The sequence below is a fragment of the Oryctolagus cuniculus genome, chromosome 7 (assembly GCF_051225735.1).
Source record: "Oryctolagus cuniculus isolate XC-2025 breed Fujian yellow rabbit chromosome 7, ASM5122573v1, whole genome shotgun sequence".
Classification (NCBI taxonomy): domain Eukaryota; kingdom Metazoa; phylum Chordata; class Mammalia; order Lagomorpha; family Leporidae; genus Oryctolagus; species Oryctolagus cuniculus.
The window spans coordinates 146,195,869-146,262,651 of record NC_142873.1 but is presented as its reverse complement, the minus strand read 5'-3'; the positions used below and the strand labels follow the sequence as shown (position 1 = coordinate 146,262,651).

The following is a 66,783-nucleotide window of genomic DNA, read 5'->3' as shown; positions in this document are numbered from 1 at the left end:
TTTAATCAGACAGCCATCTTTCCCTGTTTGCACTCTGCTACCTTGCTTTAACCTTCCCAGTGGACAGGTCCATTGTCAGCACACAGACCCCAGCCGTGCACACAGTAGGAGGGTGCGGCATACCTCGGTCACACAGAAACACCTTTATGCATCAACCGAAGACCCGGCTGGAGTCAGGAGACCTGGATCTAGGCCTAGACCTGCAGCTGACTTGCTGAGCAACCCTGAGCGAGCCTTTGTCCTGGCCCCAGTCACCCATCTCCACGGTGAGTCAATCGCACTGTGCTTTCCGGAGCTCCCTCCCCACTCCAGTCTCTTTCAAGGGAGAAACCCCCATGGTTTGGGTGCAGCTTGGGCGTGTTCCCCAGTTTCTTCTACTGGGAGCGTGGTCCCATGGGTGGTGGTGTTGAGGTAGTGGAAGCCTCATGAGGTGGGGCCTATGGAAGGTGTTTAGGTCATGGCCGTGGAACCCTCAGAAGTGACTCAGGACCCTGCTTAGTTTCTGGGAGAGCAGGTTGGTTTTTTTTTTTTTTTTTTAAGATTTTATTTATTTACCTGAGAGGTTGAGTTACAGACAGTGAGAGGGAGAGACAGAGAAAAAGGTCTTCCATCTGCTAGTTCACTCCCCAAATGGCCAAAACAGCTGGAGCTGGGCTGAGCCAAAGCCAGGAGCCAGGAGCTTCTTCCAGGTCTCCCACGTGGGTTCCGGGACCCAAGCACTTGAGCCATCTTCCACTGCTGTGACAGAGAGTTGGCTCGGAAGAGGAGTAGCTGGGACTAGAACCAGTACCCACATGGGATGCCAGTGGAGGATTAACCTACTGTGCCGGCCCCAAGCAGGTTGCTTTACAAAGAACATGGCTGCCCTGCATCTCTCTGGCTTCCTGTCTGACCCCATGACCTCTCCCTGCACATGTGCTCCTGCCACACTGTGATGCAGCTACAAGGCCCTCACCAGAGCCAAGCAGATGCTGGCACCGTGCTCTTGAAATTTCCAGAACTGGGAGCTGAACAAACCTTTCTTTATAAAAGATCCAGCAAGAGAAAGCAGACTAACACTTTCTCCTTAGGGGCAACAGGTCAAGATTGGGAGTTCTCCCTGCATGAGGTTGCTGTGGGTCCCCTGCAGGGACCTGGCGGGGGACAGGGGACGGCCTGCTTTATGCTGGGTCCAGTGGAAGGCAACTCTTGCCATGGTGGCTCGGCTGAACACCTGTCTTGTTTTTTTTTTTTTTTTTTTTTTTTTTTTTTTTTTTTTTTTTTACAGGCAGAGTGGACAGTGAGAGAGAGAGACAGAGAGAAAGGTCTTCCTTTGCCGTTGGTTCACCCTCCAATGGCCGCTGCGGCCAGCGTGCTGCGGCCAGCGCACCGCGCTGATCCGATGGCAGGAGCCAGGAGCCAGGTGCTTTTCCTGGTCTCCCATGGGGTGCAGGGCCCAAGCACTCGGGCCATCCTCCACTGCACTCCCGGGCCACAGCAGAGGGCTGGCCTGGAAGAGGGGCAACCGGGACAGAATCCGGCGCCCCGACCGGGACTAGAACCCGGTGTGCCGGCGCCGCTAGGCGGAGGATTAGCCTAGTGAGCCGCGGCGCCGGCTTGAACACCTGTCTGATGGAGAGAGTCCACTGGCCAGGGGCAAGCCGGTGCAAATGGACACTCCGTCTCCCAGGAAGCACCGCCCACCAGCACTGGGTGTTCGGAGAGAATGAGGGACCGTGGAACTTTGGCTGTAACCTGAAGCACACTGCACTGGCAGAGCAAGTCTGGCCAGCGGCTGAGATGGTCCCCTAAACATCCCTCATCCCATGGAGCCTGACAACAATGCCCCACAGACAAGGGCTTCTTTCTTGCAGCCCAGAGTGGCAAACCTACACATGGATGCACACAACCAAATAGATCCCCAAAGAGCTGCAGGGGCTACCCCTAAGTGCCACCTTGAAATAAGAAACAGCCACTAAGCCTCCCTCAGTCCCTCGCGCTCCAGCCACACTGGTGACCCCCACATGCTCCGGACCTTTGTGGATGGTGTTCCTCCACCCCTGGCTTCCACACCCTGCCCCGCCACCCTTCCGCTCATCTCCCTTTGTAGGGCCCTCCCTGGCTCCAGCTGTTGCTCACTGCCCCTCCCCAGTTCCACAGGGCCTCTGGACACTTGGCTGGAGGTCTCCTTCATTGTGGACATCTGTGAAAGGCCTCACAGCTCCGTGGCATAACTACTTGGGTCTTTCTCCCCTCCTTTCAAGTTTCTCAGAGCCTGGGGGCCATGTCCGTGGGTCCCTGGCACCTAGCACAGCGTCTGGCACAGGGGAAGTAGTCCATCAGCATTTTCCCAGTGTGACGGAACGAATGAAAGAGAGACGACCCAAGGGCCCCCGGCTCCCATTTTTGTATGAAGATCGTCAGTGTCACACCTCGCATTGGCATCATTCTTAACGCATTTCTGCCATTGCTGGTCTCATTTGCAGCTCATCATACTCCAGTGGTAGGCAAGGAAAGAAATGTGATTCCCAGTGGGTAGACAAGGAGCTCAAGATGCTGACGGGTACGGTGGCCTGAGCTCACGGTCACAGGAGAGATGGCAGAGAACTCGAATTGCCTGACCTGAGGCTGGGGCTCGCTGCACCCTCCTGAGGGCTCCCTGGGGTCCTGGCCAGCCCCGCATGTGGAAGAAGTCACCAGGGAAAGAAAGGCGACTTTGTTATCAAAGAGCCTCTGGCCCTTTGGAGGAAACTCTCGGTGGCAAAACCTCACAACCATGCCCCTGGAGAGGAAGCTTCTAGAACCCTGGAAGCCTGGTCTTGGGGTTTCCACCCTGAGTCTATTTGATCGTGGATGTGTTGTTTATGTTCTCTGAGCCTCAGTTTCCTGAGAAGTGATGGTGCTGCTTCACGGGGCTGTTACAGAGTCTGTGGGGATCCAGGGCTGGAAAGAATCCACGTCCTGGGAAGTGTCACACGCGTGAGCAGCTCCAGTGCTACTGTTTGGATAATAGCTTGGGCGTCCCCGGAAGGCCGAGCCGCGTCTTAATCCCTAGAGTCGTATGGTAATGGATTAAGGATGAAACTTAATCCAATTATTGTGTCTGAAGGTGGGGCCTCGGAAAGCCATTGGACTGGATTAGGTTTGCTGGGGTGCAGCCCATGACAGCATCGTGATGGCTTTATAAGGTGAGACACACAGGGCAGGTGATGAAAGCACCCCTGTCTCTCTCTCTCTGTTCCCTGGCTCCCCCGTGATCCTCCCTCCACAGTCACTCCTCCATTCCCCACCCTCATCAGACACCAAATCTGATCTTTACATGAACCTCCAAAACTGTGAACCCCAATAAACCTCTTCCTTCTTAAGTAGCTTCTTTCAGGTATCTTAATTATAGTAACGAAAAACTGCCCAACACACATGGTATGTGCGAAATGCAAAGCAGGTGGACAAGGCCTTGAACCCAAACTGGACCAGGACAGGCAGCAGATGGAGCTCCGTGGCAGAGGCCATCGGCACGGTGGCCGGGCAGACCACCCCAGTACACCCCTCCTACCTCTCTCGCTGCTTCCCTGTTTCCAACCAATGGAGTGCAGGGTAGGGGGTTTCAATTCAGCCTAAACCTACAAGAAGACATTTCCTGAAATCCCCTTGACCTCATAGAAAAGATCTGCTTACGGCAGCTCGCAGGTCGGGTCCAGGGATCTGTGCCATGTCCGCTTCCCACCCTGCCCTTTGGTCACGCTGTGCTGACTTCCCCGGCCACGAGATGGGGTGGGCGTTGTGTAACTCACAGCTCCGACCCTGCTGACCTTGATCCAGATAGGGAGCAGAGGGAGGGGCGGCCTTATGTGGGGGAACTCAGGGAAGTGACACCTTGACAGTAGGGACTCCATTTTAGAGCACCCGAGACTCCGTCTTGAGAAAGCACCGCCCAGCGTGAGGCTGAACTGTGATCTAACAGCAACGTCATCCCACTTGGCAGAGCAAGAAACTCCCTAGTATGATTGCTCAAGCCTCAGACAGGTGGCTGCGTCTGGATTAATGTTAAGATTGTAACTTGGCCGGCGCTGCGGCTCACTAGGCTAATCCTCCGCCTGCAGCGCCAGCACCCCGGGTTCTAGTACCGGCTGCCCCTCTTCCAGTCCAGCTCTCTGCTGTGACCCGGGAAAGCAGTGGAGGATGGCCCAAGTGCTCCAACAGAAGGAAGACCTTTCTCTCTGTCTCTCTCTCTCACTGTCTAACTCTGCCTGTCAAAAAAAAAAAAAAAAAAAAGATTGTAATTTGTCTATTGTCGAGGTTGTAATAGATATTAGTTTTGCTAGGCTTTGGGTCAGCTTGATCCTAGCAACCATGTATTCCCTGCCCCTCCTTGTGGTCTTGGCCTTTATAAATCCTGTTGCATTGAGCTTTGGAGCCGAGAGTTCTTTTTTTTAAACGGATTTCTTAGCGTTTAATCCTTTTTTATTTTTATTTTTATTTTTTTTTATTTTTTTGACAGGCAGAGTGGACAATGAGAGAGAGAGACAGAGAGAAAGGTCTTCCTTTGCCGTTGGTTCACCCTCCAATGGCCACCGGCGCACTGCGCTGATCCGATGGCAGGAGCCAGGTGGTCTCCCATGTGGGTGCAGGGCCCAAGCACTTGGGCCATCCTCCACTGCACTCCCTGGACACAGCAGAGAGCTGGCCTGGAAGAGGGGCAACCGGGACAGAATCCGGCACCCCGACCGGGACTAGAACCCGGTGTGCCGGCGCCGCAAGGTGGAGGATTAGCCTAGTGAGACGTGGCGCCGGCCATGAGCCGAGAGTTCTTTAGGGATGAGCCCCCCCCCCACACCAGCGGCAATAAAGGACCATGGTTAGGGACAATTACTCTCACTGTGTCCCCAGAAAAGCCATGCTCACCTCTTCATTTTCTCTTCACCACATCTTTTAAAAAAATGTTTTTAAAGATTTATTTATTTATTTGAAAAGCAGAGTGTTATATATAAAAAGAGAGGGAAAGGGAGAGAGCAAGAGAGAGGGACTTCCATTTGTGGGTTCACTCCCCAAATGGCTGCAATGGCCAGGGCTGGGCAGGGCAGAAGCAGGGAGCCAGGAGCTTCATCCAGTTCTCCCAGGTGGGGCCCAAGCCCTTGGCCATCTTCCTCTGCTTTCTCCGGTGCATTAACAGGGAGCTGGAGGGGAAGTGGAGCAACCAGTGCCCACAGGGATCCCAGGTGGCGGCTTAACCTGCTGGGCCATGATTCCGGTCCCTTCATCACATCTTATAAGGCTTTGAGACAGATAAAATGATGCCTCTGGCTGCACTAGCATTTTACATCTCTCCTGAAAGCAACTGGTTGCAATATTGTTATTATTATTTTGTGAATGTTCTCATTTAAGGCTGGAGTTCAGTCTGGGATCTCACACAGGCGACCCCACCCAGAGGCAGGAAGCTCTGTTCCAAAGCTGCAGACGGCACCTTCCCCTCCAGCCGCACCCCTGCACTGCACTCTGAGCGCTTACCCGCCCGTCCCGCCACGGGCTGAGGAACTGCTTGCAGGTGCTGAGTCTGACTTTGCATGCAAGCGTTTTCACAGACGCGCAGGGGGCGTGGCATCCTGCAGGCACTCAATCATTAGAGCTACTGTGTACTGCACATTGCCTAGGCACCTTTCATAAGTCATCCTTATGACAACTGTGCAAGGTATAAATATCATTATTTCCATTTTACAGATGAAGAGACTGAGGATCAGCAAGGCAAAGGAACCCGTCCAGGGTCACACACTGGGGAGTAGCAGGAAAAGGATGGCCAGAGCCGACAAGCTCCAGAGCCTGCTCGCCCTCTCTTCCTTCCTTTCCTGGTTTATTTTATTTATTTGAAAGGCAGCATTACAGAGAGAGGGAGAGAGAGGGAGAGAGAGGGAGAGAGAGGGAGAGGGAGAGGGAGGGAGAGGGAGAGAGAGGGAGATAGAGGGAGAGAGAGGGAGAGAGAGGGAGAGAGAGAGAGGGAGAGAGAGCGACAGAGAGGGAGAGAGAGGGAGAGAGAGCGAGGGAGAGGGAGAGAGAGCGAGAGAGAGGGAGAGAGAGCGAGCGAGAGAGAGGGAGAGAGAGCGACAGAGAGGGAGAGAGAGGGAGAGAGAGGGAGAGAGAGCGAGAGAGAGGGAGAGAGAGCGAGAGAGAGGGAGAGAGAGGGACAGAGAGGGAGAGAGAACGACAGAGAGGGAGAGAGAGCAAGAGAGAGGGAGAGAGAGCGAGAGAGAGGGAGAGAGAGGGAGAGGTCTTCCATCTGCTAGATCACTGCCCAGATGGACACAACAGTTGGGGCTGGGTCAGGCCAAAGCCAGGAGCTTCTTCCAGGTCTCCCACGCCGGTGCAGGGCCCAAGCACTTGGGCCACCCTCCACTGCTTTCCCAGGCCACAGCAGAGCTGGCCCGGAAGTGGAGCAGCCGGGACTCGAAGGGCCGGCCCCGCGCTGTTTCCTGTGGCGGGCTCACCGCCATCCGCCTCCACTGCTGGAAACCCAGCTCCTCTGCTTTGGTCCACCTCTGAACGGCCTGACTCTCTCCTCCATTCCTGGCTCTGTCTCTCTGGGGCCCCTCCCCTTTCTGTCTTTCCAGGAGCACAATCAGGCGTTTATTTTTCCCCCTCCCCCTCAGACCTGGGGGCCACAGCACTGGGTGGCCAGGACTTCCTATCGCAGTGCCCTGCAGCTACTGAAATGGAGAAATTCATCATGATCAAAATGATGAGGCGGTTGAGAGACACCTCGGGCCTCCGCCTGTCCTGGGGCAGCCTGACGTCCCTGAGGCCCCCCACACTGGGTGTAAGATGATGGTATCAGGCTGAGCCTCCCCACGGGAAGAGCAGGGAGGGTGCTGTGGGAGGAGCTACGGCTCCAGTGGGAGAACATTAGAGATGAAAAGCACAAGTTTCAGGCTGGTTTTAGAGCATGATGTCATTCCTTTTAAGCGTCAAGAGTCTCTTTTGATTCCTGTTTATGAAACTGCTTTTTGGGGGTCCTTGAGTGTGCCCTTTGCTAATTTCCCACTTCCTACAACAACGGTCCCGGGAGGCGACACCGTGGCCCCGGGGTGGGGGGCTTTGATTCGAGCCTTTGCAGGGGGCACCAGAGCCTCCCAGGCTGGCGCGGGCTCCCCGCCCCTCACCAGGGAATGAGGGGCAGTGGGTCCAGGAGGGCCCTGGTGACAGCGGGGGAAGGTGGCTTCGGCCAGCTGGTGGGCAGACCTTCCCCCTGGCGGGCAAAGGGCGGCTCCCTCGGAGCTGCTCCTCAGGCCGGGGCAGGGCTGCCGACACCGTGGGCTGAGGACTTGTGCGCCCAGCCAAGATCAAAACGGTATTTAGCAGGAGAGTGAAAAATGAATTCAACTCCCAGTTCAGTTATGCTTTAGATGCGGCCGTGGGCAGAATAGCAATGAGTTCCTTGTTTGAAGCAAGCGGTAGAGGGATGAAAATAGATGAGAGTGTTGAATCAATCTGGGCTTTTGCAGGCAGGGAGCTGCATTTAAAACCACACCTTCCTCAAGCAGGGAGAAGCGAGAGGTATGAGGAATCTTTCTTAAAAACGCAAACCCCCGTTCCCAGAGGGGAGAGCGCGCAGTGACGCAGAAGGACAGTAATCTGAATCATCACGGGAGAGGTTTACTGCGTCCTAGGGCTCGCCCAGGAACCGAAGAGAGACCCAGCTCCCCTTGGGGTTCTGGGTCCACCCATGTAAGACCCCCCAGAAACAAGGGAGCCTTGGAGTCGACGGGCCCCAAGATCATCTGCACACGCCATGGCAATGGCACCCACTTACATATTTGGTACCAGACACTTTATGCATATGAACGTACTTCAAAAAGTTCATGGAAGGTGGAATGAAAAAATAAATTTAGTTTGGTGCAAAAAATTTTGAGATTCAGGGCTGATGCCATGACGTAGTAGACTAAGCCTCTGCCTGCGGCTCCGGCATCCCAAATGGGTTCGGATTTGAGTCCCAGCTGCTCCACTTCCCATCCAGCTCCCTATTAATGCGCCTGGGAAAGCAGCAGAGGATGGCCCACGTCCTTGGGCCCCTACACCCATGTGGGAGACCCAGAAGAAGCTTCTGGCTCCTGGCTTTGGATCAGCCCAGCTCTGGCCAATGCGACCATTTGGGGAATGAACCAGCGGTTGGAAGACCTTTCTCTCTGCCTCTCCCTCTCTGTAACTCTACCTCTCAGGTAAATAAATAAACCTTTTAAAAGTTTTTGAGATCCGGCAGGCGCCGCGGCTCACTGGGCTAATCCTCTGCCTAGCGGCGCCGGCACACCGGGTTCTAGTCCCGGTTGCCCCTCTTCCAGGCCAGCTCTCTGCTGTGGCCAGGGAGTGCAGTGGAGGATGGCCCAGGTGCTTGGGCCCTGCACCCCATGGAGACCAGGAAAAGCACCTGGCTCCTGGCTCCTGCCATTGGATCAGCGCAGCGCGCCGGCCGCAGCGCGCCGGCCGCGGCGGCCATTGGAGGGTGAACCAACGGCAAAAGGAAGACCTTTCTCTCTGTCTCTCTCTCTCACTGTCCACTCTGCCTGTCAAAAAAAAAGAAAAAAGTTTTTGCAATCCATGCAGTCTTTTTCATAATAACACTTCGCATGAACTTTTTAAAAAACCCTCCCGTGCATGGATTTCACTCCTGTTTTATTTACCCTAAAGGCATCTGACCTACTGGATTCTTGTTTATTTATTGCCTGTTTCCTTCCCCCTGGGAACCAGGCTTCGGGAGGGCAAACGCTTTGATCCATGTCCCTGAGCCCTAGTACGGTGTCTGGAGAATGAGTGAATATTCAGCGAGTAAGTGGGTGTTGGATGGTGTCGTGCCTCATTTTCTGTTGGCAAGCTGACAGAAATGCGTGCTACTTTTGATCAAAAGCAGCCAGTGATCTCCGGGGAAACCGACAGGCTGTAGACTGTGACAGAGTGAAGAGAGAGCCACAGGGCGTGGGCACACTTTTAGGAAGAGGGGCCACTTATGGGAGAAGAGAGCATCCAAGCTGCCCGACGGGGGGGGGGGGGTGCCGGACCCTGGGTTAACGGGAGTGCACACGGAGACCTGCAGAAGCAGGCAGAAGCCGGTAACTGGAGAGGCTGGGGGCGGGCGGAGCAGCTAGGACTCTGGGAAGAATGAACAAAGCCCTCTCAGCTCCGGCTGGGGTGGACCGTGTGCCTGCCACCAATGCTTTTTCTTCCTCCAGAAAGATAAGGGGAAGTAAGTCCTCCCTGTGGCACCGCCACTGCCCCGGATTCACAAAGTCCCTTTGCAGCCGTCCTGGACCCGGCCCCAGCTGATAGCTTGGGGCAGGACTCTGGCCTCGTTGGGGATTAAACAAGCTCCTGTATGTGATATCCCCCCTCCCCCCCCGCCAGGAACAAGGCCTGGAAGATGGAGGTCGTGGGACGCTCACTGCATTGCAATCCTTTCTGAAAATCTGGTACACGCTGCAAATTCTCGCTCCCCTCCACGAGTGTCCTGCCACTTGAAGTTCTGCCTGCGGTTTCAGGGGTGAGAGCCCTCCAGAGAGCCACTGAACCAGGGGCTAAGAAAGTGCCAGGAGACCAGCTGGCTGCTAGGCCAACAAGATTTACCAACGCTTTGCTTGAATATATTTAGACACCTTAAGGAACAATGTGACGAGGGAGCAGAGGTTAGAGAACCCGGTAGGAGCTCTGAGCTCCTAGCTTTAGCCTGGCCCAGCCCTGGCTGTTGAGGGCATTTGGGGAGTGAACCAGAGGGTGGAGGATCTCTCTCTGTCTCTTTGCCTTTCAAATAACGTAAGTCAAAAATAAAAAGAAAACCTTGGAATCCCATGCAGAGAGTTACAGAGGCGAATATAGGCTGTCCCCATCCAAGCACTGCTAAGAGAGGAGCACCCCGGCCCAAGAATCTGTGTGTGCATCCCCTGGGGCGGTGGCAGAGGCCTGCAATGGAGGGTGCCCCGCTGGGCTCAGCCTGACATTCCTAACGTTTGGACCACGTGCTGTGATGTGCTGAGACGGAGAGCGCTGATTTCCACCTGAATTTCCTTCTGAGCAAATTCTCTCAGGAATCCACCCAAAGGAACTCACTAGAAGCTGAGATGTGTAAATACACAAGTGCATGTAAGAGATACACAGTACTGCGGCCCGCGCTGTGGGAGACCCAGAGGAAGCGCCTGGCTCCTGACTCCTGGCTCCTGGCTCCTGGCTCCTGGCTCCTGGCTCCTGGCTCCTGGCTCCTGGCTTCGGATCGGCGCAGCTCCGGCTGCTGTGGCCAATTGGGGAGTGAACCAATGGATGGAAGACCTCTCCCCCCCCGCCCCCCCCCGTGTAACTCTGACTTTCAAATAAATAAATAAATCTTTTTAAAAAATAGACACCACTTGGGACACCTCCATCCCATTCCATCCTATATTCGAGTGCCTGGGTTCAAGTCTTGGCTCTGCTTCCAACTGCAGCTTCCTGCTAACACTCCTGGGAGGCAGCAGGTTGTTACTGGTTGCAGGGGCAGGGGGAGATGGTTGCCGGAGCAAGTTTTTTGGATTCTTTTCCTCAGCTCGGTATAGAACTAAAACAATTTGCAAAGAAGCAGAAACTTTGATTGGCAAGCAACAGAAAAGTGTCTGCTCTGAGGGGAGAGCAGGCCGGGGGCCCGCGCGGGACGCTGGCTTTGAGGAGGGGCCCGGGGTTTTCAAGGCATCGTCACTGACTGTTCATTGGGTCATTCTGTAGGGGTGCCCATTAGACAGGGGTCTCACTGTATGTTGATTGGCTTGGGGCTTGTGGAGATAGTGGGGGTCTCCTGGAGACGGCCCGATTCTCCTTAGGGGCTCAGCCCCCGCCCCTGCTAGCTCTGGGTGGAAGACTACAACTAACTCGAAGGTGAGGTTTAAAGCCGCAAGGTCACACTTGCAGCACAAGAAGCAGTGGGAGGGGCGATGCCGGCCGGTCTGGAGACAGCTTTCCAGCCACAGCCGGCAGCCTGCTTGTGAGGGACATTCTACCTGTGTCTGAGGGGCCCCCAGACCCCCAGCCCCACTGGACGGCCTCACAGGTGATGGCTCAAGTACTTGGGTCCCAGCCACCCACGTGGGGGACCTGGATTGAGTTCCAGGCTTCTGGCTTTGGCCTTGCTCAGCCCTGGTTGTTGCAGGCAGTTGGGATGTGAACCAGCAGATGGAAGATCTCTTTTTCAAATAAAAATAAATAAAATGTAATTAAAAAAAAAAAAACAAGAAAGAATATGGACTGAAGGCTGAGACCCTAACGCGGGAAGAGACAGCTCCTTGGGGAGCGAAGTCTCTGACCTCAGGGCCCAGGGACCCAGGGACAGCAGCCTTTCTCCTGAGGCAGCTTGGAGGAAGTCTTCTAGGGGCTGCAGCTCCGGGTTTGGCATTGGCTGGAGCAGGAAGGAGAGGGCGTCCCCTGGGCCTCGGCTTTACTTCTTGGAAACCAGGAGGCTGCAGAGGCCGAGCGGCAGGGCCTGGGGTTGGAGGGCGGTGGAGGCAGCCAGCTAACTCACCCTGTGGTTCCACCCTCGCCTTCCAGATCTGCACCCAAGGTGGTGTGTGTGGGAGTGAGACAAAGGTGGGCGGAGCATCTCCTGTCCCGCCCCCTGCTCAGGTGCCAATCCCAGGAGGCCAGTGAGGGCGGAGTCTGGGCCTGGCCTCCTCCCTGCCTGGGCCAGAGCCAACTCTCCCAGCAGAATGCGCCCTATCTGATAAGGGCTTGGCCTGGGAGTCAGCCATCCAAGTCCCCGTCCAACCATGCCTCAGAGAAGGGCAGTTCAACACGGTCATTCGATGCAGGGGACATTCGAACATGGGGCTCATGCTGATAGAACCGAGTCAAAATAAAAAATTACCAGGTAGTTTGTGAAAGGCGTGCTCAACCCTTACTCCCTGTCTGATGCTCGCCCTACCCCGACCTTGCTTCCACCACTGACCTTGACCCTGTTCTTGGTTTCCACCACGACTCTGACCCCTTCCAGAGGTGGCAGCTGGCATGGTGAGGCTCGGAGAGGAAGTGAAGACGTGTGCTTCGCACATACCACTCGACAGTAAACAAGTTATCAATTGATTGCTTGGATATTGAACTCTTTTTTTTTTAAGATTGATTTATTTATTTGAAAGTCAGAGTTACACAGAGAGAAGGAGAGGCAGAGAAAGAGAGAGAGAGAGAGAGAGAGAGAGGTCTTCCATCCGTTGGTTCACTTCCCAGATGGCTGCAACCGCTGGAGCTGTGCCGATCTGAAGCCAGGGGCCAGGAGCTTCTTCTGGGTCTCCTATGCGGGTGCAGGGGCCCAAGAACTTGGGCCATCTTCCACTGCTTTCCCAGGCCATAGCAGAGAGCTGGATCAGAAGTGGAGTAGCTGGGACTAGAACCGGCGCCTGTATAGGATGTCGGCACTGCAGGCAGCAGTTTTACCCACTACACCAGACCTGGGTATTGAATTGTTTAATTTTTTGAAATATTTTTATTTTGTTCATTTGAAATGCAGTTATATATATATAGAGAGAGAGACAGACAGAGACAGATCCTCTATCCACTGGTTCACTCCCCAAGCAGCTGCAACGGCTGGGACTCTGAACTCCAGAAACCCTCTCCTGGTCTCCCACGTGGGTGGCAGAGGCCGAAGCACTTGAGTCATCTTCTGCTGCTTCCCCAGGCACATTCGCATGGAGCTGGATTGGAAGTGGAGCAGCTGGGACTCAAGTAGGTGCTCAGATGGGATGCTGGCACCACAGGCAGCAGCTTAACCTGCTGTGTTACAACACTGGCCCCTGTTTTACTTAATAGGCTGAGAGACAGCAATTTCCCACCTGCTGGTTCACTCCCCCTAATGCCCACGATAGCCAGGACTTGTACCAGGACAAAGTCAGCAGCTGTGAGCTCAATCCAGACCTACCATGTGGACAGCAGGACCCCGGGTATTTGAGCTGTCACTGCTGCCCCTCATGGCATGCATTAGCAGGAATCTGGAATCAGAAGTGGCACTGGGCCAGCGCTGTGGTGTAGCAGGCTAAGCCTCTGTCTGTGGTGCTGGAATCCCATATGGGTATCAGTTCGAGTCCCGGCTGCTCCTCTTCCCATCCAGCTCTCTGCTATGGCCTGGGAAAGCAGTGGAGGATGGCCCAAGTGCCTGGGCCCCTGCACCGCGTAGGAGACCTGGAAGAATCTCCAGGCTCCTGATTTTGGATCAGCTCAGCTCCAGCCATTTGGGCCATCTGGGGAGTGAACCAGCGGATGGAAGACTTCTCTTTCTCTCTCTGCTTCTGCCTCTTTGTAACTCTACCTCTCAAATAAATAAATAAAATCTTAAAAAAAAAAAAAAGAAGTGGCACTGGGACTCAAACCCCGGCCCTCTGCAATGGGACGTAGATGTCCGAAGTGGGATTTTAACCACTGTGGTTATCCCAACAGATCGGCTTCTTTCTTGTTTTGTTTTAAAGATTTATTTATTTATTTGAAAGGCAGTTACACAGAGAGAGAGGAGAGGCAGAGAGAGAGAGGTCTTCCATGCGGTGGTTCACTCCCCAATTGGCTGCAATGGCCGGAGCTGTGCCAATCCGAAGCCAGGAGCCAGGAACTTCTTCCGAGTCTCCCATGCAGGTGCAGGGGCCAGAGGACTTGGGCCATCTTCTACTGCTTTCCTAGGCCATAGCAGGGAGCTCGATCGGAAGTGGAGCAGCCGGGTCTTGAACCGGTGCCCATATGGGAGGCTAGCGCTTCAGGCCAGGGTGTTAACCTGCTGCGTCACAGCGCCGGCCCCCCAGATCGGCTTGTAGAGCGAATGCCCGCATGTGGATGGCTATTTCTAAACCTGCTCAAGGTGTTGGAAGTATTCCTAAACAAGTGAGAGGCCTTGGCTGGGGGCTCACACACGAGAAAACCAGAGGTCCCTGAGGCAGGAGAGAAAGCACCCCCTCTGGGAAGGAAAACCCTGGGGCTCACCTGGGGCTGCGGCTGCTCTGTCTGTAGGCAATCCTGCTCTGGGGGCTCTGTGCCCTGTGCCACTCCACGTGGGTCTGGTAAATTGTCACAGTGCAGGAGGTGGCCATGGCACAGGCCAGACCACCCCGGGACCTCCCTCCTGTCCACAGCAGATTGGTGGAGGGGGGCACCTGCCCCAAGCAGTGCCAGCCTTCTTCACGGGCGCTGCTGGTCAGGTCCCTGGGAGAGGACACCTCCGGGGCCTTCCCCTGGGACTGCAGACTAAGGAGGACAGGATTCTGGGGCTGCTCTACCCGTCCTGCCTCCATGTGGACGGCCAGCGGCCCCCCTTCGAATGTCCTGGGCCAGTAAGTTCCCGTTTTGCTTCCACTCCTGGGCACGCATGGGGAGGCTGCCTGTGGATGGCCCCGCCCACCTCCCCCCCCCCGCCCGGCTTCTTGTGGATGGCCCCGCCCACCTCCCCCGCTTCTTGTGGATGGTCCCGCCCCCCCCCCTTCCACACACAGGCTTGGGGGGAGCCTGCACCAGCTTCCTCCCACGCTCACCAGCCAGGCTTTGCTCCTGGAGGTCTTTCAGTCGGGGAGCGCAGATTGAGGCGCGCGTTTTGGTGAAGCGTCTGACCTTTGTGAAAACAGACTTCAAAGTTTCCGGAAATGAAGAACTAAGACTTAGGCTGCCACCAGACCTCTCAGGCCAGCAGAACTGCATGCCGGAAGACAGGAAAGTGAGGGAAACACGAGTTTGTCCCTAGCACTTTCTCCTGGGTATGTTCAGGTTGTGCTGGTTAAATCGGCGTGGCCAGGGAGACGTCATTCGGGGAGCCCTGTGTGTCGAGGGGGAATCAGGTGCACCAGGATTACGCGACCACGGCCTGCTCCAAAGCAGAAGAGCAGGAGGGAATCCTGTACATTGCGGGAGAGACGGGTGTTTGGCAAAAAATAAATGCAAACGAGAGAAAGATCAGAAAACGTGGGATGCTACAGTAAAGTTACCAGACGCACCTCTCAGAATCTTCATTCCCCAAATCAGGATGTAGGTGGTACTTATCTCATTGCATTGTTGGGAAAGGGGCGGGGGCTGTGGCCCAGTGGGGGCCCGCATTCCACACGAGGGCCTGGTTCGAGTCCCAGGTTCTCCACTTCTTGTGCAGCTTCCACCTGATGCTTCCTAGGAGTCGGAAGGTGACAAGTCCTTGGCTCCATGGGAGACCCGGATGGAGTCCCTGGCTCCCGGCTACAGCCTGGCCCAGCCTGGATGCTGCCGGCATTTGGAGAGTGAACCAAAGGATGGAAGATCTCTTTGTCTTTGTCTCTCTGCCTTTCAAACTGATAAAAATCAATCAATAAGCTTTTAAAAGTTTTTGTTTAAAAGTTGGGAAAGTTACAGGAAATGATGCCTATAAGGGGGCTGGCTTTGTGGAATAGCAGGTAAAGCCACCACCTGCAGTGCCGGCATCCCATATGGGTGCCGGTTCGAGTCCCAGCTGCTCCACTTCCAACCCAGCTCTATGATATGGCCTGGGAAAGCAGTGGAAGATGGCCCAAGTGTTTGGGACCTTGCATCCATGTGAGAGACCCGGAGGAAGCTCCTGGCTCCTTGCGGTGACTGTTTCTCGCCACCGCCAGAGAATTAGGCAGGCTGCCCACAGCTTGCCTTGACCGAGGTGCCACCCGCCACTCAGCCTTCCCCAAACCTGGGGGACAATCAGGCGCGGTGTGGAGCCCAGTCAAAGCAGGGTCTCACTTTATTGTAAAAGGGAGGTGTATATATAGCTGAGGTACGGAGCAGATGAGCGGATGCGGGCAAGGGGTGGGGTGATGTGATGCAAAAGGGTCTTAGCCACTCCTGTAATACCACCTTAAGGATCCTTAGGCAGAAGCGTCCTGGGGCTGGGGTGTTTGCCACCAGGGATTTGAAACTTAAAGACAGGTTTTCAAATTCGAGGCAGGCTCTAGGCCTTTCCGGATTCAGCCTCCCCCACAGCTCCTGGCTTTGAATCGGCGCAGTTCCAGCCACTGCAGCCATTTAGGGGTAAATCAACAGATTTAAGACCTTTCTCTCTGCCTCTGCCTCTCTGTAACTCTGCCTTTCAAATAAACAATCAAATCTTAAAAATAATAATAATAATAATGCCTCTATTCCCCAGCTCAATTCCCGGAACAGGCAAATTCCGTAAGTATGAGTATTAACTCCTGGTAAATAAGTTGTCTGAGACCACACAGCTAATAAATGGGTGTCTAGGATTTGGGCATCTTCTGTGACCCCTAAGTCCAGGCCTGTAGCCACTGTATCCTAATGAATACTGACGACACTAACAGCCACTCACTAAACATGGTAATTCCTGCTCCACCTTGGCTAGCTCATTGCCTAGCACGGCTCTCTTTCACACAAGAAGACAAAATGGGGCATCACTTTCCCCCCTTGCTCATGCCCACCTGCTCCGGGGCCCTCTCCCCACCCCGTCCCTGGCAGTCAGGAGGTGTGGGTCCCATCCCCACACCTGCCACTGAGCAGCCTGCATCACCGGGCCCCGGTTTGCCCACTCTTTGCAGAGCAGAGCAGGGGCTAGGTCAGAGAGTGAGCTGTGGTCCCTCTAAGCTCTGGTCTGTTTCCGGAGGGCAGAGTCTATGAGATCAGGCCGTGTTCAGGAAGGAGAGAGGGGTCTGTATGAGTCTGACAGGTACCCGTCCCCTCCTGACTGCACATCAACCAGCAGAGGTCCAGAGGCGCCGAGAAGTGAGTCCGGGTCTCCGAGGCATTAGCCACCGTCTGCTCCTGCTTCCCGGGGGACTCCGGGGGCTGCTGCTCCAATTACCCCGGGGTTGATGAGGGACTTCTGGGCTGATGAAAGGGTTAGCGAGACCAGAGGACCCCATGGGAGATCTGAATCACACAGCCTGGAGCAGAGGAGGCAAGAAGGGCCTGGCTTTGGGTCTCCGGTGAGGACGGGGAGGGGGGCAGGGCAGGGTGAGGAGAACAAGCGGTCAGGATCAGGGCCTCTGGGCCTGGTCCCCGCGCTGCGAGCCATGTGACTTCGCTTGACCAGCTCCTTCACTTCTCTAATCTTTCGTTTCCATATAGCAAAATTGGAGAAAGCCTTTTAAACCAACAAGTTATCAAAAGAAATGTATTACAGCTAAGAACTAGAAACGGCTCAGTTGGCCTGGGAGTGGGGGGACAGGCTCGGGGAGAGGGGGTCGAAGCAACAGAGCAGCATCGCCCACGGGCAGGCACTGGGCAGAGCCAGCCCTTCGCACCTCATCGCCTTTACAATCTTCAAGAATCTTCTGAGGCAGGTGTCGGTGCCACCGTTCCACCTGTGCCGAGGCCATGGGATGCTGAGTCACCTGACTAGTTAATAAGTTATGACATCAACACTCACATCTAGGGTGCCACCTGAGCCGGAAGCCCCTGGCCCTAACCTCTGCACCGTGCTGTCGCAGACAGGCATGTATGGAACGGTGTGCGGTGCAGGAACCCTCAAGGCTCCAAATGCACGTTAGGTTTGGAATTTTTTTTTTTTTTTTTGACATAGTGGACAGTGAGAGAGAGAGACAGAGAGAAAGGTCTTCCTTTTTTTGCTGTTGGTTCACCCTCCAATGGCCGGCGCGGCCGGCGCGCTGCGGCCGGCGCACCGCGCTGATCCAATGGCAGGAGCCAGGAGCCAGGTGCTTTTCCTGGTCTCCCATGGGGTGCAGGGCCCAAGCACCTGGGCCATCCTCCACTGCACTCCCTGGCCACAGCAGAGAGCTGGCCTGGAAGGGGGACAACCGGTACAGAATCCGGCGCCCCGACCAGGACTAGAACCCGGTGTGCCGGCGCCGCTAGGCGGAGGATTAGCCTAGTGAGCCGCGGCGCCGGCCTAAGGTTTGGAGTTTGTAAGTCACAGGCCATTCCAGATCTGGGAACTGCCTAGAGTTTAGCTCTTTCTGCGGAGGAGAACCCGGTGAAGCCAGCAGACCCTGAGGCGGTGGGTCTGTGCAGTTCTAGACGAGCAGAGGGGGAGGGGACAGCTGCGCTTCATCCCCGGGGAGACAGCAGCTCTGCTCTCAGGACTCTGCTGCTCTGAGCCCCCCCCCCCCCCCCGCTTCCTTCCCGGTGCTGCGGCTCTGCTTCCCAGCCTCGGCTGTGGGTCGGACTCACTCGTGACACCGCGCCCATCCCCAGAGATCCATGTTTGACGGATCTGGGAGTTGCTTTGGCATTGAGTACAGACCACTGCCTATACGATAAAGGCTGAACTCCAGTGTCTTCAATAAGTGCCCCATAGCCTTAGTTTCCACCAAACCAGTTACAATGTCCTGAACATGCTATGCCCTGCCTTTTTTTTTTTTTATTTTAAGATGTATTTATTTAAAGGCAGAGTTATAGACAGAGAGAAGGAGAAACAGAGAAAGGTCTTCCATCTGCTGGTTCACTCCCCTAATGGCTGCCAAAACCAGAGGTGAGCCAAGCCAAAACCAGGAGCTGGGCTTCTTCTGGGTCTCCCACATGAGTGCATGGGCCCAAAGACTTGGGCCATCCTCCACTGCTTTCCCAGGCACATTAGCAGGAAGCTGGATTGGAAGTGGAGCAGCCGGGACTAGAACTGGCGCTCATATGGGAGCTCATATGCTCATCGCAGGCTGAGGCTTTACCCACTGTGCCACAGTGCCGCCCCCTCAGCCTTCTTTTACAAAGCTCCAGAGCACAGTTGCTGGCAATCACGGATGTCATGGTGAGGGGGTCCTGAGAATTTTCTTAATAATCCAACGAAATCCTGCCACTCTGGGTGTATCCAGAGCTCCAGACAACAGGACAGGAGATGTGGGTTTTAGTTCAGGTTTTGCCAACTGCCTGCTGAGCCTGCCTGACTCCGGATGTCTGTCTGTCCTCTGGACAGCCACCTGCTGAGCTTGCCTGAGCTCTGGTTTCCTCCTGGACGGGACAACTCCAGGGCTCTCTTGATTCCAAAATTTAATTATGATTCTGCATTTCTGGCTGGCAGCTACTCCTGTTTCATGAGCGAAAATAGGCAAACAGGCTTAAACCATAGCAAGGAGTCTCAGAACGTGGCTGTGTGTCAGGAATACTCCTGGAGCTTGTATATGCGTATCTCCCTCTCCCTCCCCCTCCCCCTCCCTCCTCTCTCTCTCCCTCTCCCTCTCCCTCTCCCTCTCCCTCTCCCTCTCCCTCTCCCTCTCCCTCCCCCTCTCCCTCTCCCTCTCCCTCTCCCTCTCCCTCTCTCTCTCTCTCACACACACACACACACACACACTCCTGGACCCACACCTTCCGGAATCAGCACCTCTGAGACACGGCCCAGGCCCCTGTATTCTCACGTGGGCCCCAGGTGATGCCCGAGAGCTGGGAATCGCGCTTCTACAACGCGTGGACGTCTAGTGTTTCTCTGCCGGCTGCTTGGCTGCGGGGCTCACAGAGCACAGCACTAAATGGCTTTCTTCCCTGAACTGTTCACTTCATACGAGGTGTGTGGCTGGATGGCGCCCATTCTTACGCTAGAAAAGCAACGCAGGACAGAGTCGAATCTTCAACAGTGCCCCAGCTGTACTCAGCTGGGCTGTTGGAGCCGTCACAGCGTCAGGAAGCTCTGTCTGGGAGGGGCAGTAATGAGCGGGCACTCAGAACACTGACTTTAGGTTCAAATCCCGGCTCCAGCACTTGCATATTGGATATTTGGCTGGGTCAGCAAATCTTCTGCTTTGTGTGTTGAGATCAATTTGCATAGGATATAATCCAGCCTTTTAAGATAAATAACCCAACAGCTTTGGTTTGTTCTGAGTTGTGCTTTAGGACATTTTTATCACCCAAAAAAAGAAACTCCAGAACTAGCAAATCTTTCCAAAGCTCAGCGTGGTGAGGACAACACACACTGCCTTGCAGGAATGGCGTTAGGGCTCAGCGGTGGGGTGCACATGGAACACGTAGCACAGTCCCTGGCACAGAGTAAATGCTCATTAAGGAGTAACACGTCACGGCCGAAGCAAAGCACGGCCCTTTATGTTATTAACAGCAACACGCAGTCGTCCAGAGCTCTGCACAGGACACGCACCTGCTCTCACATCTCACCTGCACCTGCTCCTCAGCTCTGCCCAAGCCACCCTGGGGTGGGCAAGGCAGACGGCAGGGACTCCATTTTCCAAAAGACGAAACAAAAGCTCACCAGGGTTCACGGACTCCAGAGCAAATGGTGGGGAAAAAAAAAAAAAAAAAAAAAAAAAAAAAGAAAAGAAAAAAAAAAAAAAAAGCGTCCCTGCCGGGATTCAAACCTGGGTGTGATTCCGTGAAGATCTGTAATTATCTATGCGCACTCGGCAGGCTGAGCTCTAGGGGCCATCTGGCTGAGCAGCCTGAGGGGGCCTGAATTTCTGAGCGGCTTCTTTTTTTAGATGAAAGCAAGATGGGGAAAGCAGGCTGGCAAACCGCTTTCCCGCACTGCCAAGCCCGGTCCGCTCTGCGCTCTGCGCTCTGCGCTCAGCCCTGCCCTCCTTCTGACGGCCATGTGCTCCTCGGCCCCGGCGCTCAGAGGCTGGCTCTCGCCACCCTTGGCCGCACGGCTGCTGGCTCTGCCCTGGCCCCACAGCTGGGGTCTGGGAAATCCAAAGGCCAAGGGAGCAGGGGCAGCTGGAGCCACCCCGGGGCTGGGCGGACACCAGCTGCTCCCAAATCTGGCTGGGGAACAAGAAAATGATGGGAGGGTGGGGGGCAGAGGGTGGGGATCCCTGCTCCCCACGTCAATCAACAGGAGGCTGCTCTTTCCCGACCAACAGATGGGTATGGCACGGGCTGTGCTTCCCCCGGGGGCAGGAGGCCAAGGGATCAAATGTTAGCTGAATTCAATCAAGGAGGCGCTCAGGGAGGAGTGGGACTAGCAGCAGCATTTGTATATTCAGAGAGGAGGCTGGGAGGGCTTGGCAAGCAGGAAGAACATAGCGGAGGCGGAGGTGTTGGGGGGAATGAGTGGGGGTACCAAGGGGACTGTGGGGCGGGGAGGAAGAGCGCAAGGCAAGGAGACAGGAGGAGAAGGGCGAGGCCGACAGAATTAGGACAGGAGAATGTGAGATGCTGCGATGCCGAGATGCGAGATGCATTCCTGACAGCCACCAGCAACCACCGCCCACACTCCCAACTGCAGACAGGGACGCTGCTGCTGCCGTCCCAAGAGGAGCAACACACCCAGTAGAGATGAGAATGCGGGGCCCCACGCAGCCCCTGTGGGCATCTGACCCCAGACCACCTTGGCAACCCCCGCTGTTGATACAAAGTAGAGATTCAGGCGGATCTGGCAGCAGGAAGCTGAGGGAAAGGAACAGAGAATTCAGGGAGCTGTCCCCGCCCCCTGGCCCCCCACCCCCACCCCAGGGGAGCACACCACGGCCAGGGCTGGATGGCGGTTAGGTGGCTCCCTGTGAGGAAGGGACTGAATCCACAGCAGCTAGACTAAGACTTAGACTCGATCAGGGGCCGGCACAGGGGCACAGTGGGTTACGCCCGCTCCCTGCTAATGCACCCGAGGGGACAGCGGAAAATAGCCCAAGTACTCAGGCTCCTCACATGGAAGACCCAGATGGAGCTCCTGGCTTCTGATTCCGCCTGGCCCCGCCCTGGCTGTTGTGGCCATTTGAACCAGTGGGTGGAAGATCTCTCTCCCTTTCTGTTGCTCTGCCTTTTGAATGAATAATTAATTAATTAATCTTTAGACCAAGACCAGCGTGGGCCACTTGATGAAAGGGCCAGTTGTCTCCTTGCAGGTTTGTGACGGCCAAATAGAAGAGCGTTATCCGACCTAATGTTTCCTGTGCCCTTCATACACACACTAAGGGCTCCCAGCTTTATCTCATGCGAGTGTCACAGCACCCAGTACTATGAAAATGCTCTTTTACCAGTGAGAAAACCGGAAGTCACAGGAGTTAACAAATCAGCATGGAGTGACAGGACGAATAGTGATTTTGAAGACCACATGCTTCTTTTTTTTTTTTAATTATGTATTTGAAAGTCAGAGCCACAGAAAGAGATGGACAGGGATCTTCCATTTGCTCCCCTAAATGGCTGCTATGGCTGGGGCTGAGACAGGCGGAAGCCAGGAGCCAGGAGCTTCAACCGGGTCTTCTACGTGGGTAGAGGGGCCCAAGCACTTGGGCCATCTTCCGCTGCTTTCCCAGGCCATTAGCAGGGAGCTGCATCAGAAATGGAGCAGCAGGGACTTGGACCGGTGCCCACATGGGAGGCTGGCATCATAGGCTGTGGCTTAACCCACAGTGCCATAACACTGGCCCCCAGGAACTTGGGTTTTCAAGCCTAAATAAGCTTTTCCAAATTCTTGCTGGCAGTGAGTGTGATGCAATCAGGTCTCTCCTTCTGTCTCCTCGTACCTAAAACGCAGCACACACCGCCGACCTTACAGGGGTCCTGTGAGCAGCAATGGGCGAGGCACCAAAGCACGGAGCACAAGGACAGGCCCGCTGAACACTGGCGACTGCAGCCTTGGGCTTCTTCTTGCCAGGAAGCTCTGGCCAGGGGCACGTGGCCTCTGCATCTGGCTGTGGTGGACAGAACGTGAGCCGCATGACAACAAGGAGTCCCAAGCATGGCCTCTCCTGTCTGTCCCTTTATGGGCCTGGGAACAGCTGTGTCTCCGGAGAGAACGTGGGCAGCTGAAGGCCCCCGCAGGTCAAGGCACGGAGACGATTCCAGACCCCAGCAGTTTTCTTGCAGAAGCCAAGACACAGTGAAACAGGTCACACAGTGTCAGGACACACAGTGGAAAGGTGTCCAGGGATCGATCGTGTTGGGGACGAGAACCCAGGAAGTGAGCGGGGTCACAGACCCTCCCAGCAGGGGTACAGTCCTACAATGGGGTGGGGGTGAGGAAATGCACATTGAAAGATTCACGGGCTGCAATTCCTCAGCACACGTCAATCAGCGTCAGGAGGACCTTGCTTACCTAAAGGCCATTGGTCAGGTGTTCCCTGAGAGCCAACCCCAAAGCGGAACAAGCGGCCAGAGGTCCCACTCCGCGCAGCCACAGGGACCTCAAAGCCCGAGTGCGAGTCTGATTGCAGGAGAGCCCCTGGAGGCCTCTCGCCAAAACCATCCCATCTTCTTTCAGTGTTTTTTTTTTTTCTTTTTTTTTGACAGGCAGAGTGGACAGTGAGAGAGAGAGACAGAGAGAAAGGTCTTCCTTTGCCGTTGGTTCACCCTCTAATAGCTGCTGCGGCCGGCACGCTGCAGCCAGCGCACCAGGCTGATCCAAAGCCAGGAGCCAGGTGCTTCCTCCTGGTCTCCCATGCGGGTGCAGGGCCCAAGGACTTGGGCCATCCTCCACTGCACTCCCTGGCCATAGCAGAGAGCTGGCCTGGAAGAGGGGCAACCGGGACAGAATCCGGCGCCCCGACCGGGACTAGAACCCGGTGTGCCGGCGCCGCAAGGCGGAGGATTAGCCTAGTGAGCCACGGCGCCGGCCCTTCTTTCAGTTTTAAATAACATGACTGATTTCTCAGTCCACTGCACCCCAGAAGTCCCCAATCTGAGGGGGACAGGGAGGGCTGCCAGGGGCTGGCACATTCAAGGCCGTGAAGAGAGATGGCCAGCATTATTCTGCTTCTCATTCCTTTAACTAAAATACCCGAGAGGAGGTTCCTTGGGAGAGCCAAGGTCTGTTTCAGCTCACAGTTGGGGTCATGGGATCAGGCGGTTCCATGGCCCGGCGTCCACGATGGCCGGTTACGGTGGGTGCAGGGGCAGGACCACACCGCGGCCAGGGAGCAGAGAGCACAGCGAGGCAGAATTTGAACTCAAATCATCAAAACCTCTCCTGAGAACCACCCTCCAAGGGCACGTCCCCAGCGACCCAAAGACCTCCCATGGGCCCCGCCTCTCAGGTGCCATTGTTAGATCAAGTCTGCACTCTTAATCAATCATTGAGACATTAAACAGCTGCACGAACGAACCTGGGGAGACAAATCCAGCTCAGCGTCTAACACTGACCGACACATCCTAAAAGCTGAGTGAGGCCAGCTCACTTTGATCCAGAAGTGTGTGTGTGTGTGTATGTGTGTGATCTTTCTGGTACATTGCCACTCAGAAACATTAATATTGTACTGTATGGCTTAAGGAATAATTTTCAGCTACTGGGAAAATTCACCTACTCCAAGGTTGCTGGGAAAAAAAAAAGTGAGCACGGCGGCTCACTAGGCTAATCCTCCGCCTTGTGGCGCCGGCACACCAGGTTCTAGTCCCAGTCGGGGCGCCAGATTCTGTCCTGGTTGCTCCTCTTCCAGGCCAGCTCTTTGCTGTGGCCAGGGAGTGCAGTGGAGGATGGCCCAAGTGCTTGGGCCCTGCACCCATGGGAGACCAGGAGAAGCACATGGCTCCTGCCATTGGATCAGACATGAGCCCAGTGCAGGAGAGGGGGCTTCCACGTCTAACACCGCCTGTCTCTGGGGGCGCTGGGTCTCCTGTCAGGGTCTTGCCAAGTTCACCTGCATTGTTTAGGGCACCCAGGCAGAGGGTGCCTCCTGCCTGTGCTCCCAGCACAGGGTGGCATCTACCCAGGCTGGCCCAGGGCTGGCTCGGTGACTGTTGAAGGGCTCTGGTCCCCATACGAGGGCTGGACGGCTCCATCACCTTCCTGAGTGCTTTAACCCATGGTGTGCTGTTGAGGAAGAAAGTGAACAACTGTAGCTATCCATGGAACATCTGCAACTCAACCTCACCCTGGGCCAACAAGCAAGTTTCAACAAATCTTTTTTTTTTTTTTTTTTTTTTTAGGATTTATTTGAAAGAGTTACAGAGAGGTAGAGAGGTCTTCCATCTGCTGGTTCACTCCCCAAATGGCTGCAACAGCTGGAGCTGAACCAATCTGAAGCCAGGAGCTTCTTCTGGGTCTCTCACATGGGTGCAGGGGCCCAAGCACTTGGACCGCCTTCTACTGCTTTCCCAGGCCATAGCAGAGAGCAGGATTGGAAGTGGAGCAGCCAGGACTCAAACTGGCGCCTATATGGGATGCTGGCGCTGCAGACTGGGGTTTTAACCTGCTGCGCCACAGCACTGGTCCCTTCAACATATTTTGAAGGATGGAAGCCACTGGGTCATTGTCCCTGGACATGAAATCATTAAGCCATAAAATCATAACTATAAGACAAAGAGAAAAATCTCTTATTTTTGGAAAGTAGGAGATATGCTTTAAAATAACCAAAGGGATATGCATCTTGTCACTCAATCCTCCTAACTATTCATAACGCAGGCACTCATTTTAGAAATGCAGAACTGAGATTGGAAAGAGAACATAATTCGCTCCCGTTCACCCAGTTAGCAGCGGCAGAGCCAGGACTCAAAGCCAGGCTAGGTTCCAGGCTCCAGGCTCCCGGGCACCAGGGCTGTCCTGTGAGGCCGCTGAGGCTGTCGCTGGACCCACAGATCCACCCCAGGTCCACAGGCTTGCTGCTGGGAGGCGATGGTCTAGTCCCAGCTGGCTGGTGGCCCTGTGCTGTAGACGGGTGTTGGCTCCTGCCTGCCGCAGGGTCCCCTCCTGGGAGCAGGGTGAGAAGTCCTCAGTAGTGGAGACAGAGTTCCAGGTTGATCTTCCCACACAGCCTTGAACCAGATACCCGGGAAGACTTCCCCTCTGGGGCCCAAGGGGAAGCGAACAATTACAGACAGAAGGAGCAGGCATTTCCCATCTTGCTTTATTGCAGATTAAACAGAGACCATTCCAACTTTCATTGGTATTGATGTCATTCATATTGTAAATGGGACAGAATGGAAGTGTGGACTGTATTCTGACTTATGCTGGGGCAAAGGCCTCAGAACCAAAAGACCAAACAATCGAAGCACGCTGGCCCTGAGCAGGTTGGCAGCTCACGACCTCAGAGTTAAGAGGCGAGACACAGGTGTTCCTACACCTCACCAGGGAAGGCCTCCCGGGTCAGACTAACCAGCCTCCTTCCCTCTTGCAGCAAGGGCCTGCTTAGCACTGATCCTAACACTCCCACCTCAACCTACTTGTGTTTCTCCTGTCAAGACACATTTTTGGCAAGACCTCAAAGACTTCTGGAGCTTCTGAGGGAGCCCTGTGCTGGGAGACCACGGCTGCTGGCCCCGCCGTGGGCTCCCAGGTGTGGCCCAGTACTGCTAAGTACCCAGTACTACATCTCACGCAAGGGGCAAGGCCTGCAAATGATCAGAAAATCTGAGGATGTCCACACTCCAGCAAGTTTGCTCATGTGCTCACTTTTCACCAAGCGGCCCAAGAGGCAGCAGGCTGAGAGCGAGAAAGAGACAGAGCCAGGCGGGGATGGGGGCCCTCTGGCGTTGGTACTTCCACTAGAGAAGCAACTGTGGTGGGAGCAGAGGGAGCAGGTAGGGCCCAGGCTTCCTACTCAGCCTCAGGGCACTAGGCTTCTTCCCCACACCTGCAGGGCGCAGGCCCCAGAAAGTCACTTGGCCAAGCTTCAGTGATCCAAGCCCCAGGGTGAGTTTAAGATCAAGTCCAAGATCAAAGCCCCCCATTATCACCCCATTATCCAATCAGCAGTGTGATTACATCCTCTCAATCTGAGGAAAAGGGTGGAGCTGACCACTTCCAGACAGAGGTGATGGTGCCCCTTGGCAGCCCCCAAGTGGACACAGCTCAGGTGACCTGTGACAGATGGCCAGCTGTGCCTACAGGCTAGACAGGTGGGTGGGGGCACCAGGAGTGAGCCACGGCCCAATGCCTTCGATGAGACTGTTCCATTGATCGTAGTCCTCCTTCAGGTCTGAATGGGAGAAAACATGAAGGTTAGGCAGAGCGTCAGGCTGGGACAGAGCGGCTCCCGTGGATCTAGCGGGCCGTCCCAGAGAGAGGGGCGCCGGGGAAACACGGGGACCAGGCGCAGTGCGTGTGATGGTGGAGACAGCAATGGTCACTATTCAGTGCATTTACGAATGACTGACTTCATCTATGACAACCCAATACTGAAAATAAGAGGACAATTCGTCCCGGGGATTGTGCTTAATGCTTCAAGTGCATTGATGCATTTAATTTCCACCACATCCCTACGCACTAAGAGAACTCTGTCAGCCGTACTTAGAGCGGAGGACACCAGGCTCAGGGAAGCTAGCCGAGCTGTCCAGGGTCGTTACAGCTGGGGAGAGATAAAATATTCACACCCAGAAACGCAGAGCAGATGCAAAATCTCCCAGGCTCCGCTTCCACTGCTGAGGAAGAGGAGGCCCTCGGGGCCGGCGCTGTAGCGCAGTGGGCTAAGCCTCCACCTGCGGTGCCGGCATCCCATATTGTGCTGGTTCAAGTCTCGGCTGCTCCTCTTCCGATCCAGCTCTCTGCTGGAAAAGCACTGGAGGATGGCCCAAGTCCTTGGGCCCCTGCACCCTCATGGGAGACCCAGAGGAAGCTCCTGGCTCCTGGTAGGCCCAGCTCCAGCTGTTGAGGCCATTTGGGGAATGAACCAGCAGACGGAAGACCTTTCTCTCTGTCTCTCCCTCTCTCTCTAAGTATCTCTCAAATAAATAAATAAAATCTTGAAGAAGAGGAAAAGGAAGAGAAAGAAGAAGAAGAAGAGGTCCCTCGGGCCGGAGTTGTGGTGTAGTGGGCTAAGCCGTCACCTGCAGTGCCAGCATCCCATGTGGGCACTGGTTTGAGTCCCAGCTGCTCCACTTCCAATCCAGCTCCCTGCTCTGTGCCTGGGAAAGCAGTAGAAGATGGCCCAAGTCCTTGGGACCCTGCACCCACGTGGGAGACCTGGAAGAAGCTCCTGGCTTCTCCCTGGCCCAGCCTAGGCGGTTGCGGCCATTTGGAGAGTGAACCAGTAGATAGAAACTCTCTCTCTCGCTCTCCCCCCCATGTGTAATGCTGCCTTTCAATTAAATAAAATAAATCTTAAAGAAAAAGAAAAAAGATGAGGTCCCTAGCACTCCGGTCTGTGGGAGCAGATCCAGTGTCTCCTTGGTGAAGGGCAGAACCACAGGGCCACAGCATCAGGTAGCCGCCCAGCACAGACCAGGCAGATGGGCCTAGTCACAAGGCAAGGACGACCCAGCAGGGTCCAAGTCCTTGGGCACAGCCGAGCAGGCAAATGGTGTCACAGCTCAACGCGAGCAGAACCCAGGGCAGAAGGGAGGGGCCACTCAGTTACCGCCAGATCCCCGCTCCTTGCCAAGCACCTGGCGTGGAGCGGAAACCTCTACCTTCCTAGAACTCCTCGTCCAGCAGGCAGCAATACATAACACAATCAGTTACAGAGGAGGCAAGAAGGGGTCAGATGGGAAAGCACAGGCAGATCAGGGACGCGCAGTGGCAGCTGGGGAAGTACAATGCTTTACAAAGGGTGGTCGGGTGGCCTCGCTGAGCAAGGGTTTAGCCAGGATTATTGTAGGAGAGGGGACAGCAGTGCAAAGGCCCTGAGGCAGAGGTGTGCCTGGAGCACTGCAGGCCCTCACAGGAACAGCAAAGCAGGCAAGGCAAGAGCAGCAGGAGCTGGAGGGCCACGTCACACAGGCTGGGCAGGGGGCAGGACTGAGGCGGGACTGAGGCCCAGGGGAGCCACTGAGCTTCTGAGCAGAGGGCGTCAGGACGGACTTCCTGAAGGGAGCACTCGGCTGCTGCACTGAGAAACAACTGTGCCGCGGTCAGGAGATGGAGGCGGGGTGGGGGTGGGGTACCTCCTGCAGGAATTTAGCTGTGGGGTACTGACAAGCGATTAGATTCCTTGTGTAGCTTGAAGGCGGAGCCGGAGCCGTGAGGATGTCCCAAGGGACCGGCGGGTGAGGGTGTGTGTGTGCGAGAGAGAGACAGAGACAGAACAGATGGGATTTGAGAGAGAGAGAAAGAACAGATGGGACTTAGATTCTGACCAAGTAACTGGAAGGATGGAGCTGAACGGAGAGGCTGCAGTTGCCATTAGCTTTCTTGGCAGTGTTGCATCCGTTAGATGTCCAGGTAGAGACGCTGAGTGGCAGCAGTGGGTCCTATAAATCCAGTGTTTGTGGGCCATCACACTGCAGATGCAAGCCAGGGAGTGGCCGGCACAGAAGTGGTATTTACAGCCATGAGAAGTAGAAAAGTAGGCCAGAGAGGGGCCAGTGCTGTGGACGGAGGGTTAGCCATCACTCGCGACGCCAGCATCCCACAGCAGCGTGCGGCTGAGAGTCTGGCTGCTTGGCTTCTGACCCAGCTCCCTGCTAATGCACCTGGAAGAGCAGCGGATGATGGCCAAGTGCTTGGGTCCCTGTCACCTCCGTGGGAGGCCCGGGCGGAGTCCCTGATTCCTGGCTTCAGCCTGGCCCAGCTCCCACCATCCTGGCCACGTGGGGAGTGAGGATCTCTGTCATTCTGGCTTTCAATAAACTAAATCTGAAAGAGGCCAGAGCGGAGCAGACATGGAGACAGCAGACCCCACAGTGCGGCTCTCCGAAGCAGAGGTGGCGCTTCCCAAAGGAGGGCACCATCCACTCGTGGGCAGCCACCGCGAGGGGCGAGGCGAGGGCCGAGGACTCCTGGACTCGGCACCGCGGCGGTCGCTGGGGCGGGGGACAATGGCAGCTTTCAGGGAGCCTGGCTGGAGTGGGTGTAAGGGAGAACAGGAAGGGACGGAGTAGGAAATTCCCTGAGCAGTTCTGCTGCTGCAGAGAACAGGGTAACCGGAGGGCACACTGAGGCCAAGAGAGATTTTTTTTTTTCTTAAAGAGAGACTTCATCATGAAATGAACCAGCAGGGGTGTGGTGAAGCGCAAGGGGCGCGTATCTGACTCGGCAGCTAAGACGCCCGCGTCCCACGCTGAGGTGCCTGGGTCCGCTTCTGGTCCAGCTTCCTGCTAACGTGCACCCTGCACCCTGAGAGGCAGCGGGTGATGGCTCAAGTACTTGGGTCCCTGCCATCCATATGGGGTCCTGGATGGAGTTCTTGGCATCTGGCTTTGACCTGGCCAGACTACTGCAGGCATCTGGGGAGTGAACCGGCAGATGGAAGATTCCTCTCTCTTCCTTTCAAATAAAAGTGCTGTTAAATAAATAAACAAGGTAAAGAGGGAAAGACAACTGGTGCAATCATGCCCACAGATGGCAGGATGAAGTCTGGCATGGGAACAGTAGGCTGGCCCGAGTCCCACACCTGGAGCGGAAGCTGCGTCTATGTAGGAAGGTGTGCGGTCTTTTTAGGAAGGTGTGCGGTCTTTTTTTTTTTTTTTTTAAGATTTGTTTTATTTTTATTTGAAAGGCAGAGTTACAGAGAAAGGGAGGGAGGGAGAGAGAGATCTTCTCTCCACTGGCTCACTTTCCAAATGGTGGCTACAGGGCTAGGCCAGGCCAAAGCCAGGAACCCAGAACTCCATGCGGGCCTCCCATGTGGGCAGTAGGGGACCATGCCCTCATGCCATCTTCCACTGCTTTCCTAGGTGCATTGGCAGGGAGCTGGATCAGAAGCTGAGCTGCTGGGACTCGAACTAGCGTTCCCAAGGGCTGCACTGCAGGCAGCAGCTTAACTCGCTGTGCCATAATGCCAGCCCCAAGGTGCAGTCTTTTTTTTTTTTTTTTTTTTTTTTAAGACTTATTTACTTATTTGAAAGGGAGAGTTACAGAGAGGCAGAAAGGAGAGACAGATTGGTTTGCTGCCATGGCTGTGGCTGGGTTCTGGGCCAGCCAAATCCAGGAGCCTGGCACTCCACCTGGGTCTCCCACGTGGGTGCAGGGGCCTAGGCACTTGCGCCATCCTCTGCTGCTTTCTCAGCCTTGTCAGCAGGGAGCTGGATTGGAAGCGAAGCAGAGCAGCCGGGACTCAGAACTGGCACCCGTGTGGGATGCTGGCATCACAGGCAGCTTAATCCGCTTCGCCACAACGCCGGCCCTGGCCTCGGGTACACAGTCTCGAGGGAGTGAGTGGTGAAGTGGGAGGCAGAATTAAGCAGCTGAGGGAAGAGGGCTCAGAGGTCAGAGGAGGAGGGAGGGGAGATGGCGGGGGGTGGGGTGGGGGTGGTTTCAGGGGTGGAGGCAGCAGCTGCGCGCTGCTGTGAAGGTGGCACGGGTCCTCTCACAGCTCTCTGGGATTTTCCAGAGAGGTTCAGCCGGGCCGCCGGCAGCTGATTTTTGTTTCCCAGGTGACTGCACGATGTGGCCACACAGAGGCCTCCTTGTCGTTGTGAGACGTCAGCCTGAGAGCTGGGGCCTCTTTCAGACCCTGTCCGATGTCCCACCACCTGGATTACTGCCCGCGCCGCCCACCTGAGCTGTCCACCTGCACTGCCGCCCGACCGCAAACACAAGTCCAGTCGTGACGCTCTCCTGCCTGGAACCCACCGAGGGCGCCCCACAGCCTGGAGGATAAAACCAAACTTCCCTCAGCACCCGCATGGGCCTCCACCTCTGCCGTCTGCTCACTTCTCCGCCTTCGTCCGTAAGTCACTCTCTTGAGGTGGGCGCAGAGGATTAAGCCACCGCCCGTGACACCAGCATCCCAAATCTGAGTGCTGCTTCAAGGCCTGGCTGCTCCGCCTGGACCCAGCTCCTTGTTAATGCACCTGGGAGGCGGTGGATGACAGCTGAAGGACCTGGGCCCCTGCCACCCGGGAGGGAGACCCAGATGGAGCTCTAAGCTCCTGGCTTCAGCCTGGCCCAGCCCCAGCTGTTGCAGCCATTTGGGGAGTGAAGCAGAGGATGCAAGATCTCTCTCTCTCTCTTTCAAATAAATAAATGAATCTTAAAGTCACTCTCCTGAGAGCCAGGCTGCAGAACCTGTTCCCCAAGGCACCTGGGCCGCCCAGCCGTGAGCCTTCTCCTCACTGTGAAGATGAAAGGCAAGCACCGCGGTGCGCAGGACACCTTCCTCCCGCCCTTCTCCCTCCCCTCACGGTGGGAGCCGGTCCTGGGTCTCCCCAGTGCTGGGTGCAGACTGCGCCATCATAGTCACCGATGGACAGCACTGCGCAGCGGCTCGGCGCGTGGGCTTCGCAGCTGGACGGCCTGGCTCGCATAGTGGCTTTGCCACTTAACACCCAGAGAACCCTGAACAAATTACCCAAATTTTCTAAGCTGCCGTGTCCTCATCTGCCCAGCAGAGTTAGTAACAAGGGTCCCTCCTGGGAAGGGCTGTCTTCAGACCCTTACTCCAGAACGCAGCTGCAATGCTCAAGCACCGGGCACACACGAGTCCTCAGCGAGCGGCCAACCGTCAGAGCCGCCTGCCTCCCTCCATCGCCGCTTCTGTGGTCGCCAGCGCTGGGCACCTCAGCTCACAGGCGCTGCCCCTAAAGCGAGCCTGCTCATGCCTTGTTCCCCATCGTCTCTGCTCTTAGCCCTTATAATGCCATGGTGCTCGCGAGGAACAGGGAGAGTGGGTGGGAGAACGGGACACTGACACGGGGATCCCTTCCCCTGCCAGGGTCTCTGTTATCAGCCCTGAAGTCTCTAAACCCAATTGCTGACAGCTGGCTGGATGAAACGACAGGCATAAATACAAACACGAAATCTAGGTTCAAAAGGTCACTGCACTAAATAAAAGGATATACGTTTTAAAAGCAAACTCAGTCCAAACCAGACTGCTTGTGCACTTATGGGAAAGGGGGTGCACTCGGGTCATCCAGCCAGACATCCAGTGTCCAGGGCACAGGAGCGACAGTCCCACTGGCCCGGGCTCTGGTCAGGCCCTTCCTAGCACGTCACACGCAAGCCAGGACTGCACACTTTAAAAGGGCGCTGATGAGCAGCGCATCCAAGGGGCATGGGTGCCGAATGGCAAACTAGAGAATTAGACAGGGTACAGTGGTGGTGCCACGGACACTGAGCTGAACAGAGAAATCTTGGAGGACATCACAGGTGTCTTCTCGGGGGATAACCCCACAAATGGAGAGGGGCTAGTCTCAGGTCTCGCCACTACCCTGGAGTTAGGTCAAACCTTAGAAATACGGGCAAGCCTGGCTCCCTTCGGATGGCAAGTGCTGCCCAGGGCCCAGCCTCAGGTAGACAATGGACCCTCCTGTGTCCTGACTGTCGCAGAAAGGGGCTTGTGACCTGGAGAGCAGCAGGCCTCGGCTGCACGGCGGCTACCGTGTGTGTGGCCAGCAGGGTGCAGCTGATGCGACCGCCTTTCCCCTCTTGTGAATCTGGCCTGGAAATCATGTTCACGCGGCTGCGAGCAGTGGGAGCTGAAGACGCGGAGGCTACAAGGCGAAGAGAGCAAGCCTCAGCGGCTCGGGCCCGGTGAAGTCATGTGGAGCAGAAACTCAATGAGCAGATCCCCTCCGCGAGGAGAGAGCACAGTGAGAGGAAGGAGACACAGACTGAGCCCGCGAGACAGACCGGGAGATTGGCTCTGCACGTTGTGACTTCGGCTCCTAAAACTCTACCACTTCCTTAGGCCAGCTGCACTCTCATCAACTCCCCTTTGCACTCAAAGCAAATTGGTGAACTTCCAGTCTTTGCCATTCAAGCTTCCAGGGCTGCAGCGGACTTGACAGCGATGCGGGGAAGACACAGGCGCCGCCTCCTCCGGGTGGAGGCTGGACAGAGACCTCTAAAGACCTCGCCATTCATCCAGCCTGTGATTTTTTTCTTAAAAAGATTTATATAGAGAGAGGGAGAGACAGGGAAAGAGGGAGAGACAGAGAGAGATCTCTCATCTGCTGGTTCACTCCCCAAACGCCTGTGACAGTCAGGGCTGGTAGAGGAGCCTGGTTCTCTACCCAGGTCCCTCCCATAGGAGGTACTTGAGTCATTACCCGCTGCCTTCCCAGGGTGTATCAGCAGGAAGCTGGACGGGAAGCGGAGCAGCCAGGACTGGAACTGGTGATCTGATATGGGATGTGGGCCTCCTAAGCAGTGGCTTAACCTGTTGTGCCACAACGCCCACCCCTGGTCTGTGGTTTCTGACAACAGTTACAACCCACCAAGGGTTTCTTTCTTTTTTTTTTTTTTTTTTTTTTTTTTTTTTTTTTTTTTTTTGACAGGCAGAGTGGACAGTGAGAGAGAGACAGAGAGAAAGGTCTTCCTTTGCCGTTGGTTCACCCTCCAATGGCCGCCGCGGTCAGCGCGCTGCGGCCGGCGCACCGTGCTGATCCGATGGCAGGAGCCAGGAGCCAGGTGCTTTTCCTGGTCTCCCATGGGGTGCAGGGCCCAAGCACCTGGGCCATCCTCCACTGCACTCCCTGGCCACAGCAGAGAGCTGGCCTGGAAGAGGGGCAACCGGGACAGAATCCGGCACCCCGACCGGGACTAGAACCCGGTGTGCCGGCGCCGCTAGGCGGAGGATTAGCCTGGTGAGCCGTGGCGCCGGCCCCACCAAGGGTTTCTTTAAAGCACTTCCATAGATTTAGCTCAGGTATCATCAGGAGCTCCCCCACAATTCAGACACAGTGAATGCTGATAAGTTTGGATTAGGACAGAGATAGCAGAGCGGAGAGGTAAGGAAACCAAGGCTCAGGGAGGCCAAGGTCATTGACACAGTAAGAGAGCAAGATCTCCAAACTCTGTCAAGTGCTTTTCCTATAACTCCATTAACTCTCTCCTTCATGCTTGTTTTCCATACGCCGTAAAGTTTCCTGGTTCCCAGCTGTGTCAGTATAGACCACTGGGCTGCAGGGGAATCCAAGGGACCCACTGGCTGGCTGCCCCAGGGGCCCCAGGGCGCTCCTTACCCAGGTGCTTCTGCAGGAAGGCCAACATGGCGTGCACCATAGTCTCCTGACCTTCGTAGGGGTCCAGGCTCCCACGGGTGTGGCTGGATAAGTATTTAACAAGCAAGTTGCCAGTCACAAAAGCAAAGTCAGTTTGACTGTGATGAACAGAACCACTAGAAGAGAAGAAAAACAACGGCAGGGACCTGAAGGTGAGGCACACGGGCATCTGTCATGCGCCTGTATGTCCAAGGGGCTCCCCACGCATCATCACACTTGCTCTTCACAGCAACCTCGTAAGGGGAGTGTTTTCCTCCTTAACAGAATCCGAGGAGAGAAACGGCCTGCCCAGAGTCACGCAGGAGGGAGGGCATGGCGCGAGGATTAGAACCCAGGTGTGCATGGTGTCAAAGCTGACTCAACCCCTAGCACAATGCCTCACAGTACAGGGAAAAGGCGCAGGGACGGGGCACGGGGCGAGGCCTCCAGCACCTGCCATTCCTCGGTCACTATAATCTCCCACCCTGTGGCTTTTCCTGGGGGTGACTTCCAAATATTCATAAAACCCACAAGCCCCTTCTTCAGCGGTGCACACAGAGTAACAGGAAAGAGGAGCTCCTGGCCTTCAGCAGTGGAAACTCGTTCTGCCTAGGGCCATTTAGATTTTTTATAACATCATCTGCAGGCCATACAAAATTATCAACTTGCAAATGTGCCTGCTGTTTGAATTTCGAGTCCCACCTGAGGTTGCCCTGGCAGGGCCAGATCACGTGATTTCGGCCTGTGGGCCGGCCGTCCCCCACCCCAATAGGTGCATTTGTAAAAGGGAGTTCTGGATTAGAACTTAAGTCCTCTGGCATGAAATACATGTAGCTCCCAGGTGAAACCCTCTCTTAATTTATGAGTCAATTCAGTGAGGTTGGAAAAGTCTAAACACCAAAGTATTTGTCTGACGTCATGCAGAAAAACAGGTTTTTTTTAAAAAATGCGTTATTCGAGGCCCACCAGATAGGATACAGCAGGATGTATCAGAGTTGTGGGTCCTGTGCGCAGCCAGCAGGGAGCCCCTCGTGTGCTGCTTGTCAAAGGCTCTCATGTCCCTTCCCAACAGGTGCCACTGTCCCGAGTATTACCGGGGCAACCTTCCAGTCCTCCACCGCCAAGAAATCAAAACGACAGGAGAGGGAAGAGAGCTGGGGCCAAGGTGAACCATGGAAGATACTGCCCACTGAGCAGAGCCCTGGTGCTCAAGGCCTTTGGCTCTGGCCTTCTAACACCTGTGCGACTCCAAGGGTCCGTGGCGCACCGGCACTCAGGGTTGAAACAGGGCCTGGAGTCCTCGAAGCATGTGTGTGGCTGCGAGGCCCCAGTGCAGGTGGCAGCAAGCTGGGGTGACTCAGCCCTCCCCCCTCCCCATAGAGTCAGCATTGGAAAGTCACGGAAATTCTTTTTCTTCCCCTCTCTGAAAAATGGTTCCCAGAAGAAAACCAATTGCTGGTGCCAGTGATGGAGGTGAAGGTGCTGTGGTTTCTCAGCCAGAACAGAGGTGGTTTATGGAAGACAGCACACAGGGAGTTCTGTCTCGGACTTCGGTGTGTATACAGCTCTCTAGAAATCTCTCTGGTGAATGTCAAAGGTCTACTACATCCGCACTCTCCAAAAAAAAACCCCTCATAAAATCCCCCAATGAGGGCCCTACCCACACTCCGGCCCTTCCCTCCCCACCACACCATCCCACAGCACCCATTTCCAGACAGCACCAGGCGAGTCCCGTCACAGTCACAAACTACTGCAGAAGTCACTCTACGTGGCGCTAAGTGGACAAGGGGACGGATATGAAATTCCAAGGGAATTAACACTGGACATTCGGGAAGTATCCAGGTATTCTACCAATGGACAGAAAGTTCTGGGCAACCTGGGAGAAACGAAGGGAGCCACAGCTGAGTGGAAAGCGGGGGCCACACCGGGACCGGGACCGGGGGGTTACTCACAGCACAGTTATGATCCTGGACTGTTCGTGCTGGGCACATATCTTCTTCATCAAGTTGATACTCTCCACTGTCTGGAATTTCTCAGTGTTGATAAAGAACACAGGGCCCCGGGCCTGTGGGTAAAGGTCTCGTTCCAGGGGGAACATCCACGCGTCCAGGGCCACAGCACACCTGGAACAGGACGAGACGTCCGGGACTGCCACGCAGAACTGCAGGCAGGAACAGGGAGGGCGGAGGGGAGGGCTGGAGCTCTTCCCTCCGCCCTGAGCTGCAGGCTCAGAAAGCCCAGCAGGGGGTGCCAGGGCCCACATCCTACAGGCAGGCTAGGGATGCTTCTACCTGCCTCCAGAGTCTAACCTCTCTGAGCACAAGGGTCAGGTCTCCTGCATCGACTCTCGCGTGGCTGACTTGAGCTCCTCAGAACGGTGCTTCACCCCTCTGATCAGTCACCACCAGCCTTCACTGAGTGCCGGACACGAGCTGGCCCTGTGCTTCTGGTACTCAGATAAATGACACAGTCCTTGCTCTCAAGGGGCTCTGAGTCCAGCAGGGGACAGTGGATGAACAGCTCCGTGCCCTGAGTGCGAGACAGGCTACGAGCCCAGAGCACAGGTAGCAGGGAAGTTCTCTTGGTGCCAAGAGTAGAAGTCTCCCACCTAAGGCAAGGTTACAGCTGGAAGACTGAGCCACCCTGCCCCCAGTCTCCTCCGTCTCAATACTGGACAATCCTACAAGTGATGGACAAACCCATCGCCAAGTCCTGAACGCTGAAACACATCCTAACTCCATTCACCCTGACCCTCACTCTAACGAGCCCCCAGTTCTCAGTCCTGTCCTGCTCCAGTGCCCCCTCACACAGTAGCTGGAGGGCTCTTTTAAAATGTAAATAAGATTTTTTTTTCCCCTTCTGCTTAAAATCCTTCAGTGGTCTCCTATCGTGCTTAGAATGAAACCTAAGCCTCTTTATTCTGGCCAATAGACTCTGGGCTCTGGACCCTGCTTATCACTGTCGTCTTCAATCTCTTCCCCGTGGCTTACTACCCTCTCACACCCACACAGCAGGCTCCCGCGGGCCTCAGGGCCTTTGTACCAGCTATTCCTGCCGGCTTGCGTGATCTTCCTCCAGATCAGGGGTGGGGAACCTTTTCTTTTTGCAAGGGTCATTCGGATATTTATAACATCATTTGCAGGCCATACAAAATTATCAAGTTAAAAATTAGCCTGCTGGGACATAACAGGTTAAGCCTCCACCTGTGGCACCGGTATCCCATATGGGCGCTGGTTTGTGTCCCAGCTGCTCTTCTTCCGATCTAACTCTGCTTATAGCCTGGGAAAGCAGTGGAAGATGGCCCAAGTGTTTGGGCCCCTGCACCCACATGGGAAACCTGGAGGAGGCTCCTGGCTCCTGGCTTCAGATCAGCTCAGCTCCAGCTGTTGCGGCCATTTGGGGAGTGAACCAGCGGATGGAAGACCTCTCTCTCTTTCCCTCTCTCTGTCTGTAACTCTGCCTCTCAAATAAATCAATAAATCTTTTAGAAAAAAAATAGCCTGCTGCAGACTTATTGGATTGTGGGTCACCCCCGCTGCTGCCTTGGCAGGGCCGGGTAAGGCCCCCTGGCTGGGCGATCCCCACCCCTGCCCTAGGCCCCTGCCTCTGCAGTCTTGGTTTGTGCGACTCTCTTGGGGAGGTGTCCAAGCATTTTTATTTTCTTCACTGCACTTGGGTGCTGCGATTGCATTTGTTAGCTTCTTTTGTGGCCTGGCTCCTCCCACAATAACATAACTCCATGAAATCAGAAACCTTGTTGACCCCTGAATCCCCCCACAAGGCTGCCTAGAACACAAACCTCGTGTAACAAATTCTTGCTGAACGAGTGCATGGAGCAAGGAGCCAACAGCGACAGCATCACCTGGAAACTCACCGAAACTGAGTCTCCTTGGCTAGCGCCAGGACAGCCGTGGCCCCTCCAAACGAGTGTCCCATCACGGCCACCCGGCTCGGGTCGATGCTGCCCTGAGGAGAGCACAGAGTCAGAAAGTCGGGACTGCTTTGTTGGGAATTCCTCAGGGCCAAGAGGGAGACACAGTGAGGCAATGGGGCTGGAGGACAACACAGCGGCCGAGCCTCCAACACCACCCAGTAAGAACCCTGGCCCAACCCTGGGCAGAAGAGCGTGCCCCAGGCGGGAGTTCTGAGAGCCCCGCTTCTCACCTTTATTCTTGTACTCTCACCACCTGCACCGGGGCAGGCATCCAAGTGTCTACGTGTGAATGCGTGGACAGAAACTGTCAGATTCCATCCCCCCCGACGAGCCCAAGAGCCCGCCGACAGTAAGGGCTTGCTCCACACTCCAGAGCTCCCGGCCTAGAAGCTGCTCCCAGCGGTCGCCCACCCTGGGGACGAGATGGGGAGCTCCTTAGAACCTAAGGACTGCCTGTGCAGAAACTACCTTGGGCCCCACTTCCTCTTTAGGCATCTGTCCTGATTTTTGCCAGCAGTCCCACGAAGGGGAAATGAGTCTGCTCACTCGAACATGCTCTGTGCTATCTATTTTGGGTTGTCCCTAGAAGCCATCAGGGCCTGGTTATATAAAAAGCCACCGCAGCTGCCTGCAGAGGGGCTTGGGAAATCTCACAGGGCTGTGGTGGCCAGCTGCTCTGAGGCTGTGCTCCCCCAGTTTCCATCCCAAGGCTTCGGACCTCACTTCTCCCCTTTGCCCAGGACCTTGAGATCCGTAAGTCGGCTGGACGGCTCCTTCAGCTTTCATGTATTCGTAGACCTCTAAAATCAGAAGTAGCCACAAGTCTCCACCTTCTCCTTTCTCTTCCACTGTTGTAACCTTCCTACCCTCAAACAGGCTGCAGCGTCTCACAGGTCCTCCCAGAGACTGCTTCTGCATACGCAGGTAAGCATGCACACAAACCTCCACGCTCTGTATACACTGTGAACTTCAGGCCCGCAAGTGAAAGAGGGCGGAACTGTAAGACAAAAGAAGCCTGGATCCCTGAGTCACCCCAGCACAGGAGCGCCCTGTGGGCTTTATGGGGGAGAGAAACCAATTTCTACTGTGTCAAAGCCACTGAGATAGGGGTTTATGTGGTAGCAGGTAGCATCATCCAAGCGAACACATCCACTGCTCTAGAGTCTGTTAGTGTCACCAGTGCTCTTACTGGTGAGCACTTAGGTCACCACCATTCTTTTGCTGTTATAAATGAGACTGGAGGGCTAACCCTGCACGTGCATCATGCTGCGTGTGTGCACGTGTTACAGGATAAATGCCCAGAACTGGAAATCACTGGGTCAAAGCGTTCGTGCCGCTGACAGCCATTGCCAAACACCCTCCACGGGGCAACGTGCGCCCCTGCTGGCCGTGCCGGAGAACAGTGTTTCCCTACAGCTTTGTCAACGAGGAAGTGATCTCAGCCCGACAGGTGAAAATGTAGTCAGCTTCTTCATTCTGTATTTCCTGCAAAAGGCTGTCTCTTACCTAACCCCACTGGACTGTGGTCGGCCTTCCTCCCTGTCTCAGGCTCACAGGTACATAAGTCTGGACCTCAGCGCCCAGGGCCCCTACTTGTCCCATGGGGACGCCAAGCAGCTGGTCCAGCATCTAGATCCCAGGTCCTGCCTCGTCACTGGCCACCCAGGCAGATGCTTCTCCCTGGAGGACATTACCAAAGCCTTTGAAAGATTTTCTAAAGGAGCTTTGGGGTTCACAGTGCAGGCTTTAGGTAAAACAGGCCCAGTTGCAAGTTCGACTCTATCATTTAGCTTGGTAATCCGGGTAGCTACTTAGCCTTTTTGATCCTTGGTTCCTTTCTCTATAAAGAGGTCATAGTGCTTACTTCATACATTCGTTTGAGGTGTTCTTATTGTAAGTATTCATAATGTAGTAACGTTATTGTTAACAGACGTATGTATGTATACACACACACACACACACACACCCATACCCATGAACACAAAGTTCATGGAAAACGTACATTATGAAAAAAACTATGTATGGATTTCAAATTTTTTGCACCACTTCCCATGAGGGTACTTCATATACCATTCTCACTCAATGGTAATGAAATCAATTACATGGCTATTAACACGCATGCCACAGAAAAGTATTAACTGTAAGAGAATATATTCATACTGCGTGGCTATGAGAAAAAGGCTATGAGACAGCTTATATTAAATGATAATAATATTATTAAAAGTATACACATATATGTTAATTCACTTTAAAAGAACTGGTGAGACAAACATTAAAATGTCAAAAAAACTGTTTCTTTTTTCTTCATGCCTTCGTGCGATGTCCTGGTTCTCTGAATAGAGACTGAACTATATTTGAAGTTAGGGGGAAAAAGATTGGATGGAGACGGGGGTGGAGTGTGTACCTTCTCTAGCCAATTCCAAGCCGCTATGGTTTCATATCCTCACGGGAGGGTTCCCGGGATTCTCCCCAAGGAAGGAATTAGCTTGCAGTAGGCACCGGTGTTGCTCCACAGCTCTGCCTTTGGGGAACAAACCACCTCACGCCTGTCCACGTGGCCCAGGTGGCCTGACAAGCCCACTGCTCAGCTTTCCCTGACTGCCACATACACAGGCCAAGGAGTGTGCGGCAGCTAAGTGCCAGCACAGTGCCTGGTCCAGGAGCGGCACGGGACCCACGCAGGCCACAGCCTTCCCAGACTAGTGGAAGCTAAGAGTCTCCTTCCTTGACATCTGCCCCTGTGAGTTGAGACACAGGCCTGGACTGGCAGCAACCATCTAAGAAAGTCTGGTGGAAATGAAGCCCACACACGCAGAGAGAAATTAGCCAGGGAAGGGAGAGAAGGGTGCCATGGCTTTGATGAGCGCCCCTGACACTCTGGATCCAGTCCCCCGGCCTAAAGTCTGCCTTCTAGTTATGAGCCAATGTGTTCTCTTTCCGTTTAAGCTCATCAGTGGGGTTTCTGGCACTTGCAACCAAGAAAGTCCTGATGAACACGTGATGAACACGTGAACTCTGAGTCATGCCCCCGCTGCCTTACCCTCAAGGTCTTCAGATCCAAACCTCCAGGCAAGATGTTGTCGATGGGCTGGCCAGCAGCAACTTCTTGCAGGATCCTCAGCACCCGCACACACTCCCTCGCCCGCTGATGCACCTGTAGCAAAAACAGGCCCGGAGGGAGTTGGAACACTCCACAGCTATCCAGCGAGAATCCCACTGACCTACGGAGCCAGGGGAGAGTGTGGGGACAGTCTGCCCATGCATGTCGCAGCAGGCGCTGTGTGCCCCATGTCCTGAGGGGGGCTCAGCTCCCTCGCGGCTCACATGAGCACTGCCTGGCGGCACAACGAAGCCAGCCCTGTTGTTCAGACTCTACCTGCCTACCCACACAGTTATCAGGAGGATTAGACGAGTTGCTGTATATGGAAACAAAAGGAATTGGGAGTGTTCTCATTAGCCACCCAGCACTGGAGTCTGCTCACCCATCTATAACACACATCTGCTATTCTTATGTGCTGGGCACTCAGCTGCCACCCCCTTGTTCTCTTTGCCTTCAAGGACTGTCCCTGGTTCCAAATCTAATCGTGGATTTCTGGTGGGAATTTCCCATTTGGGTTCTCTCTCTACACGGGGAACCCCTTTCTAGGATTTTGCAAACTGCAAAAGAAAGGAGACTGTCTCAGCTTCCATTATTCTGGGAAGGCTGTGGCCCTACATGTAAACTGCACATGAGACAAACCACAGAGAGGCAGGGGTGAGAAGCCGATGCACTGAGTCTGCTTCCAGGGTCCTGCTCTCCCTGCAGTCTCCCCACACAGCCAGTCAGCCCCTTCGCAGCCTCAGCAAGCTGCAGTCGGGCTTCTGCCACTGGCAATTTCAAGCATCCTGATAAAGATCGCACTGCTTCCCGCTGGTGCGGCAATTCAAACCTTCCATGACTGAGGTCTCGAGAGCCAGGCTGGCTCCAAGTCTTGCTCAGTGAGTCCAGGCAGGCAGGCTGGCTCATGAACTCCCTCCTCCCAGCTGGCACAGCCTACCTGGGGATTCCGAACATGGAACTCCTTCTCTCCTTCCTCGATTCGACGGAAGGGGATCCATTCCTCCTCTAGCAACTTGTTGGTGGGCTGGGTCTCCTCGGGGGCCTGCTTACAGAAATAGGTGGTCGCAGCCGACTGGTCCCTGAAACACACGTGACATCAGGAGCAAGCCAAGGCCTCTCCTGACTCTCCTTCCCCACTTCACCAACTCCTCCCTTTCAGCCAAGACACTTGGGATCACCCTTTGTAGTAAGGAAGGACATCAGGACGGGCAGAGCAAAGTAGAAGAATCAAGGATTTCTGAGACAGATTTGGGTTTGAACCACAACTCAGCTGTGTCACTTTGGGCAAGTTACTCAAATCCTCGAACCTCGGTTTTCTCCTCTTTAAAATGAATATAATACCTGCCTGGAGTGGTTGTTGGGAAGATCAGAAATAATACACTGAGGGGCTGGCACTGGGGCACAGCAGGTTAAGCTGCCATCTGCAGCACCAGCATCCCAAATGGGCACCAGGTTCTAGTCCCGGTTGCCCCTCTTCCAGGCCAGCTCTCTGCTGTGGCCAGGGAGGGCAGTGGAGGATGGCCCAAGTCCTTGGGCCCTGCACCCACATGGGAGACCAGGAGGAAGCACCTGGCTCCTGGCTTTGGATCGGTGCAGTGCTAGCTGTAGTGGCCATTTGGGGAGTGAACCAAAGGAAGGAAGACCTTTCTCTCTGTGTCTCTCTCTCACTGTCTATGACTCTGTCAAATTAAAAAAAAAAAAAAAAAAAAGGAAAGCACTGATAGGGCCTAGCCTTCCTCCTAGCTCCCTGCAGGCACCTGGCCCACCTGGCTCCTCATGACTGCACCTCTCACCTGTGCTCTGGTAAAGCGACCACGAAGCCATGGGAGGCCAGCTCCATGCAGAAGGCGGAATACAACGTCCTAGAGATCCAGAACAAGGGGGGGGATCAGAAGAATGGCCCAGTCTTTGCCCCCATTCTAGCCGCGCTCCGGTGGCCGCTCAGCAGACCGGAGGGAGGTTTCCCATGGGGCGGCCTTCGCCGGTGCCCTCTCCGGCTGGCGCAGCTCTTCTCCCACCAGGCTCCTCCCTGAGAAAGGATCTGCAACTCAGCCTGCAGGTCCTCCCAGCCCCACCAAGAGTCAGTCCAGCACCATCCCCCAAATAGACTTTGGCTACTTCTGTTTCATTTTTATTGCCTATATATGGTATGTCTCCCGAATTAGGTGCTAAGTTCATTGAGGATGGTATTCATATGGGATCATCCATAAAGAAATATTCTGATATTCATTTAATGTGCAACTCTTCTGGGATTTCATTTTTATTTATGTATTTTTATTTGAGAGGCAGACAGAGACATACCCTAAATGTCTCCAACAACCCTGATTGGGCCGGGCCAAAGCTGGGAGCCAGGAACTGAATCCAGGTCTCCCATGAAGGTGGCAGGGACCCCACATACTTGAACCATCACCTGCTGTCTCCTAGGGTGTGAGTCTGCAGGAAGCGAGAACCAGGAGCTGATCTGGGATTTGAACCCAAGCTCTATAATATGGGATGCAGATGCCGCGAGCGACATCACACCTGCTGCACTGAACGCCTACCCTGTCATCTGTGACTTAGCAGTGGATTTTCTGTGGGTCCTCCAGCTTCCCTGGAAAAGAGATATGGCAGATGCTGCTGATGGCCTACTCCAACACCTACAAAGACAGGGAAAACCCTTCCCTCCTTAATAATAGCATCGATTTTTGGTTGGTAGCACTGTCATGCCATCAAAATGTTACGTTTCCCAGCCTCCCTGCAGCCAGGTTTGTCTGTGTGGTGAGTTCTAGTCTGACATGGTCCAACAGAAACACAATGCTGCCCCCAAAAATAATCAAAAATTTTCTCGTCAATTGATTTTAAAATTAAAAAGAGACAAACGAGGGCCGGTGTGTGGCGCAGTGGGCTAAGCCACCGCCTGCAGCGCCAGCACTGCATATGGCCAGGTTTCCTCTAGAGCTACGGCAATCAGGACACGAGTTCTCTGCCGTAGGGGCCAGCGTTGTGGTGCAGAGGGTTAAGCCACAGCCTGTGATGCCGGCACCCCATATGAACACTGGTTCAAGTCCCAGATGCTCTGCTTCCAATCCAGCTCCCTGCTAATGCACCTGAGAAAGCAGCAGAAGATGGCCCAAGTACCTGGGCCCCTGATCCGTGTGCAAGACAGCCAGGAGTGAACAGCAGATGGAAGACCTTTCTCTCTCTCTAATTCTGCCTTTCAAATAAGTCTTTTTTTAAACAAAGAAATGAATGAATGAACTTTAATAATAGATTTTAATCCACTGCAAATAAAATACTATAATTTCCACATATAACCGAACATTTTTAATTAATGGAATCTTTTGTTATCTATATTAAAGTACTTATTTGAGAGGCAGAGAGAGACAGCATTCCAACCTGCAGCCTGCAACGCCGGGGCTGGGCTGGGCTGAAGCTGGGACTCCCCCGGCGGGGCAGGAACCCGGTTCCTTGAGCCATCACCACCGTTCCCAGGGTGCAGATTAGTGAGAAGCTGAAGTCAGGAGCGAGCCACACACTGGCCCAGGCACTCCAGCACGGGACGCGGGCACCTAACCAGTGTCTTAGCCACAGGCCAAGCACTCACCCCGAGAACGCTCCTTTTAAGATTTCCTGAAAGTTCTATGTAACATGACGATTATAACTCATCGGCTAGAGCTACTCTACTATCGCAGCTTCTGGCTGCATGTGATTATCAAACACCTGAAACGTGGCTGGTCCAGCCTGAGGTAGGCCACCAGTGTAAAACATGCTCCGACTTCAAAGACTTCAGATTTTTAAAAGGACTTACATTGAGTTCCTGGCTCCAGGCTTTGGCTCCAGCAGGGGCCTGTTGTGATGAGCAAATGGGAGTGCATACTCTGTCTCAAATAACTAAATAAAATTAAAAACAAAGCAAAAACAAATGGACAGTGCTCCCTTCTTATTGCCTGGAATGCAGATGTGGTGGCTAGAACCAAACAGCCACCTTGGGTCATGAGACACCCTAGAAATGGAAGCCACACGTGGCAGAGCTGGATTCTACAAGAAGTCTGGGATTCTGATACCTTCATGAAACTGTTGTCTACCTCCAGCCTTCCTTCCTCTGAGAGCAATAAAATCAATTATTTTTAACTCTATTAGGGTTTTTGGCTAAACACAACTTGCCCAAAATCTAAATGATACAAGAAGGCCAGTTTAGGTTTCTTTTCACCTTCTCCCACTTTTCTGAGGGAGGCACTGTCGGGACCTAAGAGCCAGAGAAATCTTCCATCCCTTCCCAATTCAAACTGCGTAACTCTGGGCAAGTCTGCCACTCGGAGCCTGCCGGCTGTGGAGCACACATCGCCGTCTGCCTGCTTCACGGGACTGCACAGGCACCAAATGAGAACATGGCACGTGACACGTGACTAGGCAGCATTTGACTGCACACAGGACGGGAAGCCAAAGGCCTCTGATCCCCGGGAGGGACTGCGGAGCCCAAGTTCACCACAGAGGCAACAACAGGAAGCAGCGCCCCGACCCTCCCTGCTCTTTTTCTCAGAGCTTCACTCTGGTTAACAGATTGTCTGTGACGGACTCACCCCGGCCCTGAGGGCTAAAGCCTCAGTGCAGATTCTCAGACCAACAGGGCACCTCCAGGGGGTGGCCCTGCGGCGCAGCAGTGGAGCCGCTGCTGGGATGCCTGGAGCCGGGGCGAGCCCCAGGTCTTCCACTTTCAGCCCAGCACCCTGCTAATGCGCGCGGAAGGCTGCAGGTGACAGGCCAGGTACCCAGGCTCCTGACACCCACGTGGGAGAGCTGGATGGAGTCCCTGGTTCCTGGTTCCACCTGGCCCAGCCCCAACTACTACAGGCAGATGGAAGATGGGTTTCTCTCTTTCTCTGTCACCCTTTCAAAAGCAAAAATAAATAAAAGCCTAAAAAAGTCACCTCCAAAGTCATGTGCTCATTAATCTTTCTATAAAAGATCTCTGGGCTTAGGAGGGGATGCTTCTCAGCTTCTTTTCCCTGATAGACTACAATATTCCTGAAGGCAGGGCCTCCCTCTAATCCACCACTGAGTGCCTGCCCGTGGCACAGGCCTGGCACAAAGCCTTCAGCCATGCCCAGCCCGAGAGGCAGCAGGTGATGGCTCAAGTAGTTAGGATGCTGCCACCCACATGGGAGACCCAGCAGAGTTCTCTGCTCCTGCCTTTGGCCTTGGCCAAGTCCCAGCTATTGCAGGCATTTGGGGAATGAACCAGCAATGGGAGCCCTGTCTGTCTCTGCCTTTTAAATAAACTTTTTAAAAAATGAATTAAAAAAAAAAGTTTCAAGAAGAAAAAAGAAAAAAAGCAATCTACTTCCCTCTCCACATCCACTGTGCACTACTTGCTGCGGGCTAGAGTTTGTGAGTCTGCACTGCAGCCCCTCTAGGAGCTGTGCATCCTTGACCTGTTTATCTCTAATGTTCCACCTTGCTCTCATGTCAAGGGGCCGGCAGAGAGCAGGCGCTCAACACGCCTGCTGAATCATGAAAACTCAGCAAAACACAGCCCTCCAGCCATTCAGGAAATATGAAAGTTCTTGGGAAATAGAGTTCAAAGTTTATTTTGCTGTAAAAATTTTTGAAATCCATGCATGTTTTTTTCATAATATGCACTTTCTATGAACTTTTCGAAGCCCTCTCACATTTCCTGTGAAATCACTACTTCGCTGGTACGGTCCTAGGCGCTGGAGCCACAGCAGACAGTCTCTGCCTTCATGGAGCTTATGAGAGAGTGGGGAAGACAGACAAACGGAGCATAAGTGCAGTGGGTTAAGCAGTCACTCGCAATGCCAGCAACCCATTATCAGAGCACCAGTTCACATCTCAGTAAGACTGCTTCTGATCCAGCTTCCTGCTCATGCGCCTGGGCAAGCAGCAGAAGACGGGCCAAGTACTTGGGCCCCCACCACCCATGTGAGAGACCCAGATGAAGCTCCTGGCTCCTGGCTTTGGTATGGCCCAGCCCTGGCTGTTGCAGGCATTTGGGGAGTGAATCAGCAGAGGAAAGATCTCTGTCTCTCCCTCTCTGTAGGTTTGCCTCTCAGATAAATAATTTTTTTAAATTATAAAAACAATGAATCCAATACAATTATGTTAAGTACTGATAAGAACAGGTTGTCTTATACAAGCATATAACTGGAAAAGTTAACCGAATATAAGGATCAGGTTGGGTATCTCTAGGAAAGTAACATCCAAATTAAAAACCTAAAGATAATCTGGAATCACCAGACAAAAGAAGGAGAGGGGGAAGAAGAAGAGAAGAGCGGAAAGCGAGTATTCTAGGCAAAGGAACAGCCACGGAGTACTGCACAGCTGAGACCCCAAGGCAGGACATAACAGTGTACTCGGTAAGTGAAAGAAGGTCCGTTTGTCCAGAATGCTGGAGGGGGCAAGGAGCAGGGAATGAGACTGGAAACATGGCCCGCGAAAAGAACTGAATGAAGTTCAAAGAACTATTAAAAAGTTTTGGTAGGTAGGCTGGCGCCGTGGCTCACTAGGCTAATCCTCCGCCTTGTGGTGCCAGCACACCAGGTTCTAGTCCCGGTCGGGGCGCCGGATTCTGTCCTGGTTGCTCCTCTTCCAGGCCAGCTCTCTGCTGTGGCCAGCGAGTGCAGTGGAGGATGGCCCAAGTGCTTGGGCCCTGCACCCCATGGGAGACCAGGATAAGTACCTGGCTCCTGCCATTGGATCAGTGCGGTACGCCGGCAGTGGTGGCCATTGGAGGGTGAACCAACGGCAAAGGAAGACCTTTCTCTCTGTCTCTCTCTCTCTCACTGTCCACTCTGCCTGTCAAAAATAAAAATTAAAATAAAAAAAAAAAGTTTTGGTAGGGAGTCGTGGCAAAGCAGGGTAAGCTATTGCTTGGGATGACTGCATCCTGTATGGGCGCCGGTTCCAGCCCTGGCTGCTCCGCTTCTGATCCAGCTCCCTGCGAATGTACCTGGGAAGCAGCAGATGATGGCTAAAGTATCTGGGCTCCTGCCACCCATGTGGGACACTAGACTGGAGTTCCTGGCTCCTGGCTTCAGCCTGGTCCAACTCCAGCTGTTGCTGCCATCTGGGGAGTGAACAAGCAGATGGAAGATCTGTTTCTCTGCCTTCAAATAAATAAATAAATCTTTTAAAAAAGGTTTAATTTGGGGGCTGACACTGTGGCGCAGTGGGTTAAAGCCCTGGTATACAGAGCCAGCATCCCATATGGGCGCTGCTTCATGTCTCGGCTGCTCCGCTTCTGATCCAGCTCCCTGCTAACGCACCTGGAAGACCCAAGTGCTTGGGCCCCTGCTCCCATGTGAGAGACCCAGAAAAACTCCCGGCTCCTGGCTTCGGATCAGCCCAGCTCCGGCTGTTGTGGCCATTTGGGGAGTGAACAGAGGATGGAAGACCTTTCTCTTTGTCTGTCTCTCTCTCTCTGTCTCTACCTCTCTCTGTAATTGTGTTTTTCAAATAAATAAAATAAATCTTTAAAAAAAAAAGGTTTAACTAGAGGAGGGACATTCATTCATTCAACCAACAAGTCTTTCTTGAATACCTGTGACATAGTAGGCACTGTTCTAGGTGCTAGAATGATAAGGTCACATTTGGTTTTCAAACAGCCCTCCCTGGCTACAGTGCACACAAGGGTGTGGGGGCAGGAAGGCAAAAATAGATGCTTTTGAGATGTCTAACAGTCTGGGGTATAAACTAGATGCAAACATTGCCAGATGAACACAAGAGAAAGTATGCACAAGTTAAATGAGAGCATATGAGCTGCAGGTGCTAAGCTACACAGCACACCACAGCAGAGACACCGGAATTCATGGGAAGAATTTCCAAATGGACACCACGTTATGAAACTTGGGCCAATGTTTGTGAGAGACATCTTGTGGTTTCACGGTGCCCATGGCCCTCCATGTGGAGAAGGCGCCACTCGAACTGAATCCTCAGAAGCCGCCCTGGAGGAGCGTTGTCCTTGCCAGGTGGTGAAACCTCGGCTCGCACAGGGCACCGGTGCCGTGGCTGGGACCTGCAGGGAGGGCTGCTATCTTCCCGAGCGCAGGGCGCGAGTCTGTCTGCCCCAGCGCTACCCCGTGTCACACCCAGAGTAGTCCCTCGACACTTAGGGAAAAGACGACTCCCACGGGCAAGCTCGCGCTCCCTGGAGCACTGCTGGGCATCATACAGGCAGAAAGTGAACGTGCGTATTTACACAAGTGCTGGGACGCCAGACGCCAGGGCTGTGGAGGCTGCCTGAGGCTCCGGCAGGTGGCGGGAGTTTGGGAAAGGCGCTCTGGAGAAGGTGGGCCCCGGACTACGGGGAGGAGCAGTCAGGAGGGGAGACGCTGGCAGATTCTGCCCTTTGAGAAGTCAAGACTCAGCGGCGAGGAAGATGGCAAGGTGTGTGTCCGCGGGGAAAGCTCTTACCTGAAGCCTCCCAGGCCGTGGGAGAAGATGATCAATGGGTATCCAGAGTCCTTTGTCTTAAAGGGGCCATTCCAGCTAACAGGCAGCCGATAAGATCCTGGCAGAGACAGGGCTATAGAATCTCTGGCTGCCCCAAAGTCGTCATCCCAAGGGCAGCGTGGGCGCAAGCATGGCGGGGACATGCGCTTTTCCCTTCTGAAAGACCCCATTCACCCCTGGGACAGCCCAGGGCAGCCAATCACCTAGTTTTGTTTTGTTTTGTTCTTTTCCCCCCATCTTTCCCCAAGGGAGAGTAAACACAATAGAAAATGGGAAGATACATCCCAAGGGGTCCTGGGTGCTGCGGCAGCAGCTGGGGTGGAGTTCCTGGTGGGGGGGCCTTTCCCGGTGGGGGGCCTCTGGCAGAAGTGGGTGGTGCAGCACGACCCCACCCAGAAGATGGCAGGACTGCAGGGAGAGCTGCAGGAGGCTGCGTGCCCCTTGACAGATAAGAGGGTGCCTTTGATCTGCAGATAGCAGTGCAGAGTTTGAATAAACAAGTAAGAGCTGCCAATAATGGCAGACATTTGCTGTCCCAAGCACTGCCCCGGGGCTGACATTCTACCCATACTGCAACTCTGCAGAGGGAGGTGCTCAGACAGGTTAAGTCACTTCCAACAGCTGCCGGGCTGGCAGATTACAAAGTCTGAGTTCCAGTCCCGCAGAGTCAGAGTCCACAACCAAAACTTTCACTATGAGGTTCTCTCCCAACTCGCACACCATACCCACCACAAAGGCGGTGGACACTGCAAGCACTCAGGCCCGGTGCCTGCCTGGGAATGTAACCAAGCAAAGTGGGACAGCATCTGGGGGCCACGCTGGTCCTCACCCACGGCCAGGTTGAACAGCAGGCCCCCCCAGCGCTTATTGAACCGCAGGTAATCAGCCAGGCCAGTGTAGTACTCGTAGCGGGGGATCCACAGGGGTTGCTCCGGGGTCTCCTCTGCCTCTTGGCAGGGGTAGAAGATTCGAAAGAAGCTCCCCTGTAGGAAAGAAGAGAGCAGGAAGCCAAGCACTGCTGGATTCCCCAGCAGACACGCCCGGCAGGTGTCTGGGGCACTAGCAAAGCAGGTACCCACACAAGCCTCACAGTTCACTAACGTACCCAAACCTCACCTTCAGGAAACCCAGAGAGAGGCAATTTTACTTGGAGCGAACACGTTAGGCTTATGTTATTTCAAATAGCCATCTATATTTACATTTACACCTGGGGGTGCCCCCAAAACTTTGAGCACTTGGGTCACTGAAGGACTTAAATCTGGCCGTGAGCCCAGCGCCAGGGGAGCCCCAAGAGCTGCAGGCCCAGCCCCCGCGCTGAACGGGGTGGCGTTGGTAGGTCGCCTGGGCCTCCCCGGCAGGCTGGCCGGCCCTCAGAAGTGGCAACACGCACTGTCCATGGGATAGGTGAGGGGTTAGCAGGCCACGCGTGCCTCCTGCGCAGCAGAGGGGAGTCCACGGGCCGGCGGGGAAAGGCCTAGGAACTGACCAAGACAACGTCCAGAAGCTGACGCAGGAGGGAAACAGGTGCAGGCAGAAGCCACGGAGATGTTTCGGGGCAGGGCTGGAGACACTTACCTGCAGACCCTGGCCTTCCATCACGTCCCCGCAGCCTACGCGGTGGGGTCCTGTGACCGGGGGAAAGCACACGGACTGGCTGGCCCCCATCTCATCACCGCTGGACGCAAGTGACTCGGGCAGAGCTGCGCTGGGCTGGGAGGAGGAACACAGGGCAGTCTCACGCTGGCTTCCTCGTAGCTTCTTGCTTATTCAGGCCATCGGCCATCCCTTTCCCCATCTTATCACCCCATCCGCCCTGCCAACCACACGCGGAATCTTGCACAGCATCTACTCCTCTGCAACACGGACTTTGCCAAGGTTTGTGTGTGTGTGGGGGGGGGTTGCTTTTTATTTTTTGGTTGTTTGAGGACACGATCACGGAGATAGAACTTCCCTACTCCTGAAAACCGACCAGTGAGCATTTATTCAGCACCTACTATGTGCCCCGAACGGCAATAACTGCTGCTGAGACCACAACAGACCCTCATGAGGCTGACAATAAACTATTGATCCCAGCAGCACTGGGCAAGCTCTTTCAGCGCATCCGCCTCCTTTCATTCTCTCAACGGCTCTGAGACAGGCACTGGGAAGACCCTGCTGGACAGAGGAAACCAGGGCAGAGAGAGGCGGACTCACTTTCCCTGGTGACCCAGCCTGTCTAACCCAGAGGCCGAGTTCTCAACCGTGACTGATGCGCTCATGGAAGGCGCAGCTACACAAGGGCAAAGTCACCAATCCAAAGTTGTGCTGAGCCTCGGAGGATGAGGAAGTTTAGAGAGGCAAGGAGGAGGCAGGGAGAATGCTAGACGTCGTAGAAGAGCAAAGAAAGGGCAGAGATGGGGAGACAGGTGGACAGCGCATGGAACAGGGGGCACCAGCGTTGAGGGCGTGCACGCTTCTGACCACGCGGCATCCCGAGGACTCCTCTGCTTCCTCAGCTCGCGCTCTTCAGTTTCACCATCAGCAACGGCACCCCCACTACCGCACTGTTTGCACCAGGGACTGTTTGTGCATATCATGGATTTAATCCTCACAGAAATCTCTATTTGTGTTATCATTTCACGGTACACGCGGGGAAACTCAAGCTTGATAAAACTGGGTCATCCGCCCCACAGGAAGCAGCTAGCACAGCCGGGTTTTGCTCAAGGGCAGTGTGGCTGGCCCGCGGAGAATGCGTTCCGACCTCCCAGGACCCGCTGCCTTAGGATTTCAGTGGGGCAGGCCCCTCCCTGTCCTCCAGGACTGAACCCTAATGCACCTGAGCCCATCAGCCCTCGTTATCCCAGTCACTCTGTGGATGAAGAGGGGACACGTGACATTAAGTGGGTCCTGTCTGAGCAGAGCCCAGGGCTTCAGTTTGATGGTTGAAGGGAGCGAGTTCTCTCTTGTTTTGAACAAGAGTGATGAGAAGATGTCACGTGTGGAGTGACCTTGAACTATAGCAGCCACTTTAGCACCTTGAGGATGAAGTTTCTACCCAAGGAGAAGGGCAGAGGCGACAATCACAGGGAAATGAGTCACTTTTTTGAAGCCATGAAACCCCTGGCTCAGGCCCTACCTGAAACCTGAGCCCTTCCTAGGCTTTCTGCTGTAAAAGACTTTATTTATTGGAGAGAGAGAGGAGCCAGCATTCTGGTGTAATGGGTTGAGCTGACGCCTGCAATGCCAGCATCCCACATGGGCGCTGGTTCAAGTCCTGACTGCTCCACTTCTGATCCAGTTCCCAGCTAACGTGCCTGGGAAAGCAGCAGAAGATGGCCCAACTGTTTGTGCCCCTGCACCCACATAGGTGACTCGATGATGCTCCTGGCTCCCAGCTTCGGCCTGGCCTAGCCCTGGCCATGTGGCCATTTAGGGAGTGAACCAGAGGATGAGAGACCTCTCTCTCTCTCTGTAACTCTGCCTTTCAAATAAATAAAATAAATCTTTTTTAAGAAAAGAAATAGGCCGGCGCCGCAGCTCAATAGGCTAATCCTCCACCTTGCGGTGCCAGCACACCAGGTTCTAGTCCCGGTCGGGGCGCCGGATTCTGTCCCGGTTGCCCTTCTTCCAGGCCAGCTCTCTGCTGTGGCCAGGGAGTGCAGTGGAGGATGGCCCAAGTGCTTCAGCCCTGCACCCCATGGGAGACCAGGATAAGTACCTGGCTCCTGCCATCGGATCAACGCGGTGCGCTGGCTGTAGAGGCCATTGGAGGGTGAACCAACGGCAAAAAGGAAGACCTTTCTCTCTGTCTCTCTCTCTCACTATCCACTCTGTCTGTCAAAAAATAAATAAATAAATAAATAAATAAAAATAAAGAAAGGAAGGAAGGGAAAAGGGAGAGTGACAGAGAGAGGGGGACAGACAAAGACATCTTCTGTCTCCTGGTCACTCACCAAATGCCCAGAACAGCCAAGACTGGACCACATCAAAGCCAGGAGCCAAGACTGCAACCAGGTTTCCCCCATGGGAGGCAGGAACCCAAGGATTTCAAACAACCTTCCGCTGCTCTCCCACACACATTAGCATGGCGCTGGGTCAGAAGCAGAGCAGCCAGGGCCTGAATCAGTGGTCCAGTATGGGATGTTGACGTCACAAGCAGTGGTTTAACCTGCTGCACTACAACACCGGGCTCTAGGCTTTCTTTCCCATTTAAAACACCCGGAGGCCAGCGCTGTGGTGTAGGAGGTAAGGACTCCACCTGCAGTGCTGGCATCCCATGTGGGGGCTGGTTCGAGTCCTGGCTGCTCCACTTCTGATCCAGCTCTCTGCTATGGCCTGGGAAAACAGTGAAAGATAGCCCAAGTTCTTGGGCCCCTGCACCTGTGTGGGAGACCCAGAAGAAGCTCCTGGCTCCTGGCTTCGGATCAGTGTAGCTCCAGCCATTGCGGCCATCTGCAGAGTGAACCAGCGGATGGAAGACCTCTCTCTCTCTGTAACTCTGCCTTTCAAATAAATAAATAAATCTTTAAAAAACAAAACAAAAAAAACCTTGTATTTAGATTCCCATTGTTTACAACCGAAAATATCTATAGTTAGATACACTGACTCCCAGGGCCACACTGTTAATTAGATTATTCTGCACCTTTAAGACACTCCGGGAGGAATGAGAAAGTTCAAGTCAAAGCACGTATGGGCGAGCAGAGACCTCAGAGATCGTTTCTGCCACGCCACCTGACAACCAACACCCCGCCTCCAGTACACACATGTGCTTTATTGATGGAGAAACCAAGGTCCTGAGATTAACCTGCTGCTCGGGGCACGAGTGGAGCTGTCATCACACACAGATCTCTAGTCTGCCAGCTTCCAAGTGTCTGCTGCAGTGAGAAACACCCACATCACGCTAATGTCGTCCTACTGAACTCTGCAAGAGAACAATTTTCTGGCGTGGACATTTGGCACAGCAGGTGCGACATCAGCTGTGACATCCACAGCCCATATAGGAGTGCCCGGATTCAAGCCCCACTTCTGCTCCTGATGCCAGCGTCCTGCTAATGCACACCCTGGGAGGCAGCAGGTGATGGCTCAGAGAGTTGGGCCGCTGCCACCCAAGCAGATCTATATTGAGTTTCTGGATCCTGGCCTCAGCCTGGCCCAGTCCTGGCTCCTGTGGACATTTGGGGAGTGAAACACAGGCAGCAGATCTCTGTCTGTCCATCTCTGTCTCTCTGCCTTACAAACAAATAAATAATTTTTAAAAATTATTTCCTGTGGCGTAGCAGGTAAAGCTGCCGCCTGCAGTGCCAGCATCTCATGTGGGTGCCAGTTCGAGTCCCAGCTGTTCCACTCCTGATCCAGCTCTCTGCTGTAGCCTGGGAAAGCAGTAGAAGATGGCCCAAGTCCTTGGGCCCCTGCACCTGTGTGGGAGACCCGGAAGAAGCTCCTGGCTCCTGATCGGCACAGCTCAAGCCGTTGCAGCCACTTAGGGAGTGAACCAGCAGATGAGAGACCTCTCTCTCTGCCTCTCCTTCTCTCTCTGTGTAACTCTGAGATAATAAATAATCTTTTTTAAAAATTATTTTCTTTCCACCACAGGCTTAATTTCCTCATTTCACTTCTCTGAAGCAAATTTGAAAATAAACCCAATTCTTTTTCAAAAGTTACGCTCCTAACTCAGCCAGCGGATTGTTCAGTGAAGGTGGCCGGGGCGCTGCTCTCACTCCCTGACCTCTTCCTCCTTGCGGCTGTTGAAGGCTTGCACAAGGATGACCTGCGGCTGGGGTCACAAGACGCGCGCCAGCCACATGACAGCAGGGCAGCTGCACGTCCCAGCCATCATGAAAGATAGTCGGATAAGCCGCAGGAGTTCAGAGAAGAGTGCCCTGCTGGCTCGGGAGCAGAGGGCCGCGGACGGGAGAGGCTGCTTGGCCAGCAGAAGACGGTGTGAACAAAGGCAGCACTAAGAAGGCCTGTGCGAGCCACGGCCAGGGCTCAGGGACGGACACGAGGGGAGGAAAGACGGCAGAGACTGCACTCAGAGGGTGGCGCTCCCTCAGGGACAGCGGGGGTGGGCAGAAGAGACACTAGCGGGCCCAGCGGCCCTGCAGCCTGGCTCTCCTACCTTGAGCACTGCGCATTCTTGTGAGGTGGAGACGGAGACGGGGGGGGGGGGGGGGGGAGAGATAGTGCATTCAAAGCGTTACTCAAGTTACTCAAAGAGGTAGGCGTGAGCACAGTGGTCGGTAGAGGGGTCCCTAACTGCCAACACCCCACAGCAGAGCGCCTGGAGTCCCTACCCGCCTCCTGACTCCAGCTTCCTGTGACTGTGCACCCTGGGAGGCACAGATGATGGTTCAAGCTGTTGGGTCCCTGCCACCCACGTGGGAGACCTGGCTTCGGCCAGGTATGGCGCCAGCTGTTGCAGGCAGGAGATCTGTCATCTGCCTCACCCCCGTTCAAAAAATTAAATTAAAAAAATTTGAAAAGCACCTCATCCAGTGGTAGCTGGCCCTTAGGAAACGCTTGTTGACTGAACGAAAAGCAGAAACAATAGGATCTGCGACTGAGTGGACTTGGAGAGGAAAGGGAGAGGGGCGAGCTGAAGGATTTGGTGACTGCAGTTTACGGGAAAGTTTTTTTTTTTTTTTAGATTTTATTTATTTATTTGAGAGTCAGAGTTACAGAGAGAGGGAGAGACAAAGGGAGTGGTCTCCCATTCGCTGGTTCATTCCCTAGATGGCCGTAACAGCTGGAGCTGGGCCGATCTGAAGCCAGGAGCCAAGAGCCTCTTCTAGGTCTCCTATGTGGGTGCAGGGGCCCAAGGACTTGGGCCATCATCGGCTGCTTTCCACGGGCACATTAGCAGGGAGCTGGATAGGAAGTGGAGCAGCCAGGACTCAAAGCAGTACCTGTACAGGATGCCACTGCCACAGAGGCTTAACCTACCACGCCACAGCACGCAGGCCCCGGCAGAGTTTTGTCTCACTGCACAGAGACTAACGCTTGGGGCAGGCATCAGATAAGTAAACAGCCGTGCAGGGGGAGCAGAACGCTCTGGTGGTCCTGCCAAGTTCCTGGCAGGGTCATCAACGAAGTTATGTTTGGAAATAAGGAACGAGAGAAGACAACAGGCCAGAGTGAGGTAACAGGAAAACAAATCCGTGTACCCCAGGCTCACACCAATGCACGCCCAAGGCGGATGGGCAGATGCCAAGATCCAATCTGACTTGCAAATTTTGCCAGACAGAAATCCACCCAGAGCATCCGGAGTGATCTCCAGTAAACGCCAGGGCCTTCGCCCAGGCCATCAGTCCAGGCGCCACTGCCTTCTCTTGCTCACCTGTCTAAACAACCAGGGCAGTGCCTGTCCAGCAGCCTCACAATGCGTCAAGCCCCAGTGTCAGCGAGTCCTCTGTGGCGCCTTCCCGGGGCCTCCCCGCCACGCCTCCTCAACCCTGGGCCCGCTTCACGTCCCTCGGCTCTGCCACAGGGCAGCTCTTGGATTAGCGCCCATGCTAGTGGTTGTCAGAGACGTGTCTGCAACAGAGGTCCAGAGACTCTAGATCAGAAGTTCCAGAACCTACCCTCATAATTGTCGGGAAACCTGTTAAAAATGTATGCGTATACTCTAGGGCCTCCATTCCCAGAGACCATGAGATTTTGTATTTACTCGAGAGGCTGGAGAGAGAGAGAGAGAGAAAGAGATAGTGAGAACCTCCATCTGCTGGTTCACTCCTCAAATGTCCTCAGTGGCTAGGGTTGGCCAGGCCAAAGCCAAACGAAGGGACACGGATTGAGCCCCTACTCTGTGAAGAAAACACACGGATAGAGGGTTGGCCTGCAAAGAGGATAAAACACAGTTTTACCCCCGGGAGTATGTCTGAAGAGGTAGAAGGATAAATAGCATTCTTAGGATAAATTAATTCTTGAGATCAGCCATATGAGGCCACTACATTAAGTGTAGGAACAAGCCTCTGGGTGGCCACGAGGACTGCACCAAGTGGAATCACTGTCGTGAGGGTGGTGGCCTGCAGCATGGCACACACGTGGGCAATGCTCATGGCACTCACACACACCCATGTGAATAGGACTTTTCTACCATCTGGACCAGCTGTTCTCACACCCTGCTTATCAGAAACACCTGGGAAGGTTTCAAAGAATGACTAGGGGGCAGATGAATACGGCCTAGCGGTTAGGACACCACTGTCCCACATGACAGTGCCTGGGTTCAATACCTGGCTCAAGGGCTGACATCGTGGCACAGCGGGATAAGTCAATACTTGAAACACCAGCATCCCATACTGAAGCAACAGTTTGGTCGCAGCTGCTCCACTTCCAATCCAGCGCCCTGCTAATGTGCCTGGGAAGGCAGTCGAAGATGGCCCAAGTACTTGGGTCCTGAAACCCATGTGAGAGACCTGGATGGTGTTCCAGACTCCTGGCTTTGGTCTGGCCCAGCCCCAACTATTCTGGTCATCTGGTAGTGAAGCAGCAGATGGAAGATCTCTTTGTCTCTCTCTCTCTCTCTGCCTTTCAAATGAATAAAATAAATTAAAAAATAATAATTTCTGCCTCTAGCTTCCTGCTAATGTGAGTGCAGGAAGCGATGGTGAGGGCTATGTAACTGGGTTCCCACCACACCCACAGGGGAGACCCACATGCACTCTTAGCTCCCAGCTTCAGCCTCACCCAGGTTCAGCCATTGTAGGCGTTTGAACCGTGGGCCAACAGATGAGACATTTCTCTCTCTTTCTTCTTTTTTCTGCGTTGTTCTGTCATTCAAGTAAACAAAATAAATCAAATAATAAAAATAAAGCTATTAGTGGGAGAAAGAAAACTTACAATGACTTTATTCATTCTGCCACTTATTAGTTATATGATTTTTTTTAAAGATTTATTTATTTATTTATTTGAAAGGCAGTCACAGAGAGGCAGAGGCAGAGAGAGAGAGAGCAGCCTTCCATCCGCTGGTTCACTCCCCAGATGCTGCGCCAGTGCAAAGCCAGGAGCTTCTTCCAGGTCTCCTACGCGGGTGCAGGGGTCCAAGGACTCAGGCCATCTTCCACTGCTTTCCCAGGCCACAGCAGAGAGCTGGATCAGAAGTGGAGCAGCTGGGACTCAAACCAGCACCCATATGGGATGCGGGCACTGCAGGCGGTGGCTTTACCCGCTGTGCCACAGCGCCAGCCCCAGGTGTGTGATCTTAAGCAAGTTTCTCAAACTCTGCCCCTCTGCTAATTCATCCACGCGACAGAAACAATCAACGCCCGTGAACTTGTTGATAAGGTTGGAGCAATGGATGAAAGCCCCTGACGTACACAGGTCACTACAAATGCAGAGAGGAGCTATAACCACAATTACGTTAACTAGATGACCCCTCGAGCCTACGTTCCTCATAGGTAAAATGGGGACATGTTACAGGTGGAGCTTAAATAAGAAAAGTGTTACTGCCCGAGGCCTGGGACACTGTACATCCCCGGAAATGATAGGGACAGGTGAATGATGCTACGCGTGTCTCAATACACCCAGCCAAAGTCTCTTTCATTTTTCCTGGATTAAACCCTTTGGCAAAATGGAGTCTCTCTTCCCAGACCTGACACACTCCCACCCAAGCCAGAGAGTCTATGACCCAGGCCCAGAACAGGCCCGAGCGGCCTTGTCCCGCCCTGGCGCTGGTGCTGGGGGCACGGCCGGCCTTCCTGCCACTTGTGTGGACTTTTCATCTCTGGCTATTCCAGGACGGAGGCCAAGATCAGCACGGCCCCGGCTCTCTGGGGACTCAAAGCTGCCTGCTCTGACCTTTGGTATCTGCAGGAAGCGAGGAAATGCCATCCTGCTCCTAGAGAACACAGAGACACCAGGGCTCAGCGACAGCCTGGGCAATGAGCGGGCCAAAGAGGCCAGGCGCTGCAGGCCGTGTCCCAGGGCAGGAAGAGAGGTAATAAAAGTCCTCGCTGTAGCCAGTGGAGGTCTCAGCTTCATTTATCGTTTTAGATTTTTTTAAAAAAGATTTCTTTATGGGGCATAGTAGGTTAAGTCTCCACCTGTGGCTCTGGCATCCCATATGGGAGCAAGTTCGTGTCCCGGCTGCTCCTCTTCTGATCCAGCTCCCTGCCTGTGGCCTGGGAAAGCAGCAGAAGATGGCTCAAGTGCTTGGGCCCCTGCACCCACATGGGAGACCTGGGAGAAGCTCCTGGCTCCTGGCTTCAGATCGGTGCAGCTCTGGCCGTTGTGGCCATTTGGGGAGTGAACCAGCGAATGGAAGACCTCTCTCTCTCTTTTTTTTTTTTTTTTTTGACAGGCAGAGTGGACAGTGAGAGAGAGAGACAGAGAGAAATGTCTTCCTTTTGCCGTTGGTTCACCCTCCAATGGCCGCCGCGGTCGGCGCGCTGCGGCCGGCGCACCGCACTGATCCAATGGCAGGAGCCAGGAGCCAGGTGCTTTTCCTGGTCTCCCATGGGGTGCAGGGCCCAAGCACTTGGGCCATCCTCCACTGCACTCCCTGGCCACAGCAGAGGCAACCGGGACAGAATCCGGCGCCCCAACCGGGCCTAGAACCCGGTGTGCCGGCGCCGCTAGGCGGAGGATTAGCCTAGTGAGCCACGGCGCCGGCCCTCTCTCTCCTTCTCACTGTCTGTAGCTCTACCTCTCAAATAAATAAAATCTTAAAAAAAAAAAAAAAAGCTTTACTGATTTATTTGAAAGGCAGAGACACAGACAGAGACAGAGAAGTAAAGGGATCTTCTATCCGCTGGTTCACTCCCCAAAGTGCAGCAGGGGCCCAAGGACTCGGGCCTCCTTGCACTGCTTTCCTAGGCCATTAGCAGGGAGCTGGATCGGAAGTGGAGCAGCCGGGACTTGAACCGGCAGCCACGTGGGATACTGGTGCTGCAGGGGGTGGCTTAACCCACTGCCCACAACACCTGGCACGGTCTCAGTTTTAAAGCACTTTCACCCGTCTTCACTTACTGGCTCCACCACACAACCTCGCCCTAAAACTGATGGTCATTTCCTTCTCATCCATGAAGAGTCAAAGACCCAAACAGGCTGTATGATTTCCCCAAGGTCGCAGAGAGCGAGAGGCTGGGCCGGACTAGAACTGTGCCGGCTGACATCAAGTCCAAGGCTCTTCTGAGGATCCGCAAGGAGGAATGGGGACCCTTCTCCCAACAGCAAGGAAAAAAGGACAGTGAGAGAAACAGCGACACACACGAGGTATGAAGGCCCATAAGGCAGCCCATGTTTGGGACCTCGTGGCTCAGTGGGTCAAGCCGCCACCTGCATCCCGTCATCAGAGTGCCTGGTTCAATTCCTGGCTTTCGATCCCGTTCCCTGCTAACGCTCCTGGGAGGCAGCAGAACTTAGGTCCCTGCTACCGATGTGGGAGACCCGGGTGCAGTTCCTGGCACCTGGCTTCAGCCTGGTCCGTCCCGCTGTTGCAGCCGTTAGGGGAGTGAACCAGTGGGTGGAAGACCTCTTTCTCTGTTTCTCCCTCTTTCTCTCTGTTGTTCTGCCTTTCAAATAAATAAATAAATTGCTAGAAGAGTAAGCAGGTTAAGCTTCTGCCTGTGTCTCTGGCATCCCACGTGGGCACAGGTTGGAGACCCACCTGCTCCACTTGCAGTCCAGCTCTCTGCTATGCCTGGGAAAGCAGCGGAGGACGGCCCAAGTGTTTGGGCCCCTGCACCCACTAGGAGACCCAGAAGCAGTTCCGGGCTCCTGGCTTCAGCCTGGTCCAGCCCTGACCATTGTGGCCATTTGGGAAGTGAACCAGCGGATGGATGAGTTCTCTCCGTCTCTCCCTCTAACTTTGCCTTTCAAATAAACAAAATAAATAAATAAATCTGGGGGGGGGGGGCAGCACCAGCCCAGGTTTCAGGGGTGAGGCTCCCCCAGGCTCCAGGACCCAGAGAGAGGCTGCAGATTGAGCTCAGGGTAGGGTTCCAGGGCCGGGGGAGGGAACCAGCGACTGGACCGCAGGGGGCTGAAGGGTGTGGCTGGACACTGGGGGTGTCTGAATAGGAAACAGGGCGAAGGTGAAAGATCAGTGCGCAGTGCCTGAGGTGGTTGACAGACGAGGAAGCCCCAAACTGGGCTGCCCCAGGAAAAAGTCTGCAGACAGTTCAGTTCAGAACAGCTTTCTCCAAACACACTTACCCAGTCAAGGTGATCCCTCAGAAGTAATCCCTGTCGTTTAACTCGACGGAAAGGAGAAACCGCCCAGGAGCCCGTGGCCCTTTGGTAGTTGTAGTTTTCAGGATCAACGTGGGCGCTTGAAAGCATTGCCCGCGTCCATGTCAGGAACTACAACTCCCGAGGTGCACCGCGCGAGACGCGCAGTCTGGTCCTGGGACTACAGTCCCCAGAGTTCCACGCGACCCCGTGGTTGGAAGAGGCCGCCCTAAGGCGTAGGATGCGATGCGATTCCTCCCCCTGGTGGTCTGAGCCGCGGCCGCAGTCGAAGCCACGGTTGTAGGCACGAGCGGAGGGTTACTGCTTATAGTCATGCGGCGCTAAGAGGGACGGTCGGTAACTCTCCGCCTCACTGGTCCTCGAATAGTTCCCAGGCGTGCCTGGAAAGAGCCGGAGTTTCCCTTTATTCTCGCAGCGTGGGGAGGGGGTCCGAGCTTGCTTGGTGTCCCCCGCGCCCCCGCATCGGGCTTCCTCTGAGAGTGTGAGACAGGCCATTCAAACGATGGGCAGGTTCCCTACTGACCTGCGTCTGTTGACACCTGTGATTTTCCATTGTGCTTTAGCGACTCTGGCGCAGAGAAGGGAGGACGCACGCCACCCTCTCCCCGGCCCCTCCATTCACCCCTTTGACTCCCCTGTGCTGGCTCGTGGGGCACACCAGTGATCAAGGGGTCGTCCGTGGCTTCGGCAGGGTTCAATCAAGCACAGGATTCGGACAAGTGAGTAATTACGACACAGCAAGTGTGCCTCAGGAGGGGAAACACAGCCTGGAAAGGGGCACCTGCCCTGCGTGGGGGAGGGGCAGCCTTGTGAGGGAGCGGTGTCACGACTGAGACCCCAGGGAAAGGACTTAGCGCTGAGGACACTCGGACCAGGTATGCTGATGTCAGCGCCAGCGCGAGTGCAGAGGGCGGGGATGGAATGGAGAGAGAAAAACAGGGCCGCAGGCACGGTCCGGTCTTCGAGTCCTCTAACTTGGGTCTCAATGGAGCAAGGACAAAAAGCCTTAGATCAGGCTGACCTCTCACCTACATAGAGCAAGCAGGCCCCCAGTCCTCTGCCCTGCCAACACAGCCCCACCCTGCCTTGGCCAGCCCCGCCCTGCATGGACTGCTGGACACAGCACTATCTGAGGAGTGCAGCCATCAGCCTGGGCTCCCCCCACTGCTCCCAGACAGTCTCCCCCAGCTCAGCAGCTCGGCCCAGACCCCTCCCTGCTCACACTGATCTCACAGGACCTTTAGAAGGAGCCCAAGTTCTCCCTCTGTCTTGGCAGCCAGGGTTTAGCTCAGACCCCCAGGCCCCTTCCCGCCACTTTGTACTGTAGAAACCGCTCGTCTGTGAGGGAGGGGGCCCTCGCCCTGCTGTGTGTTCCCCTGGGAGTGCGCCCCTCCCAGGCTCTCTCTTCTGCATAAGCCTGGTCTGGCTGTGGCTTCATCCTCTGTCTCTTCTCTCCTGACATCAGAACCTTCGACAGCTCCCTGGAGCCTTCTGAGGGAGGCCCCAACTTCTCAGCCTGGCATTCAGGTCCTCCCAAAGTGGCCCCCTACCCCCGTGCACTCCGCGACTCGCCTGCCCCGCTGCACTCACCTCCTCTCCTGCCTCGGGATGCTGCAGGTTCCCATTGTTCCCTGGGCAGCTGGGCTGCCTGCTCCTTCTTCCTTTGCAGGCCCCCTAATCCCCTGCTCCCCGTGAGGCTTCCCTGACCCCTGCAGGCCCCCAGAACCTCTGCTGGGACATGTGTGTGTGTGTACCTCTCACTTGGAGGCTTAACCCTACTGTCCTGTGGAAGTCTTAACTCCCCAACCAACTGGGAGCTCCTTGAACTTGGGCGCTGTGCTGAGTCCTACACGCGCTCTCTCCACCCACCTGCCCCACACTCTCCCAAGTCCCCAGGGTCCAGAGTCCCTGCTGTAGGCATCTTTGAGCTGACCTGTGTCCCTGGCATACTCTTGCCTCCACCAGCCTTCCAGGAGCCAAGATGAAATCATCAGGAGGGGGCCAGCGCTGTGGCGCAGCGGGTTAACGCCCTGACCTGAAGCGCCAGCATCCCATATGGGCGCTGGTTCAAGTCCTGGCTGCTCCACTTCCCATCCAGCTCCCTACTAATGGCCTGGGTGAACAGTGGAAGATGGGCCAAGTGCTTAGGCCCCCTACACCCATGTGGGAAACCCGGAAGAAGCTCCTGGCTTCTGGCTTCAGATCAGCCCAGCCCCGGCCACTGCAGCCATTTAGGGAGTAAACCAGCAAATGGAAGACCTCTCTCTCTCTCTCTCTCTCTCTCTCTCTCTCTCTGTAACTCTGCCTTTTTAATAATAAGTAAATCTTTAAAAAAAAAAAAAAGTCATCAGGAGAGAGGGTCGTTGGCACCGCACTGTGGTAATTAAAGCCCTGGACTTAGTTAAAGCTGTGGTTGTTGGTGGTGGCCACAGATGAGAGAGTGGCTCGCTTCAGCTCATTTGCTGAGCCTGAGACACAGGACACACCAGAGTCCCTGGTCATGACAGGGACAGCTTCTTCCAGTCTCCTACTCTCAGATGAGGCCACACGGGGGATTTAAGATTTCTCAGGGATGGGACTGTCACAGCCTGGTTTACTTCTTTTTCTTTTTTAAAGATGTATTCCTTTGAGCGTGTGTGTGTGTGTCAGGGGGAGAGATAAAGAGAGGAGGAGAATCTTCCAAATACTACAGCCAGGGCTGGGCCGGGCTGAAGCCAGGAGCCTTATCTGGACCTCCCACATGGGTGGCAGGGACCCAAGTACTTGGGCCCTGTTCCAGTACCTTCCCAGGCGCATTAGCAGGAAGCTGGAATGCAAGTGGAGCAGCATGGCAGGCGGAGGCCTGACTGTGCCACAAGGCCCACTTGCTCCTGCTTCTCCTCCTCTGTCCCCATTAGCCGGGTCTTCCTTGGGCCCAAACTCTTTCCTCAAGCAAAATAAAGTAGCTGAATTCAATTACATTTCCTTTTTTATTTTAATGTTTATTTGAAAAAGCAGAGGGATAAAGACAGAGAGAGAGCTTCCATCTGCTGGTTTACTCCCCAAATGCCTGCAACAGCCAGGGCTTGGCCAGGTCAAAGCCAGGAGCCAGGAACTCCATCCTGGTCTCTCACGGGGCTGGCAGGGGCCCAAGCACTTGAGCCATCACCTGCTGCCTCCCAGGGTGTGCGTTAGCAGGAAGCTGGAATAGGAAGTTCACCTTTTCTGGGATAAACCACACATGTAGGTTGTCAGCAAATCCTTGATTTTCCAGCCTTTCATCATAGCTCTTGTCCTCCAATAGAGCAAAGTTTACCATGCCAACTCTGGCCTGTCACTTGTTGTTAAATGACTTCCAGCTGGCATTTGGGTGGCTGGCTTTGGGTTTCTTGTTCTTCCCTCTACTTGCCAAAGTTGGTCGACAATTTTTTTTTTTTTTTTTGACAGGCAGAGTGGACAGTGAGAGAGAGAGACAGAGAGAAAGGTCTTCCTTTGCCGTTGGTTCACCCTCCAATGGCCACCGCGGCCAGCACGCTGCAGCGCTGCGGCCGGCGCACTGCGCTGATCTGATGGCAGGAGCCAGGTGCTTCTCCTGGTCTCCCATGGGGTGCAGGGCCCAAGCACTTGGGCCATCCTCCACTGCACTCTCGGGCCACAGCAGAGAGCTGGCCTGAAAGAGGGGCAACCGGGACAGAATCTGGCGCCCCGACCGGGACTAGAACCCGGTGTGCCGGTGCCGCAAGGCGGAGGATTAGCCTAGTGAGCCGCGGCGCCGGCCGACAATGGTTTTTAATCAAAGTGTAATAGGTATATAATCAAGAACACTAATCTTAACTATCCAGATTAGATTTTGTTTGTTTGTTTATTTTTGACAGGCAGAGTTAGACAGTGAGAGAGAGAGACAGAGAAAGGTCTTCCTACCGTTGGTTCACCCCCCAAATAGCTGCCACAACCGGTGTGCTGTGCCGATTTGAAGCCAGGAGCCAGGTGCTTCCTCCTGGTCTCCCATACAGGTGCAGGGCCATCCTCCACTGCCTTCCCAGGCCACAGCAGAGAGCTGGACTGGAAGAGCAGCAGCCGGGACAGAATCTGGTGTCCCAACCGGGACTAGAACCCGGAGTGCTCCGCAGGTGGAGCATTAGCCTAGTGAGCCACGGCGCCGGCCCTGTTTGTTTATTTTTTAAAGATTATTTATTTGAAAGAGTTAGAGAGAGGAAGAGATAGAGGGATCTTTCATCCACTGGTTCACTCCCCAAGGGCCTCAACAGCCAAGGCTGGGCCAGGCTGAAGCCAGGAGCTTCATCCGGGTCTCCCAGGTGGGTGGCAGGAGCCCAAGTACTTAGGCCATCTTCTACTGCTTCACCCAGGCTGTTAGCACGGAGCTGGATAGGAAGTGGAGCAGCCGGGACTTGAACCAGCACCCATATGGGATGCCGGCATTGTAGGCGGCGGCCTTACCTGCTACACCACAACACAGGCCCCTACAGCCTAGCTTTTAAAAAGCATTTGTTGGCCGGTGCCGCAGCTCATTAGGCTAATCCTCCACCTTGCGGCGCCGGCACACCGGGTTCTAGTCCCGGTCGGGGTGCCG

At 54.6% G+C, this 66,783-nt stretch overlaps 1 protein-coding gene and 1 long non-coding RNA gene across 5 annotated transcripts; one reads left to right on the top strand and one right to left on the bottom strand.

Annotated features, from left to right (window-relative positions):
• Positions 1–25,592: 25,592 nt before the first annotated feature.
• On the bottom strand, positions 25,593–62,463 carry PAFAH2 (platelet activating factor acetylhydrolase 2). Of its 4 annotated transcripts, none has more exons than XR_011390832.2 (12): positions 62,178–62,335; positions 51,621–51,755; positions 50,875–51,028; positions 50,007–50,103; positions 48,544–48,660; positions 43,391–43,459; positions 42,535–42,676; positions 41,538–41,651; positions 38,438–38,529; positions 36,516–36,724; positions 34,546–34,700; positions 25,593–26,681 (listed from the first exon to the last, which is right to left on the bottom strand). XR_011390832.2 is itself a non-coding variant. In XM_051856854.3 (12 exons), exons 1-12 carry the CDS (start codon positions 62,301–62,303, stop codon positions 26,587–26,589), a joined length of 1,467 nt encoding a protein of 488 aa, XP_051712814.1. In that variant the 5' UTR covers positions 62,304–62,335; the 3' UTR covers positions 25,593–26,586. The 4 variants fall into 4 exon arrangements, 2 of the variants coding, with proteins under 2 accessions (XP_051712814.1, XP_002716152.3); XM_051856854.3 differs by having other exon boundaries at positions 36,516–36,686; XR_011390834.2 differs by lacking the exon at positions 48,544–48,660.
• LOC149125788 (uncharacterized) lies at positions 28,498–32,435 on the top strand. Its single transcript, XR_016211221.1, has 2 exons — positions 28,498–28,686; positions 31,015–32,435. It is a non-coding gene; the product is annotated as an uncharacterized LOC149125788 (long non-coding RNA).
• Positions 62,464–66,783: the final 4,320 nt, after the last annotated feature.

Coding starts and splice junctions, on each gene's coding strand:
- PAFAH2 (XM_051856854.3), bottom strand. CDS start 62,303: ATGCTTTCAAGCGCCCACGTTGATCCTGAAAACTACAACTACCAAAGG. Junction 51,029..51,620: donor TGGAAGGCCAGGGTCTGCAG/GTAAGTGTCTCC, acceptor TCTTTCCTACAG/GGGAGCTTCTTTCGAATCTT. Junction 42,677..43,390: donor GTCGCTTTACCAGAGCACAG/GTGAGAGGTGCA, acceptor CGTGTGTTTCAG/GGACCAGTCGGCTGCGACCA.